At 48.7% G+C, this 64,832-nt stretch overlaps 1 protein-coding gene across 3 annotated transcripts; it reads left to right on the top strand.

The window, feature by feature from the left end:
* Positions 1 to 12,672: 12,672 nt before the first annotated feature.
* Positions 12,673 to 46,266, top strand: C16H1orf198 (chromosome 16 C1orf198 homolog). Of its 3 annotated transcripts, XM_089897391.1 has the most exons (5): positions 12,958 to 13,027; positions 23,200 to 23,292; positions 24,887 to 24,937; positions 40,206 to 40,718; positions 43,436 to 46,266. In XM_089897391.1, exons 2-5 carry the CDS (start codon positions 23,254 to 23,256, stop codon positions 43,490 to 43,492), a joined length of 660 nt encoding a protein of 219 aa, XP_089753517.1. In that variant the 5' UTR covers positions 12,958 to 13,027; positions 23,200 to 23,253; the 3' UTR covers positions 43,493 to 46,266. The 3 variants fall into 3 exon arrangements, with proteins under 3 accessions (XP_022408831.1, XP_022408830.1, XP_089753517.1); XM_022553122.2 differs by lacking the exon at positions 23,200 to 23,292 and having other exon boundaries at positions 12,675 to 13,027; XM_022553123.2 differs by lacking the exons at positions 23,200 to 23,292; positions 24,887 to 24,937 and having other exon boundaries at positions 12,673 to 13,027.
* Positions 46,267 to 64,832: the final 18,566 nt, after the last annotated feature.

The raw sequence follows: 64,832 nt of genomic DNA, 5'->3' as shown, positions 1-64,832 counted from the left end.
TTCTGAGCTCTTGGCTAAGACCCCTGCAATAAAAGGCAGATTAACAAGAGAAAAGCACACAGAAGTTTATTAACATGTATACCTCAGGTATACCTGGGAGAAACCCAGGGAAAAATGAGAAACTCTCCAAGGTGGCTTAGAACTCCAGCTTAAATACCATCTCGAGCTAAAGACAAAAGAAAGAAAGGTGTGGGGTAGAAGAGTTTTGGGAGGTTACCTGGAAAACATCGTAAACACGAGTGAGGCTTGTTATGCAGATCTGAGTTCAAGCTTTCTCCCTGGATAAGGGTCTAAAGTTGTCTAGGGGAATTAGCCTTTGTCTTTTCTGGTAGGGAGGTGAGGGGGGACAACTTTGCAAATCTACATCCTGCTTTTAGGCAAATAGGGGGAGAGCAGGGAGCTTTTCTGGTATCTTCTTCTTCCAATTGCCTTCAGCTCAAAATAATCCTTAGAACAAAATAGCATGTTTTAGGGTGGCAGGTTCTGCTACCCTTCAAGACTAACAGAGAACACAGCAGATTTGCATCTTCTTCTCTTGTACACACTCCAGGCACGTGCTTATGGAAAGGGTGGCACGGAACATCAGCCACACTGCCCCCTCCGTTAATTTTTTTTCTTATTTTCTTTTTTGCTAAGCACCGATAATTCAATAGGTAGGAATTAAGCAGAGATATGATAGTATTTTGCTGACATAGCTCAGATGGATGGGTCAAGGTGTCCACATGCCTGCACTCGCAGCCCGTAGCCGTGCCAGTCAGAGCTGGGAGGGCCAAGGAGTTATCTGGGTGCCACCCTGTGCCACCGATTCACGTGGAGCTCCAAGGATTCTAAAACTTGTACATTCAAACATGGTCTTCCAGGTCTTTACGAAGGTACAGTTTTCAAGTTAGGAGGCTATAGAATCTACTTTTTAAATAGTTTGTTACTCTGATTTATAATTTTAGCTGTTGAGACACAGGGCATATGACCCTCTGCCTGCCCCCTTGCCGTGGCCCATGAATGTCAGGGTGGCTGACTGTGCATTTATCACATTCTCCTGAGTCAGAGGGAGGAGAAGCAGCGGGGGCTTGGCCACTCGACCGCACAGCGCAAACGTCTTCAAATCATGGTTGGGATGCTGTGTGGCTGTTCTCACCGTCTCTTCCCCATACCTTCCCGGCTCATCCATCACCCCTCTTCTAGATCCTCTTACGCTGCAAGGAAAGCCTAATGCTCATTACGTCATTAGGTAGGGAATTTAAATTTCTGCACGGCATTTTGCTTTTTAGACCTTTGCTACTCAAAATGTGGTCCACAGGTCCTCAGCCTCAGCCCTGGAAGCGGGGTGGAAATGCAGAGTTTCAGCTGCTGAGGGGTAGCATTCACTCACTATTCCTTGGGATCCTAAGGAACGCATTTGGAGGAGAGGCAGTCAGTGCTATAGGTAATCCTCAGGCAGGGAAGAGGATGAGAGAACAGACGGCCAGGGCTTGGGCCTTGGAGAAGAATAGGAAAACAGAGAAGGAATGGTGAGAAAAGCAGAAACAAATGCAGGACGGTAGCGCAGCAGTGGAAGCCTGAGAGAAGAGAGTTTCCCACCAGGGCCCAGAGCCACCAGGCCTGGCTGTCTCATTCAGCAGGGGGGACCCTGAGGCTTGGCAATGAGGGGATAGAGTACAACAGCCAGGTGTGTTCAGAGGGGCTTGGCTTATAGGGCCAGAGGGCAGGGGAAGATGACAAGAATCTGAAAGTGGTGAGAAAAAAGAATGAAATAAATAAGGAAATAGAGAGGAATTCACTCTACTTTTAAGAGATGAAACAGCTAGGAAATGTCCCCCACACATCTGAGTGATGAAGGGACCACGGAGACAGCACAGCAGCCCCAGTGCTTTGGGGGAAGCAGAGAAGGATCTTGGGCAGAGGGTGAGAACCCAGCCAGTGTCAAAGAAAAACCAGAGCTGGACACCAGTTAAAGGGATAAAAACAGATTTTATTCGGGACTATTGCAATAGGGCAAAAGACACCTCAGTATATAACAGGGCTCAATTCCGAATACAACCTGGGTAAGCGGGAGTTGATAGCCAAGGACCAGAGTGGGGACCAGTGGATGGACAATTATCCATGCATGGAAAATTATTATTATGGCCAAAGGTCCTCTGGGGGATGTGGGGAGGGAGTGATGAGCAACCATATCAGATACGGAGGGTGGGGTTCTGGTTAAACTGACTTAGCAAGGTTCTTGCTGAAACTGGATCTTACAAAGAGGTCCGCAGATGGGCCTAGGAGAAGGTTCAGGAGTCTGACTAAAGTTTGGCCAACATAGAATCTTTATCCCTGGAGATGGAGGGGCAGCTTTGGTCCCTCGCAAGTTGCAAACACCCAGCCGTCCTAGAATAACCCTGTGCACCCCACACCCCTCTCCACATCAGGCTGCCACGGCCATCGCTCTCATCTGTCTCCCTAGGCCCAGCTCCCTGGCCTTCAGAGGTGCTGCCAGCTAAGCCACAGAGGGCTTCCTCGTTTCTCAGCCTCCTGGCCTAAGTAAGGACGCTCCTGGTCTGGGTGAAGACGGGAGAGGCTTCACGGTAAGAGCCCGCACTATCTAAAAACCCATCTGGGTGCCATCTCCCTTACCTATGGTTCTGAGACCATGGGAATCCTGGCAGTAGTGGCTTTTCCGGGGCAAGCCGGGGTCCCCCTTGGACCGCTGAGGCTTCTGCACTCCATGTTTCCTTCCCAAATCTAGCTCCTCCAGGCGCCGAGGCTCTGCTCCCCACTCCCTCCCCACAATGGCAGCCCTCCTCCTTGGCCTGGTTTCCACCCTCCCACAGTCACCCTCCCTTCCCTCCCACCCTTCCCCCCGTGATCCCAATCTCTTCCTGCTTCATCCTCTACCCTTCCCAGCCCATTCATATCTGCTCTGAAATCTGGCAGCTCCCAGATCTTCCTCTCTGGTCCTCAAGGGTGGAGGTCTCTGCACACCACGTTCCTTGTGAATGCGTGCCATCCAGCCATATCCCACTCTGCTCTGGTGATGGAATTTAATTCTGAGATCCTAATAGCTTTGAGAGCTTAATCTGTGCCAGGCGCTCTTTGCAGCACTTCATGTATGTGGAAATTTGTCCCCGTCACACTGCACCGACAGTGGTGACAGCACCGGGATGCGGGCTGCCCTGCTCCACATCTCACACCCTCTGCCCCTATGAGACGTGCTTTCTCTTCGCAGCCCATGACCTTCTCCACCGGGGGAGACACAGTCTTCCGGCTGGGGAACACTGGCCCCCATGGAGGAGAAGATGCAAAAGCACCCAGCAGAATGAAGGGCCAATCGTCTTCCTCAACCCAGAAAAAGCAGGAAAGTTGACATCCAAGATGTTTCTGACCTCTATGTACCAGGCTCCATGTGTATGTAGGAGAAAGAGGGATTTTTGGGTTTTTTTGAGTTTCAGAAGCTTAGCTTTGAATGTCAGGAGGCAAACACATCACATATGGAGCTCAGGCTGCAAGGATTAGAGGGGCCGACAGCACCGTGATGGAGGTGGCAGGCTGGCGCGGCCGGGGGAGGTGAGCGATGCAGTGAACTCCCGCTGCGAGCGGGCCAGGGTGGAGACTAGTGGACCTGCAGGGGATGTTGAAGAGGCCCCTGGTGCTGTGTGACCCTGCGAAGCTGGCTTATTCTTTGGGTGGGAGTTTGGAGACCGTCCTGTGGTCTCCTCCAAGGCCAAGAAGTCTGTCTTCATGTCTCCGGGACCATTCGCCTGTCCTCCTGGATGAACAAGCAAGGAGAGACTCAAGTGGCATCCAAAGGACACGAGAAAAAGCAGGCACCGTGGCCCAGGCCAGGGCGGGGCTGCCTATGGGAGGCGGGTCCTGTGAGTGGGGGGACATTGGCTGCAGGGTGAATGGGCACCGGGGAAACAGCAGCATGTCGGATTCCTGTTCTGCACGTGCTGGTGGGCAGCCTCTGGGCTTCCGTGTCCTGGCTGGTAAATCTTTCCTTCATGAGGTGCTGTGAGGGGGAATGCCAGGCATGGTGAGGACTCAGTGGAGACTGCTCCCTTAGACCCACGCTGGTTACCTTGTCCACACCTATTAGATGATAAGCTGGCTGAGGGCAGGCCCTTGCTCATGCTTGCTTCCCGTGACTAGCCCTGTGTCTGGCGCACAGTGGATGAAAGAACAAATGAACATCAAGGAACAGGCCGTGAGGCACGCCAGCGTGAGACACCGTCTCCGCCACTGTGTTCCCTGAGCGCAAGTAAATCACTTTTCTCTGTCTTTACTAGTTTCCCCACCACTGGGGGAAGGCAATGTAACTTCCCTCTGTTTAAAATTTTTTATTAAAAATTTTTGTATGAAGGTATAATTGACATATTAGTTCCAGGTGTACAATATAATGATTCAATATCTCTATACATTGCAAAATGATCACCATGATAAGACTAGTTACCATCTGTCACCATTACATAGTTATAAAAACTTTTTTCTTGGGATGGGGACTTTTAAGATTTCATCTCTTAGCAACTTTGAAATATGCAATGCAGTATTATTAAGTAGAGTCGCTGGGCTGTACATGGAATGCCCAGGACTTGTTTATCTTGTAACTGGAAGTTTGCACCATTTTTTTTTTTTTTTTTTTTTTTGCAGTACGCCGGCCTCTCACTGTTGTGGCCTCTCCCGTTGCGGAGCACAGGCTCCGGATGCGCACGCTCAGCGGTCACGGCTCACGGGCCCAGCCACTCCGCGACATGTGGGATCTTCCCGGACCGGGGCATGAACCCGCGTCCCCTGAATCGGCAGGCCAACTCTCAACCGCTGCGCCACCAGGGAAGCCTGGAAGTTTGCACCTTTTGCCCCTCTTCACCCTCTTTGCCCTCCCCTCACCCCCGCCTCTGGCAGCCACCAATCTGTTCTGTATACTTATGAGCTTGGTGTGTTTTCTTTTGTTTGTCTTTTTCTTAATAGGGGTGTTATCAGGACCTAGGTGCTAACGCGCTTAGAGCACGCAGATCTTCTTAGATGAACGTTTCTATTAAACGGATGGGCTCAGCTTCAGAAAATTCCTTGACTTTGCCCCCAAATATATGATACACAGCAAGCTTGGCTTTTGTGTTTCTGACTCTGGTTTAGAGGAGCGTGCAGCGATTGTGCAATAGGTGGTTCCATCTAGCTCTTGGTTATTGATATAAAAACATAACTAATATTTCTGCAATGTAGTTTTCTCGACCTCTCTCTGGCCTCTGTTGTATGATGTTTTCAAAACAGCTTAATCAGAACTCTCCATATTTCTGGGGTTTTAGCCTAACAGTTCTAGGGACCGAGGGAGGTCACTGAAGGGTGACAGCCTATAGGCGCTGGACCAGCAGGGAGAGGGGCGGGGCTGGGGGCGGCAGCGTGGAGGCGGGCAGGGAAGCTCCCAGCGGATGGCTCGCCCGTAGGCGGGCATGCAGCCACCTGTGTAACCACGATGGGCTCCGCGGAGCCACTCAGGTCAATGCCCACGCTGTGCCGGTGGGCATGGATGCTATGGTTACCACACTACAGCGAGAGGGGATGCAGTAAGGGTCAGTGACATGGCATTTAAACCAAACTTTCAAGAATAGGTACAATTTGGACAGGTGGTCGTGAGGAAGAAAGACTTCCTAACCAAATGGACAGCTGGGCACAGAGCTAGGAACAAGGATGAAGGTGATCGCCAGAGAGAGTTTGGGCCTAAAGTGGTAGCAAAAAGAATGAAATTGGGTCATTTGTAGAGACGTGGATGGACCTAGAGTCCGTCATACACAGTGAACTAAGTGAGAAAGAGAAAAACAAATACCGTAAATTAACGCATTTATGTGGAATCTAGAAAAATGGTAGAGATTTACAGGGCAGGAACAGAGACGCAGATGTAGAGAAGGGACGTATGGACACAGGGTTGGGGGGAAGGGGTGGGTGGGATGAATCGGGAGATTAGGTTTGACTTATACACACTACCATGTGTAAAACAGATAGCTAGTGGGAACCTGCTGTACAGCACAGGGAGCTCAGCTCTGTGCTCTGTGATGACCCAGATGGGTGGGATGGGGGACGGGAGGGAGGTATAAGAAGGAGGGGATGTATGCATCCGTACAGCTGATTCACTTCGCTGTACAGCAGAAACTAACATAACAGTGTAAAGCAACTATATCACAATAAAAAAAAAAAAGGGAGACACCCAACTGGAGGCGCTGTGAAAGAGGAGGCTGGCAGAGGCAACTTGGAGGGAGTGGCTTGGAGTTGGGAAGGCCGGCCACGCCAGGACAGATGGTGGGACCTGGAGTATGGTGGGGACATTGGGAAAAGGATGAAGAGATACTTTGAAGACCATTACGAATGTGATGCAACTTGTTTTTTGAGCTGACCTCTAGGATGAAGTTGTGAGTTGTATCACAACACGATGGGGGCCAAGTTGTTGGTGAGATTCCCTCCTCCACCCGCCTCTCATCCGTTTGACAAGTATTTATTAAGGGCTCCCCTTGGGCACTGGTCAGTGACTGTCATTTACTCAAAGGCGGGAGCTGCTCTCCTTTATTTCCTGTCTTGCAGGTTAGACGGGGTCGGGTTCACTGACAACAGCACATATATTTCGTATGTCCAGTGTTCAGTAGCATCTCACTCTCTGTTTGGAAATGTGAGTGACTCACAGTACTTGACAATTTTAATGTATCAAATGTTTAAATAACATCTTCACAAAAATTAAAAAATAAAATACAATCACAGAAACTTAACAGACAACCGTTTTCATTTTTCCAGTCATTTTCATTCTCCATAGCATCTTGGTATTTTGATAATATTTCAAGTTAAAAAGATTCAAGGACATAGATCAAATCCAAAAAGGGACCATAGAGTGAAAATACTATGGTCCCCGAAAGTCAGTCTTTTTAACTTCATAAAGTTTTAACCGAGTGCCTGAGCTCTGGCTAACGATGAAAGAGGTAAGGAGCAAGCTGCCTAGTGTCTCCCGTGGAGCAGAGAGCTCCAGGGACTTCTACTGAACTCCCCCAGGGAGCCTGGACAACCATCTACAGATCTCAAAGTGGTGACATCCACAAGCCAAGAGCCAGGAGCCCATTTGACAAATGTCAGGGCAGCTGACATGAAGAGAAAAACAGAAGGAAGAAAAACACATTCCGCATCTGGGAGTGTGTACAAGTTGAGCGCAGATTGTTTAGAGGAACAGAGAGAGAGGAATTCCCTTTACTTCTCAATCAGTAAATCATTGCCACATACTTTTAAAAAACTTATTTATTTATTTATTTATTTATGTTGGCTGAATCGGGTCTTAGTTGCGGCATGTGGACTTCTTAGTTGCAGCATGCAGACTCTTAGTTGCGGCATGCATGGGGGATCTAGTTCCCCGACCAGGGATCAAACCCGGGCCCCCTGCACTGGGAGCGTGGAGTCTTACCCACGGACTGCCAGGGAAGTCCCCATTGCCACATACTTTTGTCTCTCCTCTCCATCAGCCATTTTTTATCTCCTTCATCCTCTCTCTAACTACATCTATACATTCTCAGTAAGCCAAAGATTTTATATGAAGCCATTTCCACATTGTCTGAGTTCAGGCCGCTAGAAGGATACAAACAACAAATACTTATTTCTCATCGTTCTGGAAGCTGGGAAGTCCAAGATCTAGGTGCCAGCAGATCTGGTGTCTGCCTGCTTCCTGGTTTGCAGATGGCCTCATGGTGTCCTCACACGGTGGGGAACAGTGAGAGAAGCAAGCTCTCTTGTATCCTCTTATCAGGGTACTATCCCATCACGAGGGCTCCACCCTCAGGACCTAATCAGCCCCCAAAGACCCCACCTCCAAATACCATTCCATTGGGAATTAGGGCTTCAACATGTGAATTTGACCTACAGTCCATAACACACATGTACAATGCCAAAAATGTTGGCATTGTTCTTCCCAGGACACAAAAGTCTATCTGAGGGGGACTTCCCTGGTGGTCCAGTGGTTAAGAACCCGCCTCCCAATGCGGGGGACGTGGGTTTGATCTCTGGTCGGGGAACTAAGATCCCACATACTAAGGGGCAACTAAGTCCGCGTGCCGCAACTACTGAGCCCGTGTGCTCTGGAGCCCGCACGCCGCAACTAGAGAGAAGCCCTCGCGTCACAACTAAGACCTGACGTAGCCAAAAATAAATATTAAAATAAAAAGGTCTACCTGAGATCAAATTATAAAGGAGACAAACTGTCTCTTTTGTGCCTACCTACCTTCTCTTCGGTGTGGGTGGTCATGGGGACTTCATTTGGGCTAGGTCTTAAGGATGGAATTTCTATAGTTGGCGACAGTGGGGTGGGAATTTCAGGTGAAGGGGAAAAAGTGAACAATTGCTTCTGGACTTATTTATATTCTTACGAAGGACTAAAAATTGCAGAGGCTTTTCTAAATGGAAAATTTTGGACAGGGAGGGTCTTGTTGTTTTCAAGAGGTCTTTCAGCATTTTTCACAGAGCAGTTAAGCCGGTTGTCTTTGCTATGTAAAGTATGGTGTTGACAGGGAAGGACCCAGTTTTGAGCCTCACGTGGATTATGCAGCCTTACCCAGAGAAGGTGATTCTGCTCCTGTTGGCACAGGGAGTGCCTCACACCTGCCCGGACGTGGTGACAGACTGTGGTTGTGTCAGTGAAAACTCTCCCTACAATGGCAAAAATAACCCAAACCTTCAAAATATTCAAAGCACATTTCCTGCCCGTAGTAGATTTGTAAAATCATCTCCTTGTCTTTTCTTTCTTGCTGCATCTCTTTTTTGTCTTGGTCAAGAACACTGCCCTCCAATCATACAGGGAAGTCGGTCTTCTAAATAGACCAGGCCAACTCTCTTCCATCTCCTGTTCTTTCTGGGTATGGGAGTGAAGAACAGAGAACAGTCCTCTTTCAGGGCAGCATCTGGAATAACCAGTACCAGATGCAGGAATGAATCATCCTCCTCAGGGAGCCTGCCTGCATCCAAGCTGAAAGCGTCAGTAAGGAAGGCTGGCTTTATCTACCAGCCGACTGCCTGCTATGTCACCAACAGATTCCCTTCCCAAAACTGTCATGTTTGCCACAGTGCCTGGAATTTCACCATGAGCTTCAATAACCGGCTTGTAAAATGTCACAGCTGGTCACTCGGCTCTTAGAAGCAGGGCTAGAATGCGTGCCCTGTGGTTTCCCATGAGCTGGCAGTGTCTTCATGGGGGGAGTGGGCTCACAAATGGTTTGTTTGGGACAACAAATTCATTCAACAGACATTTGTACTAACTGGCTGAGGGAGGGCCTTTTGCACGTGTCACCCACCCCTCTCATTTGACATGCTACCCTTGAAGGCTGGTATAGTTGTCTCTGTATCAAAAATGAAGGGATCGGGCTTCCCTGGTGGCGCCGTGGTTGGGAGTCCACCTGCCGATGCAGGGACACACGTTCGTGCCCCGGTCCGGGAGGATCCCACATGCTGCGGAGCGGCTGGGCCCGTAAGCCATGGCCGCTGAGCCTGCGCGTCCGGAGCCTGTGCTCCGCAACGGGAGAGGCCACGACAGTGAGAGGCCCGCGTACCGCAGAAAAAAAAAAAAAAGTGAAGGGATTGAGGCTTCAACAAGTTTTGAGCACCTCTGTGGTGGCCAGGTGCCTGACCACGGCACCCCACTTCAGGTGCACCCGACTTCATTGCCTCTGGACTTTTCCCCAAAGCCACTGAATCTTGGCAGCCCCCGGGTCTCCCAGAGGTGCCTGTAGGGCAGCCTCCAACCCTGGGGATGGCCTTGCTGTTTGCGTCTCTGTCAATAGGTTTAAGAAAGGTGCTGACCTGGGGAGAGGAGTTCCAGGCCAGCAACTGTTAGCTGAGACGTCAGACGTATAATGGAAATGTTCGTGATCGTCTCGGGTATTCCGTTATTATACTGAAAAAATGAGTGACGTCTTTTACTAATGAGTAATTTGGAAGCTTTAATAAACTGTAGTCATAAACCCAGTTTATTATTAATAATCCAGTAATTAACCTTAGACACATTAATCTAATGTTAGAGATTTAACAAAAGGCAAAGGAACCTCTGTTTTGTGACTCTCCGTTCCATCACATGAGGGGCGATGGGGGATGATCTCAGGTGAATTTTTTTCCTTTGATGGCTCAGTATCTTTATCTGTAAAGATGGGATAATAATGTAAACTATGCAACATTCGTTCATTTCTTCATTCATAATTCATTCAGCAAATAGTCACTGAACCCTTAACTCTGAATCAGGCACATGCTTGTTCCCAAGAGTAAACAAGACAGATAAGGATCTCCCTACTGTGGAGTTTACATTCTGGTGGGGACTCAAGAACTCTTTTGAGAAAAACAGCTGAAATGACACTGGCCAAGAAAGAGCTCCACAGTTCAAGACACCGAGACAGTTTAAACCTTAGTTAAAGCACTCTTTGCTATGTCTCCCTAGTTCTTAAGAAAAGCCTTCTAGGAACAAACACCAAATGCCTCAATAAAATGTTGATGAATAAAGGAATGCTCTTTGGAACAGTGCAAGGTTTTAAAGCATTTCAGAGGGTCAGTGACCACATGCTTGTTCTCTTCATTTTGTGAAGAGCCCACTGGCTAAACCAAATCCACAAAGGACAAGGCAGCCTGCCTCTATCCAAACTCTTGCCTAAGAAGATGCTTAGCGCTCGAATCATCCCACTATTTCATCTTACTACATATTTGGAGTTGGGCTATCTTTATTTCTTCTCTGGAGTGAATATCTTACCTATCTATCTATCTGCCCATTTATCTCCTAATTTCAGCAAAGTCATCTGTCAGAGCCATTTAATTCTCCTGAGTGTCTTCTTTTAATTGGGAAGAAATTTTCTTTTAGTTACCCCTTATCACCAAGATAATGGATTTTACATACTTTGGCTGACGTCCCTGATTTACTTCATACTATATTTATATTATGGCTTCTCTAGTAATAAATTATATTTGATCTGAAACACTTAATCAGGTTGTGCTTTTCTGCAATCAACATTTATTGTTGCAATTGCTGTGAAAACCACATGCAACCAAGTTTCTAACAGCACAGAACCCTTTCTATGTGGCTTTCAAAGCAACCTTAAAGATGATAATTAAACTTCAAGAATACATCTTTAAACATCACCCACCTTATTAAACAAGTCTTAGAGGTGAGAAAGTAGGATTCAGGTTGGTGTATTGAGCCTATATAAAATACTTATCTAGAGATAGAATAGTAGCAAAGAACTCAACCTCCTAGCCTCATAAATAGGCCTTCAAATACCGTGCAATCCAGGCTATTACTTCGTGGCTTTTCCCACTGCTTTTCAATATGGTATGCCGATAACACTGTTGAGAGCAATATGCTTTATTGCAGAGCTTGTCACATTCATGGCATTCTAAAAATATTTTCTAAGGAATTCTGCGCCAGAAGATAAGGCCATCTCACATTTAAAACAGAACCCTGCAAGTGATTTCTATGACTGTGTTCAGAATTATCCAAGTGCTTTATTGTTATTATTTGAGGCAACACTGGTTTATAACACTATACAAGTTTCAGAATTAGCCAAGTGTTACTTCAGAGGCAATGACCCTAAGTAACAGCTGAAATGCAGTTTTTTCTTTTAAATGTGGACATTTAATTCTCACCTGAGACCTGTTACAGTCAAATCGGCCAGAAAGTAAAGCAGATGAGGGCTCTGTATAATTTTAATCGTTGTGCTCTGGGGCACACTTCAAAATGGCCCAGCTGACCTGCCTATGAAAACTTTCTGCCGCTCTTCAGTTGGTTTGCAAACATCAAGCCGCCTAGAGTTCTCGTGATTTTCGTGAGCTTCCAAGAGAAAGCAAAGGCCCCGCGGCCGGCTCGGGGAATACGTCTTCACCTGCAAAAGCAAAACGAAGTGCAGGTGCACCAGCCCGCCGGCCCCAGATGCCTGCCGGCAGTTCCACATTCCCTTTTAGGGAAAGGTACTGTGAGCTACCCGGCACTTCATTTTACTCCTCTCTTTAGGAGGCACGGAAACTGATTTTCTTTCGCCACTCCCGACACCAGTCCAGTCTCCCCAGCTCGTACCTTCGGCGCCCTCGCTGCCCTGAACCCGCGACCCCCTTCCATCAGCTCACCGCGCCAGGACCCTGGCCCAGGTTTGGGACAGCTCAAAGAAAGCGAAAAAGATGGCTCGGCAGGGAAAGGGAATACAATAGGCATAAGGCGGCCGGTGGCTCGGACCAGAAATGCCGCACTTCGTAAGGAGGAAAAAGTTTCCTTTGTCAAACAAGTGACCACGTGGCGCTATGGCGGTCACCCCCAACAGTCCCGTCAGGCTGCCAGGCGCGGACCTGGGGACGCGCCAGCCACCTCCGGCGCTGGCCGAGGGGAGCCCCGAAAAGCGGGGGCCCCGCTGTAAGCCCTGAGAGAGCGGATCCGGAGGACGCAAGGAGGCGCGAGACGGTGGCTCTGGGAGCTGCGCTGAGGGCGGGGCTCCCGGGGGGAGAGGGGCGAGGAGCGCAAGGTTCCCGGAAGCAGCGGGGCACAGGGGGCGGGACCCTCGGGGGCGGTGGCGCGGAGGGCGGGGTCCCCGGCGTTGGGCGGGCGCGGGGGGCGCGGCTTCAGGGACTGGGCGGGAGGCGGGGTCGCTGGGGCCCTGGGCGCCGGGCTCCGGGCCGCGGAAGGGCGCCGTTCGCGGGGCGGGGCGGGGCGGGGCGGGGAGCGGCGGGCAGGCCGGGCATGGCGTCCATGGCGGCGGCGATCGCGGCCTCGCGCTCGGCCGTCATGAGCGGGAACCGGCCTCTGGACGACAGGGAGCGGAAGCGCTTCACCTACTTCTCGTCGCTGAGCCCCATGGCCAGGAAGATCATGCAGGACAAGGAAAAGATCCGGGAGAAGTACGGGCCCGAGTGGGCGCGGCTGCCGCCCGCGCAGCAGGACGAGATCATCGACCGGTGCCTGGTGGCGCCGAGCGCCCCGGCGCCCCGCGACTCCGGGGACCCCGAGGAGCTGGCGCGCTTCCCCGGCCTGCGCGGGCCCACGGGCCAGAAGGTGGTGCGCTTCGGGGACGAGGTAGGTGCGGAGCGGGCCGGGCTCCCCGCTCCCCGAGGCGCCCCCGGCCGGGCGGACCCCTGCCCGCTAGCAGCCGCCCCCGCCAGGCGCGCGGGCAGGGGCTGGAGAGGAGAAGGCGCAGGAACCGGGGTGGGTGGGACGGGCGGCCCGGAGCCGGAGGTGTGGGGCTGGGGGGCTCCCCGGGGCAGTTCGTGGAGGACCGCCGAGAGAAGGAAGGAGGTCATTCCAGACCCTCCATCTGGAGCTGCCCCGCCGGGCCACAGGGGACCCGAGACTTGTCAGACCAAAGTGCCAACAACAAGGGATTTTAAGCCAGGCAGGCCTGGGTTCTGATCCATTCTGCCATTTAGCTCTCTGGCCGTGGGTGACCTAACCTTTTGGAGTCTCAGTTCCCCCCGGGAATAATAATATCCACCCCTGGCCTGCCAGGGAAGGCAGTCAGCCTTTTATACGTAATAATATTACTATTTGTGATGAGCTGTGTGCGGAGAGTGAAATTGTCCAGCAAGGTAACAAGAAGCAAGAGGTGCCTTCCAAGATTAGGAGGCAAAAGCCGAAGCCCTAAGATGTTTCCGAGTGAGCCCGATGAGCTGCTTAGTTTTGGGAATAAGTACGGTGGCCTCCTGTTTCCAGTGAAAAACGAGGGATACGTGCAAATGAGCTGTCGCAAGCCTTTGGTGCATATAAGGGCATGCCTGGGCCTCTGACCTAGACACTCTGCTGGGCCTTCTAGAGGGCCGGACATTGTGGAGGAAGAAACACTGAAACTAGAAAAAACTCAGGGGTGACCCATACTAAGTCACAAAGACCGGAGTGCTCTGTGCTTCTCCGAAAGCCGGCCTTTTCCTGGAAATGTGTTCAACTAAAACCTGTTTGGTGCCAAATCTGCGGCTCTTTGGCCTTTCAGACTCAACTTTTGTGGTGAGGGTCAAAGAAGTCCAAAGGAGCCTGCAGCATACAGGGAAATCCGCAGCCCTGAGAGCTCTGAGCCTGCAGGCAGGAGGGGCTGGGCTTGGAGAGGTTTTCCAAGGAAGTCGTAGACTGTGGAAGGAATTCTAGTTGAGGATGAGGTTTTAATCTGATTTTCAGGCGTGGCTGTGCTGAGACATTTATTAATACAAAATGTTTGTGGTCATAAACCCGCTTTCACGTGGGGGAAGTGTGAGAGAGCAAAACTTTGCTTCCAACATTGCCTTATACTGACAGAATTAAAAGAAGAGTCTTCCATGGATTTTAAACTCTGAAGGCTTCGCCAGGAAAAAAACGAGGGTGTGGTAACGGAAGAGATGAGAATATAGGTTTAAAATGTAAGCCCAGAGCTGAAGCATTTTTAGTGTGAGCATATGCATCTCTCTAAAGACATTCGCAGGGTTGGGGCTCAGATTTGGGTGATGGAAAAGCAGGCAGCCCCTCTTTGGAAAAGTCACGAAGAAATAAACTGTGAGAAGAAATAAACCTGCAGGTACTTACAGATGTTGCAGGGTCCCTGTCATTTTCCCTTAGCTTGCTGTCCGGCCAAGAATATCCACGTGCCCGTTCACCATCCAAAAGCCCGTGCCATATAAGGGTCCAGTGTGGCTGATAAGGAAAGATGTGGCCAAGTGAATTTTGTGCTCCGATTCCTTAACTGGGTGCCGGACTGAGCTGTTTGCGAATTTGTAAACGCAAAGCGATTTAACGGCCAACAGAACTTTTTGCTGTGGGACCTACATGTCCTTTCAGGAGCACGGGAGCCCTGATTTTCAGAATTGAACTCAGCTTTGCAAAACGGGTTGCGAGTATGTCCTGGAATGCCTCCGACCAACCTCTCAGCACGGATGGCGGAGGGACAGTGAGTTTGAGGACAGGTACGGAGGTACCTTGCTCAGAGCTTTTTTTGTTGTTGTTGTCTCCCCCTGCCCTCCTGCAGCGGCTGAGCGATTTCATCCCACTAGGGAGTTTAAAATGTGTTACCTGGACTTGGCAAGAGGTTGGCGCCAAAGTGGAGTTGGTGGTCTCGTGCCCAAGAGGAGGGTTGTACTTGGAGGAGGGTTGGCTCCTGCGCACAAGGGGCGATGATAAGGAGAGGGTGGCGGGTGACCCCTCGGTAGGCTGCTGGACAGAGTGGCCTGCATAGGTGGCCCCAGGTTTGTCCAGAAGGGCCCTGAACCAGAATGAGTCAGGCACTCTGTCCCTTCCTGTTTGATCTGTCCTCAGATGTAGCCCCTGGGGCCTCCACGGCCAATCTGGCAACAGAGAATCCTCATCCTAGCTCTGCCACTGCCAGCATCCACCGTGGGCCCACTGAAGGATGGGTGCTCAGGGGCACCCCAGCTCTTGCTTTAGCCAGCATCTGACCTTGGATGATAAGCAGGGTGGGCCCCATAGATACTTGGGAAAGACCAGCTGGGATACTGGGTTCTGAGGGCCTTTCCTAAGGCTGTAATAGAAAGCGCCTGGGCTTGGTTGTGAGTCTTGGCTTTGTTTTGGCTTCCATCTACTAACCTGTTGACTGTGGTGAACCCCTAACCTCTCTGAGCTCCTGCGACGGGAAGAACATTTACAGGACGAGAGTAGAGACAGCGTCTAGGAAAGGCCTGTGGGATAAAACATGGCTGCTGCTGGTGAGAATATGAAGGCTGTTAGCTGTTGTCTGTCCACATCCACTTTTGAAAATCACTGTCGTGAAATCAATAAATTCCTCCTGTTGCTAAGCCTGGAGCTGGCCACGTAGAGTCCCACGTGAGAAGGAGCTCTGCACTGCCGAGCTCTAGGAATGGGCCTCGGGGCACATACTGAAAGCTGGGCTTGCTCTGTCCACACTGTGGCCATGATGTGCCCTGTTTCCTGATCAGCAGTCACACCCGCCTCAGATTGGGCCCCCCTTTCGGCTACCCCGAAGGACCAGGATGTCGCCTGTTCCTTTGAGTACTCTCCCTCATCGCTGGTAACATTTCTGTGTCCCACACAGCAGCATTTGACGTCAGATCATGCCCATATGGCCTTCAAATGGGACTGCCATCCAGCCATGGTTACGCGTTGAGGGAACAAACGAGTGCAAGCCTGCTTGGGCTCAGGGCTCAGCTCACATGCCCAAGCTGCCCAGCTGGGGCCACTCCGTGGAGGACAGGTGTGGCAGTGTGCCATCCGCGTCTTCGTTTTTACCTTCGCTGTCTGTAAAGTGAGGAGACCAGCGTCCAGGCCCAGATCCACCCTTGCTTGGAGGGCGCGCCTGCCGAGGAGAGGGAGGATGGCTGCCTTTGCGCGTTGAAGCCGTGAAGGGTCCTGTCGGTTTCTTGGTTCTTAGCACCTTGGCAGTCAATTGAGTGCCTATTTCCCAAAGCCCAGTGTATTAGACACTAGAGCTGCTCATGCTTTAGGGACGCTTAGTCTTCCCCTGATTTTCACCAGCTTTTTTAGAAATCCCTCCACGTGAACATATGATCTCAGTACAGCTTCAGTGCAAGGCTGCCGGCCCCTCCTGCCCACTGGTCATCTCCCCAAGCCCCCTCCTGTGCAGAGAATCTAGAGCTGCTGCCGGTGGAACAGTTATCTCTCAGCAACGGAAGAGAAGCACCTGGCGTCCCCATACCTGGTTCTGGTTCTGCCGCAGTCCGGCTGCCCTCTTAGGGCGGGGTTCTTCCTCCACCGGGGAGCAGCTGCCTGGACTTCTCTCGGGTTATAGGCCTTGCTTGGAACAGACATGGACACAGGCTTGCCCTTTGGGTCAAGTACTTGGTCTGAACATTGAAGCATGGATGTTTCATGGAATGGATGAAAGCGAATGGATGCTCTGAGCAGTCTGGCTTTCCCTGTGCTTCTCAATTACGGCGTTCTTCTTCCAGCAGTCAAAGTTCTGGGAATGGCTTGCTTTGGGAGATGAAGAGTTTTCATTTTAGAGGGATTTAGCCATCACCCCAGTCTGCTTCTGCTGCTTCCTGTTATCAAATAGCAAAAAAACCACACCCAAAACGAAGAAACAAAAACCCCGAAAAACGAAAACCCTGACTTTGCAGGCATGTGTCGCTCTCTGCCCCTTGCCCCCACTCCCAGACTCTTCCACTGATCTGAGCACGTCAGTGAGAGTCACAGAGTTCCAAGCACTATGCCACATTCTTGGCTCCCAACAGGCCATAAGCAAGTGAACTCAGAAGTTTGGGCAGCCGGAGTATTGGCTTCCCAGGGACCTGCTTGCCTGTTTCACTTCTCTGTAAAGTAGGTGGGGCTGGGCAGGAGGGGGTTTCCACATGCCAGCCCCGGGGACCCTGACCTGGATTTCGCGTGCTGTAGAGCACAGGTTTTAAGCCCTGGAGCGAGGCAGTTCTGCCCCCTGTTCAGCAGCTTCGCACGACCCGCCGCTCTCAGAAGGAGGTGTTCTCTAGCACCTGCCTCCCTCCCCTCCTGCAGGAACCTGGAGGCTTGCTGCCTGCTCTTTTACTCTCCCTGGCCTTCACCTCCTTTTCTGGGGCTGAGTCTTGGCCTCCCTGACCCCTGGATACCTTCTGCAGGCCTCTGAAGGCCACGTGGCTTTTCCCATGCCCATTGCCCATCCGGCTTCTGCTCCCAGCTGGCTGACGAAGCACCTTTCCCTGAAGTGCTCGGGAGGCTGGGGGTCAGTATGGAATCCCCCAGTGCAGCAGACCTCGCCGAGCCGCTGTCATCCAGTCCATGCCCTTGGGGCTGCCTGCCAAGGGCCACCTTGCCCTCGCTCCTTAGGGTCCAGGCTGGCCAGCTGTTTGTGTTTGCAAATAAACTAATTAAATGGGTATACAGTTTCTAAAATAACGACCCTGTATGTTACTGTTAAAAGTTTCAAGCAATGCAGAAAGCAGCAGCATTATGAAGCAGAAATTGGTAGTGCCCTTCCAGAACTTTCCTCACTTATTCGGATATGTGTCTTCCTGATGCAGGACCTGTGACATGTGAGGTTGCCTCTTCCCCGTTCACTTCAGCAGCTTGGCTTCTATTTTTCAGACTTTGGCACAAAAAATGAGAAATTTGAGAGTTTCTTTCTCAGCGTTTGGACTTGTTTTTTAAGGAAGGCGGAGTGTGTAATTATGATTCCCACCTTCTGTCTGGCAGATGCGTGCATTTTTTAGAAAAGGTGACAGGGTGGACCTGGCTTTTCGTGTCCCTGCGCCTGGCGTCTGTGCCCGGGCTCCAGGCAGGAGTTGAGAACACGGTCATCCTCAGCCATCCAGTTGAGATGGTCAGATGGCCCTCTGCCCAGAGTAGCACCTGGCCTGGGACTCTCCATAGCTGGGGCTACTCGGGTGGGGGAGCTGTATTGAACAGGTGGCCTTGGGAGCTGAGGCAGCAACACAGGCTCCCCCTGGCCCCTGTGGGTGTGTGGCCCAGTGGCTACCAGGGAACAGGTTTTGCAAAGAAACGACTGGCTCCTTGTCTTGCAGGGAGGGAGGGGGCAGAGCTGGGAAACCTGTTGGCAGGTCTGGAGTCATCTTATAATTGACGGGAGTTACTTTTACACTCTAAAATGAGAGATTTCCTTAGTGCCAGAGAAAGTACCCATTTCTCAGAAAAAGAAATCAAGGCCAGACCTGTCTGTTAAACTTCTGGCTCGTTCTTCTCTTCATTTCCTTAGACCCGTCCCCCACCCACCCTCCCATCACTACCTTGGCATGTTTCTGCTGAGGTCTGAGGAGGCCTGAGTTTCTGTATTTGTATTCATGGTGGAACCTGCCCAGGAGTTAAATCATAACTGCTTTTCTGTTGTTGGAACTGCCCTTTTGTACTTCGGGTGATGGCAACCCTCTGATCTCAGCAGAATTAAATATACTGCAAGTCAAAGGGGAAAACATCGATTCCATAAACATATAAACAATAGTCCCTAAGAATAACCAGTTGGTAAAAAAAAAAGGAGCATATTCTTCTTCCTCACGTCTCCCTTTTTTAAAGTAGGGTTTATTTTTTAAAGCAGCTTTAGGTTCCCCAAAATTGAGCAGGAAGTACAGAGGGTTCCCATATACCCCTGCACCCCGTGATCCCCCAGGATCAACACCCGCACCAGAGCCGTGCATTTGTGAACGACCAGTGAACCGACACTGACATATCATGATCACCCAGAGCCAAGAGTTTACACTTCACTTTTTTCTTTTTTTTTTTTTTTTTTTTTGCGGTACGCGGGCCTCTCACCGTTGTGGCCTCTCCCATTGTGGAGCACAGGCTCTGGACGCGCAGGCTTAGCGGCCATGGCTCACAGGGCCTAGCTGCTCCGCGGCATGTGGGATCTTCCCGGACCGGGGTGCGAACCCGTGTCCCCTGCATCGGCAGGTGGACTCTCAACCACTGCACCACCAGGGAAGCCCTTCTTACTTTTTTTTTTGAATTTTATTTTTTACACAGCAGGTTCTTATTAGTTATCTGTTACAAATCTGTTACAAATTAATGTATACATGTCAATCCCGATCTCCCAGTTCATCCTCCCCCTACCCCGCCCGCCCCCCCTCCTTTTCCTGCTTCGTGTCCATACGTTTGTTCTCTACATCTGTGTCTCTATTTCTGCCTTGCAAACCGGTTCATCTGTACCATTTTCCTAGATTCCACATATATGCGTTAATATACGATATTTGTTTTTCTCTTTCTGACTTACTTCACTCTGTATGACAGTCTCTAGGTCCACCCATGTCGCTACAAATGACCCAATTTCGTTCCTTTTTATGGCTGAGTAATATTTCATTGTATATATGTACCACATCTTCTTTATCCATTTGTCTGTCGATGGGCATTTAGCTTGCTTCCATGACCTGGCTATTGTAAATAGCGCTGCAATGAACACTGGGGTGCATGTGTCTTTTTGAGTTATGGCTTTCTCTGGGTATATGCCCAGTACATTTCTTACTTTTAAGCCAAGATGCCACTGTCTATCAACCAGAAACTCGCCTCATTTATGGACTTCAGGAGGACAGTGACAGTATATTGTTCCAGTGAGCACTGTTTCTGAATCACTCAAGAAGAATCAGATATATTTCTGGGGAGCTTAATGGTTGGGATTCTAACTCTTAGAGACTCAGCCCTCTAGGTGGCAGGAGAAATTTAACAAACAGTGCACCATATTCTGACTACCACCTAAGAGTGTTTATTGTTTATGGTTACATACTAAGGGCATGATTAGAAACGCTGTTGCAGTAGTTTTATGTAATCTTTGAACTCTGGGAAGAATGAAATGAAAGCGGCCTTTAAACGTGATTTGCTGGGCCCTTGCTGTGTATTAGGAGACCGTTTGTGTGCCTTGGTTGACTATACTGATACGCAGAACGTGATTCTGCCTGCTCCAAAGTTGGGTGGGTGAGAGCCAGCCCAGAAATCCTTGGGCTCCTCGTGACGGAAGCCTGAACCCTGGTTGGTTTAGTACAAGTCCTTATTTGGGGATGATGAGAGTCACCTAGCAGTATTCATTGAGGCCACCTTGGCAGGTGGGGTGGCCTGGGAAGACAGAGGTGGGTCCCTGAGCCTGGGAGGTCGGCAAGTGCAGCCTGTGTGGCCAAGTGTCCCCAGTGTGAAGAGGCAGTCAGGTGTCCTGTGGAGGACTGAAGTAGGTAAGCTGCCCAAGGGGAACGGCTGCCTTAGAATTACCTAGGGAGTTGTTGGTTTTCTAAAACTAAGTCAGGTGGGACCCACAGATTCTGCCTATTAAAACAGCACTCTAGATGATTCTTTTTTTTTTTTTTTAATGTGGGAGTCTTGTCCTTCTAAATGAACTTGTTAATTCATTTGGTGGAATCTTTTTTTTAAATTAATTAATTTATTTTTGGCTGCGTTGGGTCTTCGTTGCTGCACACAGGCTTTCTCTGGTTGCAGCGAGCGGGGGCTACTCTTCGTTGTGCACGGGCTTCTCCCTGCGGTGGTTTCCTCTTGTTGCGGAGCACGGGCTCTAGGCATGCGTGCTAGTAGTTGTGGCACACGGACTCAGTAGTTGTGGCTCGCGGGCTCTAGAGCACAGGCTCAGTAGTTGTGGGCATGGGCTTAGTTGCTCCGCAGCATGTGGGATCTTCCCGGACCAGGGCTCGAACCCGCGTCCCCTGCATTGGCAGGCGGCTTCTTAACCACTGCGCCACCCTGGAAGTCCCTAGGTGATTCTGATTTACAGCCAGACCTAGAACCTCTAGGCTAGGGATGCTCTTCAGAGAGTCTTGAGTCTGGTTGCTGTGAATGGCGCCAGCGTGGACCCAAGACCAGTAAGGACCCAGGAGATGGTCATCCCCTCTGGCTACCTGGGACAGGTATGCCAGAGAGAGGGCATCTGCAGGAAGGTGCAGTTTGTTCAGGTTGCAGAATGGTCCCTAGCCTGTCCCTCAGAGAGGCCCAGAGTGGAAGCGAGACTTTCAGAGCGCTGCAGGGGTCTCAGAAGCGGTTCTTTTGACTGTTGCAGGAAAGGTGCCGCTCCCCGTCTGCGGGCTGCTAGCGGCCTGGCTTTGTGTAGGGGGAGCTCAGAGCTGCTCTGTGACGCCCGTGCTCCTTGCCCCACTTGCTCAGGCTGACCTATGGCCGCACTAAGGGACGCCCGCTGTGGACAGTGCCACTTACAGGTGCTGTCCACCTCACACACTTGAGACACGATGAAATTCACCGGCCCCAAAATTGGAAAGAAAGTTATAAAAGAATAAATGTCCCATTAGTCTCCAACTTCACGAAGAGGAAAGGCTAATATTTATAACATTTCGCGTTTGAAATGAATTCTAAGTCCAGAATTTTTCATTTTAGAATAATTTTGGAACAGTCCTGACTTTTACAGAGGAATCAACCAATTATAGATGAGTTACTTGTCACCAAATAATTTCTAAAGCAAAATTACCAAAATCCTTAAAAAATTTAAGAGCAGCAGTTACATTTAGTGTAGAATGTAGTGAATTTCAGTGTGTCTGATATTGGTTGCAGCTTGTGGTGTGTTCGGGAATGTTTAACATCTGGCTCCAGGGCAGTGAGGGGAGCAGCCCTGATGTGGAGCACGTGCTGGTTGCCATGGAGATGCTCCCCCAGGGGCTGTCCAAGCCCCCAGGTAGCTCACTGCATCAGAGCCCGTCAGGGAGGTGCGGTGACCCCGTTGTGTGGTGTTATAGATGCACTTTCCATCTTGCAGGGGCAACAGATGTAAGTAACCTCAAGAGCACAGATAATAGCAAGAGGGACTAAAGTCATTAGGAAACGATGTTTTTAGCATTTGTTACCTTTGTCAGGTTTTTTTGGGGGGGGGAGGGGACACTTTTTTGAAGAATAGATTTTAATTTTTGGAGCAGTCTTAGGTTCCCAGCAAAAGTGAGTAGAAAGTACAGATTTCTGAACTACCGCCTACTGTCACACATGTGCACCCTCTGCTACTACCAACACGCCCACCAGAGTGGAAGATTTGTTACAATGGATGAACCTACACAGCATTGCTGCCCAACATCCATAGTTTCCACTGGGGTTTACTCTTGCTGTGGTATATTCTGTGGGTTTTGAGAAAAGTATCCATCATTACCGCGCGGTACAGAGTATTTTCACTGTCCTGAAAATCCTCTGTGCTCTGCCTACTCAGCCCTTCTGTTCAACCCTGGTAGCCACTGATCTTTTTATTGTGTCCATAGTTTTACCTGTTCCAGGATGTCATATAGTTGGCATCATATAATATATATAGCCTTTTCAGATTCTTTTATTGTGGTACAATATTCAGAACATAAAATTGACCGTGCTAACCACTTTTAGGTGTACAGTCAGTACGTTCACCGTGTTGTACAGCCACCACCACTCTCCACTTCTACAACTTTGCAATCCTGATGCCGTTTTGCATCCAACTGCCTGGAAAGCCTGTGCTTGCCCCCAACGCTCTTTGTGGCTGGAGTGTGCAGCCAGTGGCTGACATCAGAGCTTCAATCACATTTTTGTTTGGCATGTTTATTTTTGTTAAGTGCTTTATTTATTTTTTTTTTTATGAGCTCAGAATTGCAGAAATCTAAGGAATTTGCCCCTTGACTCCGTTTCTTGCTGGAATAAACAAAAGATTATTGACTTGACACCAAGTTGGGGAGAAATCACAGTGCACCCCTCTGTCTGCAGCCCCCTTGGAATTTCAGCCTGTCTGGGCTGCAGCCACTGGAGCCTGCTGGCTCACCAAGCTCCAGGCTACATCTTTTTTCCTCAGTCTTGCACTCATTCATCTTCCAAAGCCAAAAACCTTCTTACTGTGTTCTTTGCAGATTTCAAAGGGACTCAAGCTGCATAATTAACATTCAGAGGATCGATCATATCACATGAAAAAGGGTGTTCATCTCCGGTGTGTCCTGCTTTTGGTCAGTGGTCCTGTCCCCTTCTCTGCCTCTGCCCGCCCACTGAATCTCCACACGCCTCCTCTGTCCCCTGAGGTGGCCACTGGGCTTGTCCCGCCCCCCCCCCCCCCTCGCCACCTCCCCATAGAGGGAGCACATTTACCAGTTGGTTTCCCTTTGCCCTTTTCCACAGGTCCAAATCTAGAACAAAGGGAACATACATTCCATCAGCCTCCTTTATTTTTCCCATGTGAAAACAAAGTCCTTCTTGTTTTATTGCTTCTAAGAGGAACTTAGAGGGTCCTGAGATCACAGAATTTTAAGGACTTTCAGGTCATTGAGCTCAACTGCGCTCTTCTCCCACGCCCTGACCACACACACAGAGACCTGGATGCAGGAGCCCCCTCAGCCGAGACTTGTTAACTCACATTTCTACTTTTGGAGGGACGCAGTTTTAAGTTAAGGAGTACACTTGGACTTAACTGAGGTTCCCAATGGGAGCGTAGTGGCCCATGTTCCCTCTCATTTCTAAAGTTTTGCCCGACAGCCAGGAGTGAATAGGAGACATAGCTTAGAGGCCAAGGCTGGGGATGGAGTTGGTACTGAAGGAAGTGGACCCTCTGCAGAACTCCAGGAGGGGGAGGGGAGCCAGGTAACCTAGCTCTGGGGCTAGGGAGTGCCTCTGGGTGCGAAGACATCATGTACCTGGGGTGCTTTATGCAAGGACAGTCTCAGTTCAAAATATTTTATGCCATTTTCAGTCTGTATCGCCCAGGATGTCCCAGTTTTTGGTTCAGAAAATAAGATTCCTCAGCAGAAGCTGGGCACACGTGAGACATTTGCTAGTATAGGAATACAGCTGGAGAGTTGGAGGGGTGGCGTAGGAAAGGCGATCCTACAAACCTTTGTTCGGGTCAGTGGATCCAAGGTCAGACTCTCAGTGACTGTTCGAAGGGCTCCTTCTCTCCTGTTCCGCTTGTGAGGGTCTCAAGGATTTCAGAGTTTTCTCTATAATTAGGCAGCTGCATTCAGTTGGCATTTTCTTCACTGACAGGCTGGTCACTGCCTTTCAGATCTCTGGTAGGCACTTAGGGGGATGGCGGGGGGCGATGCTCAGACAGTACAGGTGTTGATTGGCAGATAATCACCCGGCCTCCTTTTCCTCTGTTACATCATTTTATCCTCACAACAGCCCCGCAGGGGAAGCGCAGTTCTCCTTTCACAGATGAGGAAACTGAGGCTCAAAAGGCTAAGTCATCTTCCCCTGGCCGTGTGGCTAGGCGTTGGCAGGGCCGAGACCTGAGCCCGGAAGCCCTGTTTCCTTTCCCCTCGGCCTCCCTGTCATCGAGTCCGTCCTGGGGCTCCCAGGCATTCATCGAATGTCCGTTTGGCAGGGGACGGGCGTACCTGGCAGCCGCGGCCAGCAGGGTGACGGGGGAGCCAGACCAAGAAGGTCAGCACATTCTCTGCAGAGCGCGACAATTTCAGGCTTGTTTTGAGCCGGGACTTGGGATTCTTCTTGCTGAAGTTTGGTTCCCCCATGGCCTCGGGTGGTGGTTGTCTGCGCGGGGTCCCTTTGGGTTTGGATTTCAGATTTATTCTTGAATTTTTATTTCAGGACATAACTTGGCAAGATGAGCACTCTGCCCCTTTCTCCTGGGAAACGAGGGTAAGTTGGGTTAAATTTAGAACTGTTTGTCTTCTTAAAAAGCGTGGCGTCCTTAGGTATTTTCCGTTCAGCCCTTGGTGGGCTCGGACGGCCGCGGGCTGCGGGTGATGCGCCCCCTGCCGGTGGGAGAGGAGAGGTGGAGGGGCGGGGCCTGCGCCGCGTTGGGCTTGGTGATGGATGGAAGCGTGGCGGTCGGCGCGCTGGGCACGGTCGGCCCCCCTGTCCTGGGAAAAGCAGGGGCAGCCCCTCGGGGGGCTTTCTCGGCTCACACTTCTGCCCACCAGCACTCAGTGCCTTGTTGGGGGCTCCATAAGGCAAAGCTTTGAGGGAAGCTTTTCTTGGCGGGGGGACGGGGTGGTTAAGAGCTGCTTTTGTTAAAGTGAAATGCGAAGGGCAGCCGAGACAGGAAGGTGGGTGGATGTGGAGACAAGACTGCAGATGCATCAGAACTGCCTGCAAGAGTCACCTCAAAGGCAGAGTCCTGAGGGAAGAAGGGAGGAGGGGAAGAGTGCCCTTGGTACCCTTTGAAACTGGAATAGCCGGTGGATACAGATGTGCAACCCAGCCTGGGTGCCTGATGCTGGTCCCCAGTCATTCGTTTATTGCTGTTAGTGTTATTGTTGCCAAAGTTGCTTAAAAGTATCAAGCTTAACGGGGTTTATCCATTTCCCCATTCTCCCTAGTTGTCCCGGTACAAGTGCATTAATAAGTAGCGCAAAATGACCAAAAGGCAGGTGTCTCAAACCCAAGGAAGAGAAGGAAAAAGACCAGGATTCTCTGAATTCTAGAACATTCTCTGCTGTGTGTTGGAGGGTCCTTTCCCTAATGGGGGTGGCCAGGACGGCTGTGTACCTGCAATAGGGCTTAGGCTTGAGGTTGGATCAGGGCTTTCAAGTCCTGACACTTGAAGGGGCTTGTTTCTTGGTTTTCCACTTGTCCCTACAGTTGCTCATCCTGGTAGAAACGGCGTCCAGGGGGCTGTAGGGAGGGTGGGTCAGAGCGGGATGCGGCAGTGGGGGGGGCTCTGCAAGCCACCTGAGAGGCCCTCAGGTAGGGGTCTGTGTCTTAAAATGAAGGATTTGATGAGGGCTCAGATGGATGAGGGCAGCCGGCGGCGTTGCCCACAGGCGGCGCGGTTGGTTAGCTGATTGATTGCCCCAAGTGACGCGAGCCGCCCTAGGATGAGGGAGCCTGTGAAAGTCGAGGGGACCCTTACGTGAGAGTTGAGAGGTGGCTTTTGCGAATACGTGGCATTAATGCGGATGGCCGTGCTCCTCCCGCAAGCACAGACTCCTGCCTTTGGGGGTCCAGAACGTCAGGTCCTAAACATCCTAAAAATAAAGATGCAAATGCCTGCATCCTGCGTGCGTGATTTTTTTTTATTTCCGTGGCAGATTAATAACCTAGGTCTGCGCAGAGGGCCGGGTGAGCGACGACGTTGTGCCTGGAATTGGAGTCTCCTTCAGGATCTGGACACTGGTTAAGGGGTGGCTGAACCAGCGAGGGTGGCTGGGAGGCAGCCAGAGAGGGTGAGGGGCAGCCTGGGATTGTAGCTTCCGAGCTCCGAGACCCACCCATAAATCCCTTGTCCAGTGACAGGGCAAAGGGAGTTGGAGGTGGCTAGAAGGGACCTCGCCACAGTGACGTTCAGCCAGGGCCATCAATATTCCTTTTATATGGGTTCCCCAGATGGGTAACTGACAAGCACTACAGTTAAGTCCCCTACGTAGGAACCTTCAAGTTACAAACTTTCAAAGATGGGAACCATCCACGTCAGGCGTGAGGGAAACTGCAGCTTTCTCCGTCTCCTATTGCTGGCGATCCTTTAGCTCTACCGTCTCCCACCTCCTCTCCCTCCTCCAGTCAGTACCTCTTCTTGCCTGTTCACTCGATGCCAGCCCCTGGACGCCAGCTGTTGTCCTGGACTACTGTCCTTTTCAAGGGACTGTACTGTAAGACTAAACATGTTTTATCTTTTGTTTGTTTTTTATGTGTTATTTGTGGGAAAGGTATTTTAAACCTGTTACAGTACAGTACTAGATAGCCCATTGTGTTAGTTGGGTACCTACATACAACTCGTTCGTATGTAGGGGCCTTACTGTAACCCTAGGCAGATGGGCAGTCTGCAGGGGGGAGTGGACAGCCTCGGGGACAGTGGCCCCGAAGGCAGCACAGATGTTACTGGACTGGGCCCTGTGTTTGATGATGTCTCAGTGATGAAGACAGAGAAGTCGAATTAGTTAAAATGCCCCGAGCCCTAAGTCCATCGTGCCCCCCACGAGGATATCTACTCTCGTAAGAATTTGCCTTGTTAAATGTTCCTGAGTCAGCCGTTTGTGGGATGGGATGTTTCATCTATTATTACCTTGATGCAGATGACATTCTGGGGCAAGGATGGGGCAGCACCTGGGGGGGCTGCTGAGAATGAGGCTCATTGTGGGAACAGGTGCCGGGAAAAGGTCTCCAGAACAAGGTGTGCTGACCCAGTCCAGCACGGGTCACACTCGTGCTGGTGTTAACTGTCCACAGACACCATCCAGGTCCCTTAGGAACCTGGCATAAATTGAGAAGGCTTGATAAAGTTAAGTCAATATGTGTTGCTCATTTTAATTAACTTATTTGGTTTTTTTTTTTTTAGTAAAAGGTATAGTCTTTGTGGCTCAGTTCTCAGTTTCATTTTTTTTTCCGTTGGAGTATAGTTACTTTACAGTGTTGGGTTAGTTTCTGCTGTACAATGAAGTGAACCAGCTGTATGTATACCTGTATCCCTTCCCTCTTGGACCTCCCTCCCACCGCGCCTCTCCCCCCATCCCACCCATCTAGGTCATCACAGAGCACGAGCTGAGCTTCCCGTGCTATACAGCAGGTTCCCACTAGCTATGTGTTTTACCCAGGGTGGTGTATTTATGTCAAACCTAATCTCCCAATTCATTTCACATTCCCTTTCAATGAGAGAACCAGCTTATTTCATGAACAGGTGGGCTGTGTCCTCACCTTTTGATTTGAGCTCTCAAAATCACACTTACGTGATTTAAAGTCAGAACTTTGTAGAGGCAAAACAGAGAGCGTTCCAGAGAGCAAAGGTTACCCTGCTCTGTCATCAAGAGTCAGAGTTCCACCACTCGCCTCTCCCCAGCTGAAGCGCGAGTGCCCACCTCTCTGCATTGTCACGCTCTTCCTTAGGACTGAAAGACGGATGAGGACTTTGGAGAGCTGCATGCAGGAGCTGGGTTAGCCAGGGCAGGGTGGCCCTGACCTCCAGCTGCAAGGCTGGAGACTCTTTGTCATTTGATGACTCTGATGCATGGCGGGCATCTCACTCCTTCGCGGCTTGAAGCAGCCATTTCTTTGCTCTTGATTCTGGGGGTCAGTGGTCTGGGCAGAGCTCAGCCGGGCTGTTCTTCTGTGGGCCTCGCCGGGGACCGCTCATGTGTCATCTGACGGCCGATGGGAGCTGGTTGCTCTAGGGTACCTTCTCTTCTGTGTCCGGTTGGGGCCACATGTGTCCAGCGAGCTACGTGTTGGTGGAAGAGTTCCCTCGGGTGAGAGTGGAAGCCGACAGGGTCTTCCGAGGCTGAGGCTTGGGAACCAAAGTATCCCCTCTGCTTTGTTCTAATGGTCAGATCGAGGCACAGTCCAGCCCGGATGTGGGGTGAGAACATGGACCGCAGCGGCTGGTGGACAGTTGCAGGGAATTTGTGCCATTTCAAATCAAAGACTCCACGCTCTGACAGCCCCGACAGCGGGTCGTCTCATTTGACTGTCTATCATCCACTGGCGTTTTTTTTTGAATTTTAAATTGTGGTAAAATACACATCCCATAAAATGTACTGTCTTAGCCGTTTGTAAGTGTGCGGGTCGGTGGCCTTAAGTGCATTCACACTGCTGTACAGCTGTCGCCACCAGCCATCTCCGGAGCTCTGTCATCTTCCCTAACTGCAACTCCGTTCCTTTTAAGCCGAAAGCCCCCTTTCCCCCTCCCCCAGCCCCTGGCAACCACCCTTCTACTTCCTGTCTCTATGACATCATTCACTGATTTTTTTCAAAAATCTGACGGACGTTGATTATCCTTCCACTCTGGGACAGACATTATGCTTAAGGCTCAAAGGTGAGTAAACACTTGCTCTCGGCAAAGATCCCAGCGTGGGGATGACGGCGCCTGGGGCAGAACTCACAAGGAGGACCACTTTAGCCACACGATCCTTCCTCCAGTCATCTTCCTTCATTCACATGACGCATATTTACATACACGTTGGTAGATACGGTCTCATGCCTTCTGCAGCTATTCACTTCAGCAGACTTTTTTTTTTTTTTTTTTTTTGGCCGTGCTGCGCGGCATGTGGGATCTTAGTTCCCCGACCAGGGATCGAACCCGCGCCCCCTGCACTGGAAGTGCGGAGTCTTAACCGCTGGACCACTAGGGAGGTCCCCACTTCTGTAGACTTTAAGGATGGCCAACTAAGTGCCTAGCTCTTTCTCAGCTCTGACTTCTCAGCCACCAGTCGACCAGCTGAGGCCAGACCCCAGGCGATGACTGTTGAGCACAGAGCCGAGAATCTCAGGGATTTGGGATTTCTTCCCAGTTTTTGCACCTCTGTCTGGGCTCCTTCCTTTGGGCCAGCCCGTGGCCGAGGACCCCTGCAGAGACCCGCAGAGACCTGCAGAGCGTGGACGAGCTGGTGCTGTCTGTCCCTGAAAGGCGGCTCTGACCAGGAGAGGCCTCGATGCCGGGCAAGCACTGCCCGTTTCCTCAGATCCTGCTCGGTCTTCCAGCCTGCCCTCCCCTCCTGAGTCGCCTCCTGCCAAGGCCGGGCCCGGCCTGATGCCTCTGTCGTTCCGGAAGGGAGGCTCCGAGGCAGAAGTGCCCGTCCCGGTCGGGTGAGGTGCCCTTGGTCATCATCTTTCCCCTCACCGTCAGCTTGGCAGGTGTGCTGGGGGCCAGGGCACCTGCAGGGCCCCATGGCGGAGTCCTTTCTCCTGTCCTGAGGTTCCACGGGGAAAACACTCAGCACTTGGAATGCTCCAGAGAGGGGAATCGGGAGGAGAGGATGCTTCGTGCTGCCGCCCCTCTGGGCTGGGGGGTTTACAGGAGACCCCTGCAGAGGCAGGTCAGGCCCTAGCGCCGGGTGGCTAGACTCTGGGGACGCCACGCCCACCGTGCTCGCCTCCCCCCAGGCAGTCTGGATTTTCCCTTTCTGTCTACCCGAGTCCTTCACCCGAGGTTCGGCTGCCTCTTTGGGGATCGTAAGTCAGCTGGGTGGGGATCAGCTCCTTGATCTCCGAGGGTCAACACAGACCACTCCTGGAGTAGGGAGGCCTCTCAGCCGCTCCTCAGGAGGAGAAGTAAGCCTGGGAGCCAGAGCGTCTCCGCCGGCTGGGGTCCACACCAGGGATCTGCAGGCACGTCAAATTCTCTCACCCAGGAGGTCAGCGTTGCTGCCCCCGCCGCGGGCCGGATGCCGGGGCTCAGGGGCGGTGGTAACGGGCAGGGGCGGGTTGAATCGAGGAAGAGGGATTGGAGCTTGGGTCTGTCTGTGGCTAACAGGCATCTCTTGCCCACGCGGGACAGAAGGGTGTTCCGTCGGGATGTCCGTACATGGAGCGTTCCCTGGGTTCCCAGGTATGGCTCTGCCTGGCTGTCACCCCTCACCGCCAGCCCAAAGTTTCTGAGAAATGCAGGGCCGTGGAGCCCCGCCGTGCTCCCATCACAGCATCGCTCCTGCTTGGGGACCCTCACGGAGACCCTTGTCTCTGCCCAGCAGTGAAGCCTCCCTCCCCCTCCCCCTGCCCCTCCCCCGTGCCGTCTCTAGCTCACCTTCCTGAGATCCAGAGCAGGCCTGTGGCCCCCTGCTCTGGACCTTTCCTGGCTCTTGTAGGTGCAGTGACCTGTCAGCTCCTCAGCCCAGGGCCCAGCCTGCTGCTGTGGCCCCAAGGGTCCTTCCCGCCGGTCTCTTCTCCAGCCCCACAGCCCTGCCCCATGGTACCGACCTCATCTGCCTCGGTGCCTTGCCCAGCCCCCTGGCCCCCAGCCCCCTGTGCAGGTCCCACCTGCCCCCAGACCCAGAGCAGATTCCGTTCCTGTGTTCCTCCCAGTTACTGTGACAGCCGGGCAGCTCCCACAGGACCCCGATCTGTGCTGAGCACCTTGGGGGCATTTCCTCAGCGAATCCCCACAGTGCGCGCTTGGACAGATGAGGAAACAGAGGCCCAGAGTGAGGGGGTGTGAGCTAGATGTCCCAGCCCAGTGCCGTGCGCTTCACCCCTTGCCGCAGCGTCTGCAACTGTCCCCCTTCTGTGTCCCCTCTGAGAAGCTCTGCGCTAGGCGGACACACGTTAATGCTCTTTGTTGGTGCGTCTTGTCCCTGCGAGACGACAGGCACCTGGAGGGCAGAGGCTCCTGTCCTTCCCTTGTGGCCTTATAACCGCAGACTCCTGCACACCCACTGTCTGGTGGGTGTCTGGTGGGTTTTCCCCAGGCTCGTTGCCATGGGGCCCAACGGCTGGGCCCTATCCATCGTCTGCCCGGCTCCCTGGTGAAAATACAGGAGCGTCCTCTAGTCCCTGGGGCCTCGCGGTTAGGGGCAGGTGGTCCCCAGACCCTGTGCCCCCTGCCCCGCTGGCCTGGAGGGTCTGACACCCCCAGTCTCAGTGGCTAGGCCGTGCTGTCTCTTCCCCACCGGCTTGTCATCTACTAATTTTTAGATTCTAAGAGTTTTTCGTATCTTCCCCTCTTCTTATTCCTTTTCCTCCTTTGGCGGGGGAGGTGGAGGAGGGTAAATGTTAAATGGTTTGTGAATTTATTAGGATTTGCTCCAGTAAAGCTATTGTATCTTCTGACAATGTTTCTGCAGCCTTCATCTCAGCAATTCAGACCCGCCAGAGGCCGCCAAGCCAAACAGCTAGTTTTGGTCGCCTGCACCCTCCTTTACTGAAATATTACACATTCCTCTCCAGTGAGTGGGACGTAAAAATAGACACTGGGCTCAGTTTTGGGCTTTCTGTTTTTAGAACGGACGTGGCCAGCTAAGACCCAGTTTCCCACATGGGGAGGCTGACACCCAGGCCCAGCTCAGTGCGTAGCCCTGGGGCTCCAGCCGGGGCGCCTGGGACGTAGAGGGTAGCGCCGTCAGCATCGCTGTGAGGAGGGGAGAGGGCTTCCTGAGTGCCCCTCACTGTTCCGTCTCAGCCATCTCGTGTAGGACTGCGGGCTTGAGTCCCCCTCCGGCTTGCTGTGCGAGCTGGGGGCTGCTCTTCACCTGGAGCAGCCTCCTGGGCAGCCTCCTGTCACTGGGCCCCGCTCGGCGCAGGGCACCGGGTTCCCGAGAGCTTTGTCCACACCTAGAAAAACAGACTTTTCCCAGAAATCAGAAGATTGCACGGGAACTTCCTGACTTGCTAGCGTTCATCACAGGCTCCAGACGCAGCCCCCTGCTGGGCTGTCAGGTCGCGAGGCAGGGCTGGCCTCCCCTGGTCACTGATCGGCTCCAGTGTCAGAGGGCCCCCTTGCATAGCCTCAGGGCCACGGGGGAAGGTGAGGTCAGAGACCCTGTCGGAAGCACAGGCTCTGTGGGGGGGTCCAGGGGCAACACGGTGGCTGCAGTACATCCCTGTGGGGAGTGTCTCAGCTCAGATTCCACGCCAGACACTGGGCCAGGATGGGGCTTCAGAGTCGCGCTTACTTCCGGACGCAGACACAGCCCGCATGTCCCAGCCACGGGCACCACGCCCCCAGTGACCAGAGGAAGGCGGGGAGGGGCCAGCGCCCGGAGGGGATCCAGTGGGAGTACTGCTGACCCCCCAGGAAGCTTAGATGCCTCTGACCAAGCAGAACAGGAGCAGAGCCCAGTAGCCTGCGTTTACTGAGCACTTACTATGTGCCGGGCCTCGTTCTAAAACAACAGCCCAGGGAGTAAGAATACTTCGATTTTACTAGAGAAGAAAAGAGTCCAGGCTCAGGCTGCGTCGTTGGTGGGTTTGCCCTTTACCGAGAGGAGCTGGCTTGGGGAAGAAGGTAGCTGTGGCTTCGGGCCAGTGAGCTGGAGACGCCTCTGAAGGGGACCTGGGGCTTAGGGCACCTCCCGGGAGAAAGCACGGGAGGGAGCAGAGGCGCCAGGCTGAGCCCTGGTCTGGGAGGGAAGGGGGCGGCCCAGGGAGGGTGGAGTCACTGAGCAAAAAGCAATGAAAGCTCTCCTAAAGCACAGAGGGAGCTGCAGTGCAGGTGCCACTTCTGTGTGACCTGGACAACAGCGCGTCTTTGAAAATGACCAGGAACCCCTCTTCACCATGTCCTGGTCCAGTTTTGCTGGCGTTCTGGGGTCTTGGAGCCAAGTAAGATGAACTCTGGTCAGGAAAAAGGACCCTTTGCCCCTCTTCTTCTTTCTTTGCCCGCCCCTTCCCAACAGGCACGTGTTTTAAACACGAACCGCAAACCTTTGCCCTTTGGGGCGAGGAGTGGGAAAGAAAGAGACCCTCCAGTGCAGCTGATCAAGGAGGACTGCTTCTTAAAAGGGGGTTATAGTCATATTTTATTTGCAGAATGGAAAACAACAAATGCCTGGGCAAAAAGGCTCAGAAGCTGACACACTAGAACGTTTTTTCTTCTGTAAGTTCTTGTTTTCCCCATTTTCACCCCGGGCGTCCCAAACCAAGTAGCCATCCCCGTCAGCCTGGCCCTCTCTTCTACCAAGACGTCACCCTCCCTGAGGGGCTCTCACGGGGGCTCCGGTAGCCCAAGGAGCCCTGAAAGCCTCCGTGGTTCTGTTGCAGGTTGTCACTCCAGCCAGCTAAGTGCTGCGCGGTGCCCTGATCGAGGACCTGAAGCAGTCCTGGAACCACTGTGGCTGACTTCTCTCCCCAGCATCCCTGGCTCGGCCCGGTGTGGTCCTGTGCCTAGACTCATGTTCAGCCCAGCTTTCCGGGAGCTTCTCCCCACTGGAGAGATGGCTGATCCTAAAAGAGCCTAGTGTTTGACGAACCACTCAAAGTGTTTTCTTTACCCCGCAATTTCCCGATCAATCTCAACTCTGTTCTCTCAGGCTCAGTCCCCACTTCCAAGCTATTTCTAGCACTTTGCTTATTTAAAGAACTCATCATCTCTGTGCCCACATTCTCCCTGTATTTTATTGTGGAGTTTGGAAATATGCAGAGTATTGAGAATGACTCACTCAGAAACAGCCCTTTAAAAATCAGATTAGGTCACTGACATACAGAAATCCTGCCACGTATGGGGATCGCTGGTGTTCACATGGACATCGTCCCTGGCGGCCACTGGCTTTTTAGATGTGGTGTGATGCCCAGCACAGCTGCAGGCCTCGGAATCACTTGCTCCAGATTGAAATCCCAGCTGCTCTTAATGGACTAGTGACCTAGGACAATTCACTCATTTGCTCCAGACCTCCATTTTCTCCGTTGTAGAATAAAAACGTTTTAGGAGAAAAGCCCAACAACAAAGAAAACTGTGCCTGGTGCACTGGATGTGCTCAGAGTCTGCATTTGTTCTGAGCTCCAGCACCTGAGCTTTGGTGGTTTTTTTTTTTTTTAATGTCTAGATTAAAAAAAAATTCTTTTTATTGAAGTGTAGTTGATTTACAGTGTTGTGCCATCTCTGCTGCTCAGCAGTGACTCAGTTACACACGTACAGACGTTCTTGTTTCATATTCTTTTCCATTATGGCTTATCACAGGATATTCAATATAGTTCCCTGTGCTGTGATCTTGTTGTTTATCCATCCTGTATGTAATAGTTTACATCTGCTAACCCCAAACTCCCAGTCTATCCCTCTCCCTCCCCACTGGCAACCACAAGTCTGTCCTCTACGTCTGTGAGTCTGTTTCTGTTTTGTAGATAGGTTCATCTGTGCCACATTTTAGAGTCCACATAGAAGTGATGTCATATGATATTTGTCTTCCTCTTTCTGACTTACTTCAGTTAGTATAATAATCCCTAGTTGCATCCATGTTGCTGCAAATGGCATTTTTTCATTCTTTTTTTATGGCTGAGTAGTATTCCATTGTTTATATGTACCACGTCTTTATCCATTCATCTGTCGATGGACATTTAGGTTGTTTCCTAAACATGTTTCCATGTTTTGGCTATTGTGAACAGTGCTGCTGTGAACATACGGGTGCATGTTTCTTTTTGAAGTATAGTTTTGTCCGGGTATATTCCCAGGAGTGGGATTGCTGGATCATATGGCAATTCTATTTTTAGTTTTCTGAGGAACCTCCATACTGTTTTCCATAGTGGCTGGACCAACTTACATTCTCACCAACAGTGTAGGAGGGTTCCCTTTTCTCCACATCGTCTCCAGCATTTGTTATTTGTAGACTTTTTAGTGATGACCATTCTGACCGGTGTGAGGTGGTACCACTTTGTAGTTCTGATTTGCATTTCTCTAATAACTAGTGATGTTGAGCATCTTTTCATGTGCCTACTGGCCACCTATATGTCTTCTTTGGAGAAATGTTTGTTAAGGTCTTCTGCCCATTTTTGGATTGGGTTATTTGTTTTTTTTGTTGTTGAGTTGTATGAGTTGTTTGTATATTTTGGAGATTAAGCCCTTGTTGGTTGCATCATTTGCAAATATTTTCTCCCATTCTGTAGGTTGCCTTTTCGGGTTTTTTTTTTATGGTTTTCTTTGCTGCACAAAAGCTTGTAAGTTTGACTAGGTCCCATTTGTTTACTTTTGTTTTTATTTCTGTTGCCTTGGGAGACCAACCTAAGGAAACATTGGTACGATTTATGTCAGAGAATGTTTTGCCTGTGTTCTCTTCTAGGAGTTTTATGGTGTCTTGTCTTATGTTTAAGTCTTTAAGCCATTTTGAGTTTATTTTTGTGTATGGTGTGAGGGTGTGTTCGAACGTCATTGATTTACATGCGGCTGTCCAACTTTCCCAACACCACTTGCTGAAGAGACTGTCTTTTTCCCATTTTATATTCTTGCCTCCTTTGTTGAAGATCAATTGACTGTAGGTGTGTGGGTTTATTTCTGGGTTCTTTATTCTGTTCCATTTATCCGTATGCCTGTTTTTGTAGTGATACCACACGGTTTTGATTACTGTAGCTTTGTAGTATTGTCTGAAGTCTAGGAGAGTTATGCCTCCTGCTTTGTTTTTTATTTTTTCCTCAGGATTGCTCTAGCAATTCTGCGTCTTTTATGGTTCCATATACATTTTTGCGTTATTTGTTCTAGTTGTGTGAAAAATGTCATGGGTAATTTGATAGGGATCGCATTAAATCTGTAAATTGCTTTGGGTAGTATTGCCATTTTAGCAATGTTCATTCTTCCAGTCCAAGTGCATGGGATATATTTCCATTTCTTTGAATCCTCTTTTATTTCCTTTATTAATGTTTTATAGTTCTCAGTGTATAAATCACCTCCTTGGTCGGGTTTATTCCTAGGTTTTTTTTTTCTTTTTGGTGTAATTTTAAAAAGCTTTTTTTTTGTTTGGTTGGGTTTTTTTACATTCCCTTTCTGACATTTCACTGTTAGTGTAAAGGAATGCAACTGATTTCTGAACGTTAATCTTGTATCTTGCTACTTTGCTGCATTCATTTATTAGATCTAGTAGTTTTTGTGTGGAGTCCTTAGGGTTTTCTATATATAGTATCATGTCATCTGCATATAGTAACAATTTTACTTCTTCCCTTTCAACTTGGATACCTTTTATTTCTTTTTCTTGTCTGATTGCTGCTAGGACTTCCAATTCTATGTTAAAGAGAAGTGGAGAGAGTAGACATCCTTGTCTTGTTCCAGATTTTAGTGGGAAGGCTTTCAGCTTTTCACTGTTGAGTATTGTATTGGCTGTGGGTTTGTCATAAATAGCTTTTATTATGTTGAGATATGTTCCCTCTATTCCCACTTTGGTAAGAGTTTTTAATCATGAATGAATGTTGAATTTTGTCAAATGCTTTTTCTGCATCTATTGAGATGATCATGTAGTTTTGGACTTTTCTTTTGTTAACGTGGTGTGCGTTGATTGATTTGCGTATGTTGAACCATCCTTGTGAACCTGGGATGAATCCCACTCGGTTGTGGTGTGTGATCTTTTTTATGTGTTGTTGGATTTGGTTTGCTAATATTTTGTTGAGAATTTTTGCATCTATATTCATGAAATATATTGTCCTGTAATTTTCTTTTTTAGTGGTGTCTTTGTCTGGTTTTGGTATCCGGGTGATGGTGGCTTCATAGAATGTCTTTGGGAGTGTTCCCTCCTCTTCAATCTTTTGGAAGAGTTTGAGAAGAATCAGTATAAATTCTTCTTTGTATGTTTGGTAGAATTCACCTGTGAAGCCATCTGGTCCTGGACTTTTGTTTGTAGGAATTTTTTTTATTACAGATTCTACTTCACTTCTAGTGATCAGTCTGTTCAAATTATCTATTTCTTCTTGATTCAATTTTGGTGGTCTGTAAGTTTCTAGAAAGTTGTCCATTTCTTCTAGGTTGTCAAATTTGTTGGCATGTAATTGTTCATAGTATTCTCTTATGGTTTTTTTGTATTTCTGCAGTAACAGTTGAGATTTCTCCTTTTTCATTTCTTATTTTATTTGGGTTCTTTCTCTTTTCTTCTTGGTGAGCCTGGCTAGAGGTTTGTCAATTTTGTTTACCCTTTCAAAGAGCCAGCTCTTGGTTTTGTTAATTTTTTCTATGTTTTTTTTAACCTCTGTTTTTTGTTTTTTTTTTTTTTTCCGGTACGCGGGCCTCTCACTGTTGTGGCCCCTCCCGTTGCGGAGCACAGGCTCCGGACATGCAGGCTCAGCGGCCATGGCTCACGGGCCTAGCCGCTCTGCGGCATGTGGGATCTTCCTGGACCGGGGCACGAACCTGTGTCCCCTGCATCGGCAGGCGGACTCTCAACCACTGCGCCACCAGGGAAGCCCCTAACCTCTGTTTTATTTATTTCCTCCCTGATATTTATTATTTCCTTCCTTCTGCTGACTTTAGGTTTTTGTTCTTCTTTTTCTAATCCTTTTAGGTGATAGGTTAGTTTGTTTACTTGAGATTTGTCTTGTTTTCTGATGAAGGCCCAGTCCCCTCCCCAGGGTCTGACCCCCGAAGCCTGAGCCTCAGCACCCAGCCCCCATCTGCTCCAGCAGTGGAGCAGACAAGCGCCTCAGGCTGGGGAGTGCCGGTCTGCACAGACCCTCTGTGCAGGTCTCTCTCCGCTTTGCCCTCTGCACACCTGTTGCTGTGCTATGCTTTGAGGCTCTGCATGGGCTTTGATGTTTTTTCTTGGGTTCTATTTCTTATAACCCTGAGCTTCAGGGCAGCCTGTGCTTGTGTTTGGAGCTGGAGTTCCTTGTGCCTTCATCATCTTGAGGAGAGACCTGTGCCCATCAGAATCTGGGCTTTTAGGAAAAGTCTCAGCCAGAGAGAAGTGAAGGCGTATGCATTAAAGTAATAGAGAACCATGTTAGCACAGTTTTAAATTATACTCAGTGACAACACGGAAGCGGTGGCTGCAGTTGCTACTCTGATATATAGCTGGCAGCATTAGAAATCAGGGCAGCCCCTGGCAAACAAATTTGGTATGCACCCAAAACCATAATAAAAGAAAGGTTTAAACCTGTTGTAGTTTGCTACTTCACTTCTGGAAATCTGTCTGAAGAAATTAACTCCAAATGGGGGAGAGCTGTATACATGAAGATGTTCTGGCAGCCTCAGTTATAACAACAGAAATTAAAAGCAGCAAACTGATAAAAAGAAAATGGGAAAGTAGATGGTGGGACAGCCACTCAATGAAATATCTTGTGCCCATTCAAACTAATGATTACAAAGACAACATAACACCATTGATGACGCTTCTGGTTAAGTGAAGAAACGATACCCAAAATTATATGCATAACAGAACTGCAAGGTCAGAAAATACGTATCTGAGAAAGATTACACGAAACTACACAAACTAATAGAGATTATGGGAAGAGGGAAAGGTTATGAATGATTTTTTTCTAATTCCTCAAATTTTAGTATGTAGTTTTAATACTTTTATTTTTAAAAGAAGAAGAGGAAGGGAATGTATGAGGGAGCAGAAGTGGAGAGGAAGAGAAGAATGTTCCAGTTTAATTTGAGAGATGCCTGAGGCAGCAGATTGCTCACTCTGCAGGACTTGGGGACGCCACCCTCCAGGGTGCTCCACTGTAAGGAGGCGTTAGGCTTCCGCTCAGTGGTTTATTGGTCAGGACAGCTCAGCCCTACCACTTTTAGAGGTCACAGTGGTTAGCAGCATCAGATCAAGGAAAGTGTTTCTGGGGCACTTGGATGTGGGGTGTGGACCCTGTCCTGCCCTTGGGGGTTCCCCACCTAACAGGGCCAGGACAAGCTGAGAGCAGCAGGGTAGCACCGAGGAGATCACGGGAGAGGAAGACTGTCTTGTCAGCTCGGGCAGCTGTGACAGATACCGCAGACTGGGGGCATCCAGTAACAGACGTCTGCTTCTCACAGTTCTGGGGCTGGGAGTCCGAGATCACGGTGCCAGCAGGGTTGGTCCTGGGGAGACCCTCTTCCTGATTTGCAGACAGCCGCCTTCTCACTGTGTCCTTACATGGTGCAGAAAGAGAGCATCTCTCGGGGCACTAATCCTGTCCTGGGGGCTCCACCCTCATGACCTCACCTAAACCTCCTAAAGGCCCTGCCTCCAAATACTGACTTCGGGAGTTAGACCTTCAACATGTGAATTTGGGGCACACAAACATGCAGTGTGTAGCGGGCGTGCAGGCGGAGTGTGGGATGGAGGCGTGGGAGGGGGATCACATCTTTGCAGCCGCACACAGGCCTGCCTTTGACTTTCTTGGTTTAGTCCAGGGAAGCAGGGTCTGGCTGCTGGTTTTTCCTTCACCCTTGCTGGCTGCCATCGGTCAGGAAGGCAGGGGCCCGTGAGGTGGGGACTTGGTTCTGGGTTTTGACCCTCACTGCAGTGCTGTCGTGCTGACTGTGCACCCTTCCTTGTCATACCCAGGGGGGCAGTCACCCTCCTCAGGAAGGGGCGGGAGTCCCTCCTGAAGAGGCGGGTGGGTGATCTGCCCACCAAGCAGAGGCCTTAGTCGCCAGTCAGATTCAGGAGTCCGAGCTGTTCGTAGCCTCCAGTGTGACAGGATGTGACGGCTCTCAAAGCTTGTGCCGTGTTTCAGGGCTGTGATGGCGGACAGGCAGTGCCAGCAAATGGACAGCAGGCGGCGCTGTTGCTACTGGGGGGACGTGTGGGCCGGCACACCTGTCCCGTTGACCGCATGTGTCGCTCTCTTCTTTCCCTCCCTCCCCGCATCCCGCTAGAGTCAGATGGAGTTCAGCGTGTCCTTCTTGTCCATCCAAGAGCCGAGCTGCAGCACTTCCACCGAGCCCAGGCCGCTGTCCAAAGCTCCTCAGGGCGCGCAGGCCCTCCGACCCTCCCAGGGCAGCAAGTCCTCCAGCCTGGATGCTCTGGGTCCTGCCGCCCGGAAGGAAGAGGAAGCGTCCTTCTGGAAGATCAATGCAGAGCGGTCCCGGGGGGAGGGCCCTGAGGCCGAGTTCCAGTCGCTGACCCCCAGCCAGATCAAGTCTATGGAGAAAGGGGAAAAGGTCTTGCCTGTCTGTTACCGGCAGGATCCCGCCCCGAAGGCCAGGGAGGCCAAGGTGGAAAAGTCCAGCAGCCTGCGCCAGGAGCAGTGGGTCCTGCCCAGCATCAGCGTGGAGCGAGAGAGACCCCAGCCCGCCCAGGCCTGCAGCAGCCTGCTGAGTGAAGCCGCCGCCTCCGAGCCTGTGGGGGACACGGAGGGTGCTCTGTTCTCGGAACCCATGCCTGTACAGGTGGGTACCTTGCTTCAGGCCAGGGGCTCCTTCCTCCCGAGTGACCAGGGCCACCTCACGTGGGTGGGCGGACCACAGATGCCCCCATTTTCTCCTTCCTCTGCCATCCCTCGGAGGACTTCTGGGTTCAGGTCTGCTGGGTTGTCGCTCAGCTTGGCGACCAACATATAGGCAGGAGACGTGTTCCGTGAAGCCGTCTGGTGCCGTGACCTGTTTGCCTGTTCCGTGGTTGTGTCCCAGATGCCCACCACCCTTCCCCAGTTGTGTGAGGGCAGGTACGGAAGGGACGCAGGGGGCAGTGAGCAGAGGACTCGAGGGGGAAGGTGGCAGTGTGGGTGGGTTTTGGATGCCGGCTCCACGCAGGGGCCTGGGAGGCTGGGCTGCAGTGTCGGTGAGGAAGGGACCCACAGATGTCCCGAGGGACATGGGGGAAGTGGCTGGGACCCCAAGCCTCTGCCAGGAGAGCAGCCGTGCTTGTTTGGGGACCACGGGAGACTTGCTTCAGGAATGATGGGCTGCTTCTCGTTTCCACGCAAAACAGGGTTAGGTGTCCAGGGAGGAGTCCTAAAGAAAGGACTTCTTTCTGGGAACAGAGCGAAAGGAAGAGAAAGATGTGAGAGATTCACTGGCTGCAGTGCCGTGTGTCGTGAAGAAAGGGCCCTACAAGAGAATAGGCAGCGTGGGTGGCTTCTCCATGCTTTCCCAGTTTTGTGGAGCGCCAACTGTTGTCTTTACCAGCTGTTCTGCATTGCTTGAGAAAACTCAGCAAAGGGAAGAGAAAATGTTTGGTTAAGGGTCACCCAAAACCAAAATAAATAAATAAATAGGTAGGTGTATTTCAGAGGGAGGCTGTGTTTTGTTTTGTTTTTAATAAATTTATTTATTTTATTTATTTTTGGCTGCATTGGGTCTTCGTTGCTGCGCGCGGGCTTTCTCTAGTTGGGGCGAGCGGGGGCTACTCTTCGTTGCGGTGCGCGGGCTTCTCATTGCGGTGGCTTCTCTTGTTGTGGAGCACAGGCTCTAGGCTCAAGGGCTTCAGTAGCTGTTGCTCGCGGGCTCTAGAGGGCAGGCTCAGTAGTTGTGGCACACGGGCTTCTCATTGCGGTGGCTTCTCTTGTTGCGGAGCACGGGCTCTAGGCGCGCGGGCTTCAGTAGTTGCAGCACGCGGGCTCAGTAGTTGTGGCTCGTGGGCTCTAGAGCGCAGACTCAGTAGTTGTGGCTCGTGGGCTCTAGAGCGCAGGCCCAGTAGTTGCGGTGCATGGGCTTAGTTGCTCCGTGGCATGTGGGATCCTCCCAGACCAGGGATCAAACCCGTGTCCCCTGCAGTGGCAGGCGGGTTCTTAACCACTGTGCCAGCAGGGCAGCCCCTGGCTGTGGGTTTTGTTGTTGAGCTGTGGTCATCCTCTGGGTGTTTCCTGGATTGGGGTTCCAGGCACGTCCACGCCTCTCTAGGCAGATGACCTAGTCAGTTGTCCTCCCGAAGAAGGGGAGCCCTGGGACGGGAGGCCCTCTGCCTTCCATCGTCCAGCCTGTCCCTCCTTTCAGGGTCTCCTGCCATCTTAGGCTGGCACTTTGGGCCCCTCCCTTGCCGCTCTGGTGCCCGGCTCCATCTCCGCCCTAATCTTCCTGCCTGGTGTTCTCTCTCTGACACTCCGCAGTGGGGTCTACTTCCTCCGAAGGAAGCATCTACATAAGCTACGTGAGGGTCTTCATTGTAACGAGACGCAGGAAAGCGCGTGTGTGGGGTTGGGGGCTGTGAGTAGGACAGAGCACCTGAAACCCTTTGAAAGAACAGATTTATGAGTGCACAGCACAGCGTGAAGTGCGGCTGCACGTAAGACACTGGTAGGAAACCAGAAAAAGGAACGTGTGCCTGAACGCCTTTGGCTTTTCGGGCTCTGGCTCAACCCGAGAGGCGGCAAAACTGGGCCTGGGACCTGCTTCAGAGGGAGCCGTTCAGCTCTGTGGCCTCTGCGTCAGCATCTTCTGTTTGCCGGTGTGTGGAGAGCACAGGGTCAAGGCTCCCTCGCTCGGGAAGACTGAGGCCACCAGGGAAACACGCACTTGTGTTAGACCCGGGAGACGGGCCTCTCACCTCAGGCGGCTGGCGGAAGCCTGTGCGAATGTGTGTGAATTAGCGGCCTGTGCTCACAGACGGCCCTTTAAACCAACCCCATGTCTTGTGAGTGGGCAGTCTGTGACCTGAAGAATGGCCCTGGGTTAGGGAAGATCACTCCAGAACCTTCCGCATCATCTGAAAAGAATAAACTTTACATCCTTTCTCCATATTTTTCACTCCCTCAGCTTGGTAATTTATTTTATTTTGTTTCGTCTGTCAGTGTGTGTGTGTGTTTCATATTAGGCTCATATGAAACTTGTAACTTGTTCTCTCACTCCACAGTGACTAAATTTTAACGTGCCCATCATTCAAACATAGAAAAGCTACGTTCTTCTCCTTTTCTCTGTGGGTAGGTTCCGCAGGCTGCCCTCGGACATGCCTGGGGACGGAGCGGGTTACGTGTTGGATCCTGGCGGAGTGTGGCTTGCACTGAGCTTTATTTAACTTTCTGGTTCCCAGCACTGAGGCAAATTGAGGTCAGGGAGCCTCTGAGACGGGAGCAGACTATTTCATTTGGGTCATTTTAAATGAGGTGCTGTTTTTAGCTTATGCTAACTTAGTCTCATGCCTTATTTTGGTGTTTTTGTCCCTTCTACAGGTCAGCTCAAGTAATGTCATCTTGAAGACAGGATTTGATTTTCTGGACAATTGGTAAAATGTGTTAGACGAAACAAACCAATAATCCCAAAATGTTTTCCAAAGTGGTGTGGCGAAGGAGAAGAAGGGCAGCGTTCCCTTGTGTCTTTTGATAGTTTCTGTACACTCTTTTCTTAACCGTTTGGAAACTGGTAAATTTTGCCTTGTCCAGCTTTCCAGATTTTTCCCGTTTTGGTAAGACCAGATACCTGTGCTATTTTCAACGATTTGATTAACAGAAGTTTTACATTTGGAATTTTTAAAAACTCTTAGGAATTCAGTAAACCTTGTAAATAAAAGTTCTGTTCTAGCTCCACCCAATTTTTTCCCCCTCCTCAGAGAAAGATGTTTCTCAACCCTGTCACAAAAATCATAAAGTGATTTCCGTCTCCTCTCCTGTATCCCCTCCCTTTTAGAAATGCACGGGGCTCCTTTCAGTGGGTGGCTGTCCTCAGCAATAATGGTGCTGGGTGCTGGCTGTGCCCATGGGGAGACCTGCCCCACGTGGCGGGAGTCCTCAACGCCACGCTCCGGCTGTCCAGGCTTCCCTTGCTGAAGCCACACTTCTGCATCACGTGCCACCCCTCATTCTCACATCATTTCCAGGAAGCAGGTTGTTGGCACGTGATGGAGGTCGTCTTTAGGCTGCCGTGGTACTTATTCAAACTATTCATCATTGTTTATTAACGAGTTGCATGTTTAGAAGTTTTGTATTAACTTTACATTATTTTGTACCTAGATGTAGCAGTTGTAGGGCTACCACTTTTCTTGGGTTTGTACCAGTTTCCCTTTGGAAGTTCTTTGCTACTTCTGGGGCCTGTTGGGTGTTTCCTGTCCTGGGCACCTGCGGGCGTTGCTGGCAGATCAGGCCCTTCTGATTAGTTGTGTTAGAACCTTCCAGCGTGAAGCTGTCAGGGGCACTGGATGTCCTTCAACCCAAGGACTGGTCAAGCTGCGTCACGGTGGACACTCCCTCAGCCCTGACCGCCAGCAGAAGCGGAGTCGAGTTTCTGCATGGCCCGAGCGGCGCCCCCTGGAGGCCTCCGTGGTCATGGCAACAGCATCTCCTGGAGGTGGACCCGGCTGCCCGCTTGACCTGTGTTCCCTGCTGCTGGGGAGGGGCGTTAGGGCAGCTCCGAGGCTGCCCGGGAGGACGGGGCGGGGTAGGGCGGGCGGGGAGCCGCTACCCCGCGGCCCCGGGCGGTGCGAGCCTGCAGTACGTGCCCGAGCGTGGTCTCCGCGTTGCCTCTCACTGTGTTCTCCTCACCTGGCGCCTTAATCCCTGCGAGTCCTGCCAGTGAGCACCTAGATTCAGTATCAAAGTGTGTCTTTTTACGATGCCTTTCTGTTTCATAGGACCTTCTGAAATGATTTTTAGAATATTTTATCTGGCTCCAAGGTGAAGCACATGGCGACTTGTGTTTTCCAGGAAAGTTTCTGCCAAAGCTGTGGCCTCGCCAGCTTCTGGTTTGGTTTCTGCCAATTGCATCCTGTCCCTAAACCGCATTTGGCCCCTTGGGGTCTTGCATCTGACCTTCCTCCTTTGGTGACCGACGGTATCGTGGTGAATACATGTCCCTTCTGTACTGTTTAAGTATAGTTGAAACACTCAAGAGAAAAAAAGATTCCTAGCACGGCAGTGGGGGGAAAACGAAATCCCAGCCGGGTGCCAGCCCTGCAGGTCAGCTGCTGAGCCTCGGAGCCGGGCTCGACACCTGCCCTCGCTTCCAGCTTTGAGGGCAGTGACCTTAGAACCCATGCTTGCCAGCAGGGTCCCCGTAAGAAAAAAGATGTCTAGAAGGGAGTTTGCATTCCTTGGCGTTGGTGTAGCAGGGAAGAAAGATCTGCATCCCGGGACAGTTAGCCCGAGCTGAGGTGTCTGTTCTTTCGGGAGGTGACTCTGATTTCTCATAAGACCCAGTATTCCCTTCAGGTTCTCCTGGGAAAGGAGGGGCACGGGGACTTTTGAGAGCTTCCACCTTCTTTAACACCATCTGGGGTCCAGTACCCAAGAGTATTCAGTTATCTGTAACAGTGTTGAAAGTTTCGTAGAGGTACAGCCTCCTGAGATTAAATGTAAAACCACAACTTGGGAAATCCTAGAGGGAGTTCTGAAGTTGTGTTGCTTTGCTTTGCTTTCGGAAGCGCAGAAGCGTGAGAGGGAGAGGTGAAGGCCTGGAGGACACGAGCTCATGGGTCTCCATCCCGCCCGACCCTGCAGATTCTCCTCGTAAGCTCGGGCAGCCTATGCAAAGACGATTCCTTTCACTGCCCTCCTGGGAATCTACGTTTAGTGTGTCCAAGTAAAGGAAAAATTAAACTCTTATACGTTTTGCCCCCTTTTTGCCATGTATCAAGAGGGCGTTTCTAAAACCAGAAGTTTCTAGTTATCATTTTAAAAACACACACTTTTCAGTTGAAGCCTAATGTGGTTTTGCATCCCCTCCCTCTGGCCACCCTGTTGTCTGCCCCTGGGGTTCAGCTCAAGGATTCAGTGTCTTGCTTTGGGTGACCGTCATTGGAAAATCTCCACCAGGAGGCTAGAGACCAGTCTCAGTTCTTTCACCTGGGACCACCCCCCCCCCGCCCCCGCTGCCCCTGCCCTCTGGGTTTGGGAGTGCCACCCGCTCTGGGAACAGCAGGGTGTGGTACCCAGCCGCACCCGCCCCGTGGGTGTCACAGCAGCCTCCCTTTCTTTGATATATGTTTTCAAAAATGGAAACTTCTTACTGACTACTCATAACTTGGTTGTATTTTATATTAACAGCCTTTAATAAAGCCATTTAAAGTTTGCTCGACGTGTCTATTTGGGACCTCCGCTGGGGTCAGGAAGCCTGCTAGGATGATTGCTGTGGAACACAGAGGAGGAGAAAAGGACTCGTACTGGTGAAAGGCAGCTTGAAACCCCTTCACCAGCCCACTTTGCACAGTCCTGCCTTCGGCCCCCTGCCCGCTGGTGGGAAGCAGTGGCCGAGGTGTGCAGGCCTCCAGCAGACGAGGTGGGCTTTACCCCGGAGAGCTCTCATACAGCCTTCCTGTGACAGGGAAAGCACGGCGTGTCTTTCCAGGGCCAGCTGGTTGCATCAGGTGACTGACTCAGAAGAGCAGGTGCAATCTCCCCGAATGCTTTCACCTCCAATGTGGTTGAACCTGATTTTTCTTGGAAGACATGCAGATTTAAGCATGGCCCGTCAATCTATTCTGTTCATTAAGGTGCCGGTGGTAAGTTACCAGCTGTAGATTGATGAGAATTTTTAGATGTCAATTTTTAAAACTAATATCCCCTCAAGAAAATGGGGATTCAGGCTGTCAGACTTCTCCTGAGTTACCGTGCACAGTGGGGCCTTGCTGCCGTGGGGACCATAGATTTCTGGGTGAGCAAGTGGTTGTACTTGCTGCCTCTTTGGGCTAGGGTGATTTCAGGAATCAACTTCAGCAAGTATACAAAGACGTCTTTAATGAAAACTATAAAAAAAGAAAATAGAAGATGTAGAAGAAAAGCTGAATAATCCTAGGTGGGATAACTTAATATTATAAAAATGTTCATTTTCCTCAAATCGTTTTATAAAGTTAGTGCAACCTCAACAAAAACGGCAGTTGGATATTTTGGTAAATTTGATAAATTTACACTAAATTTTAGGTGGAAAGATAATAGTTCAGTGAAAATGAGGGGGGCCTTGCCTGTCAGTTCTGAAAACACGTTTATGGGTATTGGGGCAGGACTAGATTATTAGATCAATGCAGAGCTTGGGGACAAGCCCACACATATAAGGAGACTTAGTTTACAGTCAAAGTGGTATCACCGATTGGCAGGGGAAAGGCGGATTCACTGTAGGAGATATAAAAGTGGTTTCCTACACAATTCCACATAGAAGGTTGGGCTCCATATGGATTCAAGACCAAGTTATAAAAGGTAAATGTGTAAAGCTAATAGAGGGAAAAATCTTGTGACCTAGGGGCAGGAAGGACTTCTTTAATAAAAGTTCCAAAGGACAAACCATACAGCAAAATACTGATGACTCTCATAGATGGAAATTTAGGATTTCTGTCAGTGGAGTGCACTGTGGATAGAGTTAATTAGTGGAAAGGATGGGAGAAGATACTTGCTATGTCAACTCCAATAAAGGACAAATATCAAGAATACAGAGGGCACTCCTGCAAATCAACAAAAAGAGGCCAGCAACCTTAACAGAATTAACATTACAGAAAATCCTTAAAAACTGTCAAGCATATGAGAAGGTGCTTAAAATAATTGGTAATCAGAGAAAAAATTAGCTGGATGATGCCAAGTGTTGCAGAAAGGGGATAGAGCACTGGTTTTCAACTGGGGGTGATTTTGCCCCTCTTGGGGACCTTTGGTAGTGTTGGGAGACATTTTTTTTTTTTGTCACCGCAACTGAGGGAGAGTATGCCGTTTCATCTAGGGGGTGGAGGCCAGAGATCCTCCCAAACATCCTACAGTGCACAGGACAGCCCCAGAACAAAGGATAATCTGGTCCAAAATGTCAATAGTGCTGAGGTTGAGAAAGCCTGGGATAGAGGAGCTGTACAGCCATGTGTCAGGAGTAATCTGGTGCTATTTTGCTAAACTAAGTGTTCGTATGTCCTGGGACCCTGCAGTTCCCCTCCAGGACATGTCTTATGGAAATTCTCACACAGGTACTTAAGGGACTATGTACAGGGCTGTTCACGGCAGCACTGTTTGTGGGAGTTGGAGGCTAGGTAGCTGCTATCAGTGGGAAGATGTTTTGATGAAATGTGATGGACCCACACCATGGATCATTACTGAAAGCAGCAAATTGGATGTGCACATGGCAACGTGGGTGGATCTGAACAACTAAACTACTGAGCAAAAGCAAGAACAATGGGATACAGAATAATCCCTTTTGCATAAATTAGAAACATGCACACAAAATAAGACATTTAACAGTGGGATAATTGCCTGTGGGGGGAACAGAGGTGGAAATAAGGGTAGCAGGGAAGAAATATAACAGAGAGCTCTAGAGTGGACCGGTGGTGGTCATGTTTCAGTAGATGCCTTTTGGCAAACAAGTTTGCCATCTTTTGTCATCTAGGTCTGTTACTGATCTCTCACATCAGACAGGATGTGAGACACTCTTGTTTAACTGGTGTGTTAGGTCGGAGGTGGCCCTTGGCCAGCACTGGTTAGATATTTTGTGGCTTGGCTCTGTTTGCTTTTAATTTGTGTGACTCTGCAGTTGCACATCAGCCAACATCTCTAAACCCTGAATCAATCCAGGCACTTCTCTAATAGCTGGTGGGGCAACTAAGCAGATTGGGAGGAGAGTGGGGGTGGGAATTAGTGACACCTGATGCCCTGTGCCTTAGGGAACAGAGATGACACAGGCTGTGTGAGACTGGACAGGACCCTCTGCGGAGGAGAAGATGATTTCATCAGTTGGCCAGTGCCTTTACCGCAGCAACCTGAAGTTTACCCCAACTAAGAATCTGCAGTAAAATTATACCCAGTAATATGTGCAAGGATCTTTAAAAATTATTCTAAATCTTCTAACTACACTACAGAAATTGTAGAAAACATAGTCTACTGCTTTAACACAATACTGGCATCTTGAAGCATTTACTGCCAATCTTTTATTGTGAAAGTGTCCAAGTCCAAGCATGGAAAGCATGTGTCACAGGGACAGCCTAGACTGGAAATGAGGTCCAGATGCAAGTCTGGCAACCACATGGGCCCTGGTCATTCTCTTTGTGCCGTGTGCTCCATTGCTCTCCCTCCATCCCCTCATCTTGTCTCCCTCCACGGATTCATGTCAACATCTAGCTCCAGGATTGCAATAATATATTTTTTTCTTCATAGTTCTTACTGTGTTGCAGCCTGGTGCTGGGCACTGGGAATTTCATAGTGTATAATACAGACAGAGTTGCTACCCTCACGCAGCTTACATTCTAGTAGACTATGCATATGGCCACACAATTTCATAGTTGGAGATTGTTAAAAGTAAACAAGGGGCTTCTCTGGTGGCGTAGTGGTTGAGAGCCCGCCTGCTGATGCAGGGGATGCGGGTTCGCGCCCCGGTCCGGGAAGATCGCACATGCCATGGAGCGGCTGGGCCCGTGAGCCATGGCCGCTGAGCCTGCGCGTCCGGAGCCTGTGCTCCGCAACAGGAGAGGCCACAACAGTGAGAGGCCCGCGTACCACAAAAAAAAAAAAAAGTAAACGATTTCTTCTTCTGGCAATGATAGAGTAATCAGGACTAGACTCAACCCTCTTGTTATAAACAACTAGAAAACTGGAGAAAATATATGTAACAGCAGCTTGTATAGCCTTTGGACAACAGTCAACGCAAGACTCTGATCTCGAGAGAAGGGAAACAAGTGAAGTGAAAGTCTTATAATCTTGGTTTTCTGACTTGAGGCATTTTTTAGACTGTTGCAAGGAGTCTCACTGAGCTGAGGAGAATGAGTTCAGGGATGAAAAAGATAGTTGGAATTTGCAGGGGGGAATTGTGTAGAGAAAGAGCTCCAGATAAGTGCCTAGGATTCCCCTTGAGTATGTTGGAGACAATTTCTAGACTGCAGCACAGGGAGGGGAAAATCCAAACAGAGCCTGGCAGTCATCCTGAGGTGAAGAGAATGAATTTGGAGTTGGGGAGGCAAAGGGGACTAGAATTAAAAGGGCAGAGTTCCAGAAAGGAACTCTGCATAGGAACTCCTTAAGTCTTTGGCCCCAAACAAATCTGTACATGTGCTGGGTGAACTCTTAATGTGCTGGGCAAGAACAACTTCCAAGGAAGAATAGCCTCCAGTTATCAGGGAGCTGTAAGATAAGCAATTCTTAAAGTTCACACAAGGCCAGGAATCATCCAAGTTCTCTCCAGTAAGGGCGCAGGCCATGTTGAATATGTGGCATCTCAACAGAGATTGTAGAAGGGCATGCACTAGAAGTGAGGTTAAATTAGTCTAAAAACAAAGGGTACTCTAGGTCTTCCCTAAAATAGTTTTAAAACAAGACATGAAAAGATCAAACCAATTCACAAATAACTTTGCTGCCTGCCAGAATATGTCCAACATGCTTTACAGGAAAACTACAAAATCCAGCATTAAACATAAAAATCACAATGTACAGCAACCAATCAAAAATTACTAGACATACAAATGAGCAGAGAAATGTGGCTTAAACAGGAGAAAATAGGCCAACCTAGATATGACAGAATAGATAGAATTGGCAGATAGGAACTTTAAAACAGCTACTATAAATATGGTCCATATGCTCAAGGATGTAAAGTAAAATGTGAAGAAGAGAGGGAGCTTACAGAGATAAAACAATATCTTAAATGAAAAGTTCATCAAAGTAGATTAAAATTAAATGACACACTGCAGAGATAAGTGAATGTGAAGGTAGCACTAGACTCTATCCAAAGTGAAGCAAAACGATTAGGGAAAAAAATGAACAGAGCCTCAGTGTCATGTGGGAAAATATTAACTGATCCAGTAATCAAAATCTCAAAGGGCAAAAAGAGAGGGAGGGATGGAAAAAAATATTTGAAGAAATAATGGCCAAATTTCCCCCAATTCAATAAAAACTATAGATGCACAGATACAAGAATTTAATGAATCCCAAGTAGGACAAGCATACACACAGAGACACCCCAAACCATGCTGCAAATGGCTGAAAATCAGTAATAAAGAGAAAAACTACAAAACAGTCAGAGAAAAAGAGACATATTAAGTACAAACAGGAGAATAGACAGAATTACTACAGAATTATCATCCCAAAATATGCAAGCTTGAAGTAAATGGAACCACATCTTTTAAAGTGCTAAAAAGAAAAATAGGACTATCGAGCTAGAAGTTAATATACAACAATAACAAAAATCCTTCAGAACCAAAGGCAAAATTATAACACACACACACACACACACACACACAGAGACACATAGATAACAACCACAGAATACACAATTTTTTCAAGTGTATGTGAAAAATTCACTAAGATGCAATATGTGTTGGGCCATACAGTAAGTCCCAGTAAAATGAGAAGAATTGAAATCATCCAGAGTGTGATCTCTCGTAGCAGCATTGGTGGCATAGTGGTGAGGACAGCTGCCTTCCAGACTAGGACCTCTGATTGTAAAGTAATTAAATCGGAGATTAATAACTGGAAGATACATGGAAGATCCTAATGTATTTAAATATTAAATATTACATCTGAAAAATAACCCATTGGTCAAAAAAGTCATCACAAAAAAAAATTAGAAAATATTCTGAACTGAAAGTACAGCTTATCAAAATTCGTGATAGGCAACTAAAGCAGCGTTTAGAGGGAAATTTACAGCTTTAAATGCTTATATTAGAAAAGAAGAAAATTGGTCTGAGAAACCAATTATCTAAACTTCCACCCTAAGAAACTAGAAGAACAAATTAAGTGGAAGGAAGGAAATAATAAAGAGTGGAAATCAAACAGAAAATGGGCCAAAAATAGTAAAATAGATTTTTTTAAAAGTTAGAACTTTGGGGCTTCCCTGGTGGCGCAGTGGTTGAGAGTCCGCCTGCCGATGCAGGGGACACAGGTTCGTGCCCCGGTCCGGGAAGATCCCACATGCCGCGGAGCGGCTGGGCCCGTGAGCCATGGCCGCTGAGCCTGCGCGGCCGGAGCCTGTGCTCCGCAACGGGAGAGGCCACAACAGTGAGAGACCCGCGTACCGCAAAGGGAGAGGCCACAACAGTGAGAGGCCCGCGTACCGCAAAAAAAAAAAAAAAAAAAAAAAAAAAGAACTTTGAAAAGATCAATAAAATTGATAAATTGCTAGCTAGGCTAATGAAAAACAAAGATATATCATTTACATGCACACACACAAAGAGACAAATTACTACCATCAGGAATGAAATAGGGACATAACTACAGATACTTCAGATGTTAAAATGATAATAAAAGATTATTATAAACAGTTTTATTCCAAATATAAGTTAGATGGAATGGACCACTTCACCGAAAGTTACAACCTATTAAAAGTGATTCAAAGGAAATAGAAACCCTGAATTTCCCTACAAAGAAATTTATCTTTATTTGAAATCTTTCTCCCCAAAATCTCTAGTTTCAGATGATTTCACTGGTGAGCTCTACTAAAATACGTAATAATACCAATCTTCCACAAACTTTTTAAAATAGAGAAAGGAAGAATTCTACCCATCTCATGTTATGAGGTCAACATTACCCTGGCACCAAAATCAGACAAAGACATTACAAAACAATAAAGAAAAAAAAAGCAAAAACCTGTAGATCAATATTCATATCATGAACACAGATGCAAACATAGCTAACAAAATATTGGGAAAACAAATCCGGTAGTATTTTAAAATAATAATGTATCATGACCAAGTGGGGTTTATGCCAGGAATTCAAGGTATGGTAGTCAACTTGACTAGGCTATAGATACTACCCAGTGATATAAGCAAACACTAAGTGTGCTGTGAGGTATTTTATAGATGCAGTTAACATCTACAATCAGTTGACTTTATAGGAGATTCCCTTGATAATATTTGTGGGCCTCATCCAATCACTTGAAAGGCCTTAAGAGCAAAAACTGAGGTTTCACAGAGAAGAAGTTCAAGTCCTGCCTGAGTCTGCCCTTCAGATTTTGGGCTCGCCAGGCCCCCCAATCATGTGAGCCAAGTCCTTAAAATAAGTCATTCACGTATATATATGTTCCCTATTGGTTCTGTTTCTCTGGAGAACACTGATGCACAAAATTTGTTTAGCATTTGAAATTCAGTTAATGTAATTTACCGTATTAGCAGAATTAAGGAGAAAAGCTAATTGATAGTCTCAGTAGATGCAGGAAAAGTATTAGGCAAAATCCAACACCCAATCATGTTAAAAATTCTCAGCAGGCTTGAAGTAGGCAGGGACTTCCTCAACCTGGTAAGGGGCATCTTTGAAAATTCTACATCTAATGTCATATTTAATGGCAAAAGACTGAATCCTTTTCCTTTCAGATTAGGAATAAGCAAGGATCTCCTCCCTCACCACTTCTACTCAGCATTGAGTCGGCAGTCCTAGACAGCTTAATAAAGCAAGAGATAGAAATTAGTGTCATAAAATTTTAAAAAAAGCTCTCTTTATTTGCAGTTGACATGATTATACACATATGATATACATGTGGATGCCTAAAGAATCCATAGAAATAATATGCAAATTTAGAAATGTTACAGAACAGAAGGTTAATATAAAAAAATCAATTGTATTTCTATATATTAGCAGTAATATGGAAAATTTAAAAATTTAATGGCATTTACAAGATTATCAAAAACCATGACATTATAACACAATATATGTACTGTGTATATTCTAAAAACTATAAAACATTGCTGAAATTTAAAAACAGCTAAATACATGGAGAATACATGATGTTCATGCTTTGGAAGACTCAATATTGTTAAGATATTAATTCTTTCCAAATTGATCTATAGGTTCAATGCCAACCAAATAAAATCTTAACAGTTTTTTTTGTAGAAATCAACAAGTTGATTCTAAAATGTATATGGAAATTCAAATGACCTAAAATAGGCAAAACAGTTTTGAGAAGAAGAACAAAGTTGAAGGACTTAGCCTGATTTGAAGACTTATTATAAAGCCAGAGTAGTCAAGGTACTGTGGTATTGACATAAGGACAATTATGGAAAGGAAAATCCCCAAACAGACCCAGACATAGAGAGTTGAATTTTTTTGACAAATATGCCAAAATAATTCAATGAGGAAGGAATAGACTTTTCAACAAATGGTTCTGGAAGAATATCCATCTGGGGAAAAAAAATGATTTTGACCCTTACCTCACGCCATATACAAAAATTAACTTCAAATGGATCATAAACAGAAACAGAAAAATTAAAAGTTTAAAATATATAGAAGAAAATAGTAATTGTATGTATTAGAAGGATTCTGGGAGAACCCACCACTGTATCACAGGGAGAGCTGAACAAGTTGGCCTGGGCACAGTGCGGAACCAGCGATCCCTGTCGGCCTCTGCCATGAGGACCCCTCTAGGATACGAGAGGAGGTACACAGCACCACCTAGGAAGGAGTCTTGCCAGAAAGAAAACAAGATTAAATCTGAATGCAGACAAGCCTCTACAGTTATCCTCCATTAACAGGAAAAACGAGATGGTAGAGAAACAAGATTGATGGGTCCACAAAAAAGCAAACTGACTAATCTAGAATGTAGGGCATTCTAGAGGCGTGTGTTTCCGTCCTCGGAAAAGCAGATGCCAAGATCATGGCGTCTGAGACGTGCAAGAGATGTATTGGGGGAAACAGCTGTGAGGAAAAATGATGGGGAGTTGGTGGAGGAGGCTGGGAGAACCATCGGCCTGCAATGCAGCTCTAACCTCTGCAGAGGAAAGAGGGAAGCAGAGGAGGTTGGGTTGGAAAAGTCTTAGCCTGTGGTTAAGGCTGCAGTGGTCTGCGTGGTCATTCTCTAGGAGGTGTGTTGGGATGGGTTCTTTTACTTAGCCCACAGGGGGTAATTTTCTTTACATCCACTTGCAGTCATGCTTCCCTAGAGACCTCCACGGGGCTTGCCCTTATGCAGCCTCTGCCCCCAGTACTTTCCTCAAGAGACCAAAAGGGAACATGAAAAAGGAAGCTGATTCTAGAGCCCATAATAGCAGCTGAATTTTTTGTAACTTCTCAAAAGCTGGTCCCAGCTGAATGGACCTTGTAAACTGAAAGAAAAGTCTTGGAAGTTAAAGTGGTAGTGTCAGGCAGGAGTGGGCCCCAGGCACCAAACTGGTCTGGTTTGGATCCACTTGAAGGCATGGTGACGGATGAGGTGGCCTATCAAGACAGTATATTTCAGTTAAATTGAATGTTGAATAGGCTGGTTTATTAAGCCAGATATTCTGAAGGAGCTGATTTTAACCAGCTTTCTTGTATAGCCAATTTGATGGTGGGACTCTTATTTTGAAGTGGCTATTTGGACATAGCTGAATAAAAATGTACGACGATGAAAACCACAGTTTATTGTTGATAAAGAACGTGCACAGTTCCTTGTTCGTACCTCATTCAGGTACCATGCCCATCTCTCATCGCATTCCCAATCCTTACCCCTGGAGTGGGCATCTATCTGCATGGGGCGAGGCTTGTGAATTGGCTGAGGATATGTATAGGTTTTCCATTGATGCTATAAAAAATTACTACAAACTTGGTGCTTTAAATTCATTATCTTACACTTTGTAGGTTAGAAGTCTAATGCACAGGTCTCGTTGAGCTAATATCAAACTGTCAGCAGCAAAAGTGAATATAGCATAATACATATAGTGAATAAAACAAAAAAAGCAACAACTCACAGATCTAGAGAACAAACTAGTGTTTACCAGTGGGAAGAGGGATTTGGAGGAGCAGGATAGGGGTTGGGGATTAAGAGATACAAACTCTTATGCATAAAATAAACTACAAGGATATATTGCACCACAGGGGGAATAGAGCCAATATTTTATAATAACTATAAATGGAGTATAACCTTTCAAAATTATGAATCACTATATTGTACACCTGTAACTTATATACTATTGTACAACTATTTTCAATTAAAAATTAAAATAAATAAAAAAAAATCAAACCCAAAGAAACCTTGCCCAGCAGATAATGCCTTGTGGAGTAGCACCCAGTGACTATTTGCACTGTGTTCTTCACTTAGTGATGATAAATAGATAGGCACACAGCTGCCCTACCTTTGGAGGTCCTTGGCCATCTGTAGAGCACTTGCCTTCATTCTCTCTCCATCACTGAGATGACTGATGGTGGTCCCCTGGGCTGTAGGGGAACGAGGAACCCTGGGATGACGATAAAGCCTCCTGCCAGGGTTGCTGGAGGCTGGCGAGAACTCTGGGGGTGGGAACTAAAGATAGCCCTTCCCGTGATGCCCAGCATCCATCCTCCATGCCAAGACAGTAAGTCCAGAGGGTGTGCACTGCCCCTCGGGGGAGACACGAAGGAGTATAAATGCGTCACTGCTGCTCCCGGAAGTGTCGCTGGGGGGTTAGAGTGAGCTACAGTTGAAAGAGTCACTGCAATTTACCAACTGCCGGGACTTTAGGGAGGGTAACGGATCAGAGGGCAGGGGTGTGGAGCAAGCAGGATTTCACCTTCTGTGCTACTTTTTACCTGACCCCTCTCAGATGGAACAGCTGTGGGGGGGGCAAGATGTCATTTTCCCTGTGGCAGTGGGGTGGTCTCATTTGTGGTCGAGACAGCAAGAGCTCTCTGGTACGTTTGAATTAATATAATAAAAGTTATCATTGATTAAACACTTAACATATGCCAGCCAACTGGTATACTGGGTGTTTTATTTTTATGTCATTTAATCCTTACCATACTACAAGTGAAGATAGTATTATTATTAATCCCATTTTACAGACCATGAAACTGAGGTGGTAAGTAACTTCTCCGAGGTGACTCAACCAGTAAGTGACCAAACTGGGATTCAAGCCCCCATTCACCCGAGTTCCAAGCACATGCGTGATTGTTTTGCAGAGGTCATACTATCCTTCAAACTCAACAAAGCAGTGGTTTCCTGAAAGGGAAATCTGTTTACTCTGAAACATCTTCATGCTTCCTCTTGTATAACATCAAATTCACTGAGCTGTGATTCCCAAAACCCTTGTGTCCTTTCTTTCCTTAGAGCACAAAAGCTACAAAGAGCCCATTTTCCTGAGCTACACACTGGCCCTTCTTTTCATATGCTTATTTGGTGTAGAGTGAAAAATTAGTTTGGTCAGTTTAACACCCAGTTTTACATGAATAATGTTCTTGATTTTTTTTTTTTTTTTTTAATAAAAGCTGTTGTTCCCTTGTCCTCTAGTGGCCCTTGGTGTCTTGCGCTGCCATTCCCATTTGGGGTGAATCTCTGAGTGCCCACAACGGAGATACGCTGTGGCGTTGCCTGTCGCTGGGAGAGGGGACCTGTGTCTAAAGAACGCCATCTCTGGGAGGGGAAAACAGCATCTCCTCTCAGGGACAAGCAGCCCAGCATAGGAGGAAAAGTCACCTTCAAAACATACAGCAGGGGAATTCCTGGTGGTGCAAGGGTTAAGAATCCGCCTGCCAATGCAGGGAACACAGGTTCGAGCCCTGGTCTGGGAAGATCCCACATGCCACGGAGCAACTAAGCCCGTGTGTCACAACTACAGAGCCCACGCTCTAGAGCCCGCGAGTCACAACTACTGAGCCCATGTGCCACAACTACTGAAGCCTTAGCGCCTAGAGCCTGTGCTCCCCAACAAGAGAAGCCACCGCAGTGAGAAGCCCGAGCACCGCAACGAAGAGTAGCCCGTGCTCACCGCAACTAGAGAAAGCCCTCTCACAGCAACGAAGACCCAATGCAGCCAAATAAATAAATAAATAAATTTATTGGAAAAAAAAAAAAGTACAGTAGGGGACTTCCCTGGTGGCCCAGTGCGTAAGACTCCGCTCTCCCATCGCAGGGGCCCTGGGTTCGATCCTGGTCGGGGAACTAGATCCCTAATGCATGCCGCCACTAAAGATCCCGCATGCCTCCACTAAAGATCCTGAACGCCGCAACTAAGACCCGGCGCATCCAAAATAATAAATAAATAGATAAATAAATAAATAAATATATTTTTTAAAAAGTACAGCAGCAGGAGTAGCTTGCCTGGCCGTCTCTCTTTTTTTTTTTTTTTTTTTTTGCCTTACGTGGGCCTCTCACTGTCGGGGCCTCTCCCGTTGCGGAGCACAGGCTCCGGACGCGCAGGCTCAGCGGCCATGGTTCACGGGCGCAGCCGCTCCGCGGCATGTGGGATCCTCCCGGACGGGGTCACGAACCCGTGTCCCCTGCATCGGCAGGTGGACTCTCAACCACTGCACCACCAGGGAAGCCCCTGGCCGTCTCTTTTCCTGGCTTTCAGACTTTGTCTGGTACTTCCCCTCTCTGAGCTTCATTACCCTTCTCTCCAAATTAGCATCAGCATGGTATAACATCTTTGAAATTTCTGGCACAAAATAGTCACTCAGTAAATGTTAGATGAATCCACACTCCTTCATAGCATAGTGTTAGGCTGTAGATGCATTTAAATTATGTCCCTCATAAATTTTATCTATCCATATGAGACATTTTAGAATAATATTTTAAGGGAACTTCCCTGGTGGTCTAGTGGTCCACCTTACAATGCAGGGGATGGGGGTTCGGTCTCTGGTCGGGGAACTAAGAACCCACATGCTACGGGGCAACTAAGCCCACATGCCACAACTACTGAGCTCGCGTGCCTCAACTAGAGCCCGTGTGCTGCAAACTACAGAGCCCATGCACCCTGGAGCCTGTGCGCCACAACTAGAGAAGAGAAAACCCTCACGCCACAACTAGGGAGAAGCCCCTGCGCCACAATGAAGAGCCCACATGCAGCTACTAAGACCTGACGCAGCCAAAAATAGATTAAATAAATAAATTAATTAATTAAAAAAATATTTTAAAATTGTATAGTGCTTCAGATACTACAGAGCAAATGTATTTATTTCAAAGCCTGGATGACACAGCCTATGAAGCATGTGTTCAAAAATCTTAATGTCCTATAGGGAGCCATGTCCTGACCTGCATTTGGACTCTAATTGTGAGGGCTGTCTGGGGCTGACACAGTGGTCTAGTGGGAAATCTATGGGACAGGTCGATGTCAGGGCCCACCTCCACTTTCGAGTTCTGTGACCTGAAACAGGTAACTTTCCCTCTCTAAGCCTCAGTTTCCTCTCTGCAAAATGAGCCCAATCATCACACTTTACAGAGTTGTGAGGCCCCATAAGTGCAGGTTTGCAAAGTCCTGGACCCTCAGTGGTGGTCATCAGCACTACATCCCAAGCCCTCAAGCTGATGGGGGAGAGGTTGGAGAATTATGTGGTCCTGCCCCTAAGTCACCACCACGCTGGGGTGGGGTGGGGGGCTGGGGTCCACTGGCATTTTTCAATCTGTGATAATTGAATTCTTTTTTTGAAAATTAATATTTATTGGAGTATAGTTGACTTACAATGTTGTGTTCATTTCAGGTGTACAGCAAAGTGATTCAGTTATACATGTACATATATCCACTCTTTTTAGGTTCTTTTCCCATATAGGCCATTACAGGGTATTGAGCAGAGTTCCCTGTGCTATATAGTACGTTCTTATTAGTTAATCTATTTTATGTATAGTAGCGTGTATATGTCAATCCTAATCTCCCAATTTATCCCTTCCCCCTTTGCCCCCTTGGTAACCATAAGTTGGTTTTCTACATCTGTGACTCTATTTCTGTTATGTAAATAAGTTCACCTGTACCATTTTTTAAAATTCCACATAGAAGCGATATCATATGATACTTGTCCTTTTGTCTGACTCACTTCACTCAGTATGACAATCTCTAGGTCCATCCATGTCGCTGCAAATAGCATCATTTCGTTCTTTTTTATGGCTGAGTAATATTCCATTGTATACATGTACCACATCTTCTTTATCCATTCATCTGTCAATGGACATTTAGGTTGCTTCCATGTCCTGGCTATTGTAAATAGTGCTGCAATGAATATTGTGGTGCATGGGTCTTTTCAAATTATGGTTTTCTCTGGATATATGCCCAGGAGTGGGATTGCTGGATCATATGGTAGCTCTATTTTTAGTTTTTTAAGGAACCTCCATACTGTTCTCCATACTGGCTGTACCAATTTACATTCCCGCCAACAGTTTAGGAGGGTTCCCTTTTCTCCACACCCTCTCCAGCATTTATTGTTTCTAGATTTTTTGATGATGACCATTCTGACAGGTGTGAGGTGATACCTCATTGTAGTTTTGATTTGCATTTCTCTAATAATTAGTGATGTTGAACACTTTTTCATGTGCTTTTGGACATCTGTATGTCTTCTTTGGAGAAATGTCTATTTAGATCTTCCACCCATTTTTTGATTGGGTTGCTCATGTTTTTTTTGATATTGAGGTGCATGAACTGTTTGTATATTTTGGAGAGTAATCCTTGGTCGGTCTCTTTGTTTGCAAATATGTCTCCCATTCTGTTGGTTGTCTTTTTGTTTTGTTTATGGTTCCCTTTGCTGTGCAACAGCTTTTAAATTTAATTAGGTCCCATTTGTTCATTTTTGTTTTTATTTTCATTACTCTAGGAGGTGGATCAAAAAAGATCTTGCTGCAATTAATGTCAAAGAGTGTTCTCCTTATGTTTTCCTGTAAGAGTTTTATAGTATCCGGTCTTACACTTAGGTCTTTAATCCATTTTGAGTTTATTTTTGTGTATGGTGTTAGAGAATGTTCTAATTTCATTCTTTTACATGTAGCTGCCCAGTTTTCCCAGCACCACTTATTGAAGAGAGTGTCTTTTCTCCATGGTATATTCTTGCCTCCTTTGTCATAGATTAGGTGACCATAGGTGCATGGGTTTATCTCTGGACTTTCTATCCTGTTCCATTGATCTATATTTCTGGTTTTGTGTCAGCACCATACTGTTTTGATTACTGTAGCTTTGTAGTATAGTTTGAAGTCAGGGATTCTGATTCCTCCAGCTCCGTTTTTCATTCTCAAAATTGCTTTGGCTATTTGAGGTCTTTTGTTTTTCCACACAAATTGTAAAATTTTTTGTTCTAGTTCTGTGAAAAATGCCATTGGTAATTTGATAGGGATTGCATTGAATCTGTAGATTACTTTGGGTAGTAAAGTCATTTTGATACTACTGATTCTTCCAATCCAAGAACATGATATATCTCTCCATCTATTTGTGTCATCTTTGATTTCTTTCATCAGTATCTTACAGTTTTTGGAGTACAGGTCTTAAAACGTTGAGGGCCTGCTTTGGGGGACACCTTGGAGAAGTTTGGTGGCTGGTCTGCCCCCTTCATCTGGAGAGCTCTAATTTGATCTCTTTTCTATGGTGAGGTTTACATCAGATCTGTGTTGTGAAAAATTTTCTGGTGGAAAAATCAAGGCTGGAGTCCACTGGGTAGTGTCAGTGCTGGGTTGTTTTGGTTTCTCCCCTTCTCTGAGCCTAAGGAGTCCTGCAAGTCCTCTGAGCTGGCCTTATTTAAGCTCAAAGCTGTCCCAGATTAGAAAGGTCTACAGGAGCTACTTGTACCGCTGTTGGATAATGCTGAGCTGTCCTATAGAGCAGTCCTGGCCACATGTGGCTACTGACCCCTTGAAATGGGGCAAGTGCTAATTGAGATGTGCTGGAAATGCAAGATACAACACTGGATTTCAAAGACTTAGTATGAAAGAGGAAGGTAAAATATTTCATTGATAATATTGCTATATTGATTACATGTTGAAATAATATTTTAGATATACAGGGTTGAATAAAATATATTAAAATCCCTTTCTTTATACATTTTTAGATGTAGTTACCAGAAGATTTTAAAATTTCCTAAGAGTTACAAATAACCAACAGGCACGTGAAAAGGTGCTCAGCATCACTCATCATCAGGGAAATGTAAATGAAAACCACCAGGAGATATCACCTCACACCTCAGATTATCTCTCATCAAAAAGATAAGAAGTAGGGCTTCCCTGGTGGTGCAGTGGTTGAGAGTCCACCTGCCGATGCAGGGGACATGGGTTCGTGCCCCGGTCCGGGAAGATCCCACATGCCGCGGAGCGGCTGGGCCTGTGAACCATGGCCGCTGAGCCTGCACGTCTGGAGCCTGTGCTCCGCAGCGGGAGAGACCACAACAGTGAGAGGCCCGCGTACCGCAAAAAAAAAAAAAAAAAAAAAAAAAAAGATAAGAAGTAACAAGTATTGGTGAGCATGTGGAGGAAAGGGAACACTTCTACACTGTTGGTGGGAGTGTAAATTGGTGTAGCCACTATGGAAAACAGTATGGAGGTTCCTCCAAAAATTAAGAATAGAACTACCAAGGACTTCCCTGGCAGTTTAGTGGTTAAGACTGCGCCTTCCAATGCAGGGGGTGTGGGTTTGATCCCAGATCGGGGAGCTAAGATCCCACATGCCTTGTGGCCAAAAAACCAAAACATAAAACAGAAGCAATATTGTAACAAATTCAATAAAAGATTTAAAAAATTGTCCACATCAAAAAGAAAATCTTAAAAAAAAATAGAACTACCATACGACCAGCAATTTCACTCCTGGTTATTTATCTGAAGAAAATGAAAACACTAGCTTGAAAAGATATATGCACCCCTACCTTCATTGCAGTATTATTTATAATAGACAAGATTTGGAAGCAATACCAGTGTCCATCAACAGACGAATGGATATATATACAATGGAACACAACTAAGTCATAAAAAGAAGGAAATCTACCTTTTGTGACAACATGGATGAACCTTGGGGGCATTGTGCTTACTGAAATAAGTCAGACAAGAGAAAGACAAGCACTGTATGATTTCACTTATATGTGAAATCTAAAAACAAAACAGAACTCGTAGATACAGAGAAGAGATTGGTGGTTGCCAGAAGCAAGGGTTGGGGGAGGGTCAGAAAGGTACCCTTTCTGTGTGGTCGAAAGGTACAAACTTCCAGTTAGAAAATCTAGAAAAAATGATATGGTGGCTCACATTATATTCCTAGTAGGCAGCATGGTGCAGCACTTCGTCCCCTCCAGAGGGCCTTCCCATGCACTCTTCCGTTTGATTTGTGCAACAGCTCCGCGTAGGACTGAGGCGTGCGCTGGATTCTCATCAGTCATGTAGACGGAAGGCTGAGACCTCGTCCTGATTATGATGCCTGTGATTTCAATCAAGCCTGTTTCCTTCTCTGTAAAATGGGATCTCTGGCAGGCCCCCATGGTTCTTGGAAAGCTCAGACCAGACAGTGTACAAGACCAGACAGTGTAGCATAGGTGTCATCAACCTCATAAGGGGATGAGAAGGCTTTTCCACTTGGGGGGTGACACCTGTCCCTGCTGGGCAAGCTCCCTTTCCTCCCTCCTGCAGGGGGTCCACCATGAGCCTCAAGGCTACACACTCCCTCCCAACCTGCTGGACCAATGCATTGTCAGATTAATTTGAGTGGAGAGGACCCCTGCAAAGGGCAGGTCTGCCTGTTGGCTTACCCCGACCTTTTGGGATGGGGAGTCAGGAAAATAAACAAAATTGACCTCAAAGAATTGTACAAAATGGGTCCTGGGTCAAGGATCTTCTCCGTGCAGCAGCTTTTTTTGCAAATAACGAGTGGGTTTTTTTTTTTTTTTTTTGGCTGTACGTGGGCCTCTCACTGTTGTGGCCTCTCCCGTTGTGGAGCGCAGGCTCTGGACGCGCAGGCTCAGCGGCCATGGCTTACGGGCTCAGCCGCTCCGCGGCATGTGGGATCTTCCCGGACCGGGGCACGAACCCGTGTCCCCTGCATCGGCAGGCGGACTCTCAACCACTGTGCCACCAGGGAAGCCCACGAATGGGTTTTGAATCTTTACCAGACCACTCTTTCTAATGACTCCTTCACCCCACCCCTGCTCCTCCAGGAAGATGGTGACCATTCTTTCCATTTTCCAGTTGAAAAAATAGAGGAAAAGAGAGATTGAGTGCTCTGTTCAATGGCACCCAACCAGACAATGGCAGAGAAAAAGCAGTGTCCAGGGGCATGGAGAGCAAGGGAGGTGAGGTAAGGAGGCTGAACGTGGCAGGAGGAAGTGGGGCAGTTGGCCAAGGGCGGCCGCACAGATGAGTGGCCGTGACACTCGTGGTCCATGAATGAGGCTGGACACATTGTCTGTGTTGGAGAGCCACTGGTCCTTTCCTTGGGTGAGACCCCTTCAGGCCTGGTGCCGCCCCCAGCCTTGCCCCACGTCTGATGGGAGTGCCAGTGTCGGGCCGGGAGAATCCCTCCCCTGTGCCTTTTCAGGGCCTTCTGTGGGTTTGATTGTTGTTGGACGGCAGGGTGGAGCAAACCAGGCAGCAGCCATGTCCTCTAAAATACAGCTTCTAAAAGCATCCCTGAGGGCTCAGGGCTGGGCGGAGGAGATACATGGGGACTCACCAGCCTGGGGGCCCTGAATCCGGGACCTGAGCCCTAGCGAACTTGGGTACAGGATTTGCCCACTCCACATTCAGCTTTCCTTTCTTTTGGAGCACAAGATTGACCCCACTGGTGTCTCTGACCTTCACTCACTGGGGGGCCCTGCTGGACCCCACCTCGGGTCTCAGTTTGGGGAGCCCCAGGTCAGGATGCGCTGGCGGGTAGAGGGGCTAAGAATGGACTTTGGAGTCACGCAGACTGAGATTCCTTCCCAGCTGCATGCCCTGGGAGGTTACATGACCTTTTTCAAGAGGTTGTACGGACCTCATGGGGTTGCTGAGAGCGTTAGCGAGAAGCACGGTTAACGTAACGCCTGGCGGGTAGTGAACGTTCCCAGGGCAGCATCCTAACGGCAGTCACGTGACAACTCA

Source organism: Delphinapterus leucas, chromosome 16 (assembly GCF_059928025.1).
Source record: "Delphinapterus leucas isolate spDelLeu-1000000601 "Yukka" chromosome 16, BTC_Dleu_Yukka2, whole genome shotgun sequence".
Classification (NCBI taxonomy): Eukaryota; Metazoa; Chordata; class Mammalia; order Artiodactyla; family Monodontidae; genus Delphinapterus; species Delphinapterus leucas.
The sequence above is the reverse complement of the archived record's forward strand: the minus strand, read 5'-3'. Positions and strand labels throughout refer to the sequence as shown.

Bases quoted from the DNA above. Each gene is read 5' to 3' on its own strand.
- C16H1orf198 (XM_022553122.2), top strand. From the start codon at position 12,695: ATGGCGTCCATGGCGGCGGCGATCGCGGCCTCGCGCTCGGCCGTCATG. The intron at 13,028-24,886 runs GTAGGTGCGGAG...TTTTTATTTCAG, and splicing joins TGGTGCGCTTCGGGGACGAG to GACATAACTTGGCAAGATGA. The intron at 40,719-43,435 runs GTGGGTACCTTG...TCCCTTCTACAG, and splicing joins CGGAACCCATGCCTGTACAG to GTCAGCTCAAGTAATGTCAT.